The sequence below is a fragment of the Echeneis naucrates genome, chromosome 1 (genome assembly GCF_900963305.1).
Source record: "Echeneis naucrates chromosome 1, fEcheNa1.1, whole genome shotgun sequence".
Classification (NCBI taxonomy): domain Eukaryota; kingdom Metazoa; phylum Chordata; class Actinopteri; order Carangiformes; family Echeneidae; genus Echeneis; species Echeneis naucrates.
This window is the reverse complement of record NC_042511.1, coordinates 21,144,821-21,216,582: the sequence shown is the minus strand read 5'-3', so window position 1 is coordinate 21,216,582 and position 71,762 is coordinate 21,144,821. Positions and strand designations below refer to the sequence as shown.

The window sequence follows — 71,762 nt, the reverse complement described above, 5'->3', positions numbered from 1 at the left end:
CACTCCCTAATCCATCCATCCTCCTCTGTTTCCCAGGAGGAGGTCCGAGTAAAGAGCGGCCCTCGTCACCCATCCTCCTCCGACTGTCTGCTGGAGAAGGAGGATGATGGAGGAGCGGGAGTCCATGTTGATGAGGGATGGGAAGGAGACCACCACCCAACGGAAGCTCTCTCCTTCCCCGAATGTCGTGGCTGGGTCGAGGGCCGTCATGAAGAGAGGGGTGAGGTAGAGGCAGGTTTTGGGAAGGCAATGGAGGAGTCTTTAGCAGGGCAGGCCTTGTCGTGGAACTTTTACTTTTTTCCTTTTTTGGGATGGTTGAATTCAAAATATCTTCTGACTTGACTTTAGCAGTCTTCAATGGTTTAGCCACAGATGATGAGGAAGATGAGGAGTCTCTCTTTTTAATCACTGCGCCTTCAGTCTTTTTCTTCACCTTTTCGCTCTTAGCTTTCACACCCTCCGTCTTCACTTTGGCTTTCACTTTTTGACCCTTCTCTTTCTTCGTCTTATCAGACTGAGTCTTCGATGTGGTCTTTGTTGACGGTTTAACAGGAGGTGCAACTGTGTTTTTAGAAGGTGGAGCTTTATTAGTTGCTGTACCAGATGGAGGTTTTGAAGCAATGGGAGGCGTTTTAGTGACTGAAGGGATTTCATCCATTGGTTCGTCTCTGACAGGAGTAGCATCACCTCTGTCCACTGACTGGTGTGACAGTTCTGATTCATCTCCACTCTTTTTCTTTTTGATCTTCTTTGTCTTCTGGACTTTAGCACTGGACTTGGTCCCTGAAGAGGAAGAGGATAGTGGATGGTGAGGGGGCGCACCTCTCTCATCCTTCCCTCGCCTTCCTCTCCCCTGGGGGGAATAATCTCGAGATAGTGGGGACATTCTGTCCCTCTCTCTGTCTCTGCTGCCACGACCTCTATGATGCAGTGAGGGATGTTGGCTGTCATAGTCTTTGTAGTATTTGTTGTACCAGTCTGCATACTCCTTTTCCCACTGTCGATATCTTTCTCTCTCCCAGCGCTCATGCCCTCCAGGACTTGGTGCCTTCAGTTCATACGGTGCCATCTCCCGAGAAGGGGGCTTCCGTCCACCAGGACTGCGGCTCCGGTAACCACCTGGGGAGCGAGACCGTGTCCTAGACCTGTAGGGCCCTGCCCCTTCTGCTCCTTCCCAACCTCCGCCACGATATGATGAAGGAGACCGTGGTGAACCAGAGCGTCGATACCCATAGGACCTTGAACGTGAGCGGGACCTTGTACGAGAGCGTCCATAACTGCGTCCATTGCGCCTGGAGTAAGGAGAGCGGGGATAAGACCGTCCGTGGGAGCGTGAACGGGAGCGAGATCGACTGGGGGAAAAAGAGTAAGACCTGGACCTTGATCTTGACCTTGATCTAGAGCGAGTGTAAGGAGAGCGGCTGAAGGGAGATCGACTATATGATCGAGACCTAGAAAAGAAAAAGTTGAAAAGGTCAAGAGGAGAAAAAAAAAAAAAAAGGAGGGGGGGCAGATTATGTTTTACAAATGGATCAAATGGCTTTAATGATTATGCTTATGCAACTACTATAAGAACTGCAACTAATTTTATTGTCCTCTTAATTAAGTTACCTGGAATAAGACGGTCTTCTTCTCTTTGGTGGATTTCTGTACTTCATCAGCTCTTTGTGAAAGTCTTGGGTAAATTCATCCAGTTTGGATGTAACTCTGTGGACACAAAGCAAACAGTCGCTTTAAAGGCTACTCCAGAGCTCATGGTTTTGCTCTCGCCCACTTCATAATCCCAACATTGAGTGGTCTTTATTCATATTCTTTGTGAAAATTCTGCATAAGCAATCAGAAGCTGCTGAAGCTGTATGAACAAGTAGAAACAAAGAATCAACTCACTTGTCAGGTCGGTGTCGCTGTCTATAGAAATCTTCTTTAGACATGGGAGGCTGAGATAGAGATGGTGCAAGATGGGCTAGAGGGGGCTGGGCACCAGGAGGAACCCAGGGAGTGTTAAGTCCTGGTGGCCCAGGGGCATAAATAGGTTGAGGCTGGTATCCTATGGTAGGGGGAGCAATGAGGCCAGGGCCAGAAGTGTATGGAGGTGGGTAGGGTTGTGGTGGGGGTGGGTACAAGGATGGTGATGGGTATACTGGAGGAACAGGTGCAGGTGGTGGAGCTGTCTGGAGGTGAGCCGGCAGGTGGTCTCTACTCCTGTAAGACCTGGTGGGAAAAAATCCCCAAATCGTGGTGAGGCTGATATAACAGAAGCCAAATTTAATAGAGTAAATACTCCCATGGATGGATCTTACCTCTCCCAGTGTCTGCCTGCCCCCCTGTGAGAGTGATGTGGCCGTGGCTGGTGACCTTACAAACCAGAGGCAGCGTTTGTTTACTGCTAAAAGTCTTACTTTCAATCACATTTGATTTCTTTCTTTAATCTAAATTGAAATGAACCTTACCTGATGAGTGAGGCAGCCTTGCAGGTGGTGGATGGCCAAGAACTGTTACATGGTAGCCCTGTGGAAGAAATCAAAATGAAAAACATGATTACCTCAAAGAAAATTAGTTATGGGTTCTAGAGATGAACAAATATTTTCTTGAAAAGTTTGCTGTATAATATTCATAAATATCAAAACAGCACACTTATCAGGTGATCAAGTCAGACTCACCTGTGATCCACTTTCTGAGGTACCAGATGAGCTTGGTGTCACAGTAGGTTCTGGATCAGTTTCACTAAAAAAAAAAAAAAAAGTCAACAACTTTTAGAAACAGCTCTCGACTTCAATGTGTCACTAAGATATATGTACAGTCAGGTCCATAAATATTGGGGCAACAACACAATTTTGGCTCTATACACCACCACAATGGATTTGAAATGAAACGAACAAGATGTGCTTTAACTGCAGACTTTCAGCTTTTATTTGAGGGTATTTCCAACCAAATCAAGTGAATGCTGTAGAAATTCCAACTGTTTCTAGATGTGCCTCCCACTTTTTAAGGGACCAAAAGTAATGGGACAATTGGCTGCTCAGCCGTTCCATGGCCAGGTGTGTGTTATTTTCTCATTAAGTCATTTACAAGGAGCAAATAAAAGGTCTAGAGTTCATTTCAAGTGTGCTATTTGCATTTGGAATCTGTTGCTGTCAACTCTCATTATGAGAAACAAAGAGCTGTCACTATCAGTGAAGCAAGTCATCATTAGGCTGAAAAATCAAAACAAACCCATAGCAAAAACATTGGGTGTGGCCAAATCAACAGTTTGGAACATTCTTAAAAAGAAAGAACGCACCGGTGAGCTCAGCAACACCAAAAGATCCGGAAGACCACGGAAAACAACTGTGGTGGATGACAGAAGAATTCTTTCCCTGGTGAAGAAAAACCCCTTCACAACAGTTGGCCAGATCAAGAACACTCTCCAGGAGGTAGGGGTATGTGTGTCAAAGCCAACAATCAAGAGAAGACTTCAGAGTAAACACAGAGGGTTCACCACAAGATGTAAACCATTGGTGAGCCTCAAAAACAGGAAGACTAGATTAGAGTTTGCCAAAAAACATCTAAACAAGCCTTTACAGTTCTGGAACAATATCCTATGGACAGATGAGACAAAGATCAACTTGTACCAGAATGATGGGAAGAGAAGAGTATGGAGAAGGGAGAAGCATGGTGGTGGTAGTGTCATGGCGTGGGAATGTATGGCTGCCAATGGAACTGGTTCCCTTGTATTTATTGATTATGTGACTGCTGACAAAAGCAGCAGGATGAATTCTGAAGTGTTTCGGGCAATATTATCTGCTCATATTCAGCCAAATGTTTCAGAACTCATTGGACGGTGCCTCACAGTGCAGATGGACAATGACCTGAATCCGATTGAGCATGCATTTCACTTGCTGAAGACAAAACTGAAGGGAAAATGCCCCGACAACAAGCAGGAACTGAAGACAGTCGCAGTAGAGGCATGGCAGAGCATCACCAGGGATGAAACCCACCGTCTGGTGATGTCTATGCGTTCCAGACTTCAGGCTGTAATTGACAGCAAAGGATTTGCCACCAAGTATTAAAAAGTTAAAGTTTGAGTTATGATTGTTAGTTTGTCCCATTACTTTTGGTCCCTTAAAAAGTGGGAGGCACATATGGAAACTGTTGTAATTCCTACACCGTTCACCTGATTTGGTTGTAAATACCCTCAAATAAAAGCTGAAAGTCTGCAGTTAAAGCACATCTTGTTCATTTCAAATTCATTGTGGGGGTGTATAGAGCCAAAAAGATGAGAATTGTGTCGATGTCCCAATATTTATGGACCTGACTGTATATATAGACTCAGCTCACCCTGGTGGGGGTGGTTCACCCTGGCTGGAGGAGTGCATAGGAGAGAGGTGGTCAACAACAGGTGCCGGAGCTGGTGAAGCATCTTGACCATCGACAGCAGCAGTGTGAGGAGGAGTGGGTGCAGCAGTAGTATCAGGAACAGGTGGAGGGGGCTGGACCTGTGCTTGAGGGGCAGCAGTGGGTATGCTTGTGGGGGGAGGATGAGTGACACTGGGCATCAGAGGGTCCTGCTGTCGTGAGTGAAGAGGCCTGGTGAGCTGAGGGCGTGGTAGCGGCAAGGATGCATGTTGGAGCTGCTTGCGAGCATGTTTGGTGTATCCTGTTTCATTTTTAAAGTTGTTCACAGCCTACATGGGGAAAAAAACATTTAAAAAGGCCCTTTCATTTAGCTTTTTGGGTTCAAGGTTCATTCATTAAATAAAAGATCAATAAGGATATGGTTACCTGTCGCAGAAATTTGTTGGCAATGAGATTATCAGGTGAAACATCTGACTGTTTGCATGTGTAGCAGATGTGTTCCTCAGAGTCCAACAAAGCAGTTCGGATACCTGACAACAAACAAGACTGAATTAGGTAAAGCAAACATAAATTTAACAAGCAAAAATAAATATTTAATATCTAATACCGATCTATCTTGTCTACACACTACAAAACTGTACACTTTATTATTAAAACATTAAATTTTAAAGTGTCCCAGGGCTTGAAATCATAACAATGCAATGTGAAACAGAAGGACAAGGAATGTTACAGCACATCAAAAATTTATGGAAAAATTAAACATTTGCACAAAGATTTTCAAACTCACAATCATCACAGTAACTGTTTCCACAACAGGGTATAACTACAGCATCCGTCATCAGGTCATTGCAGATTGGACACAGTAGTTCGTCAGGTATAGGGTCTGTGTCGTCCTCTGATGATGACTGGTCATGTGGAACAAAAGGTGGGCGCTCCTTCTTTCCTTGTGCATACGCTTCACTGTAAAAAAAAAAAAAAAAAAAAAGAAAAAAGAAAAGGAAAAAAAACACACGCACACATATATAAATAAAAAAAAACAACATTATTCTGGAAAAGAAATTATGAACTTGTGTGCACTAGTGGTGACTGTTCAAGGAGGACACAGGCACAATGTAGATTATGACAAAGACAAATGCGCCTTAATTAATAACACAGTATATAGTTACAACCATCCTTTATTGACACCTACGCATCTATAGCAGGGATTGCATATTCTCCAGTGCTGGTTAACATGGCTCCTTTGGTGCCTGGTTCTGCTTTCACCATGAAGCTCTGAGGAATTCCCTTACTAATCCTTACTGGCTTGGGGCCCTCTACACTCTTATCCTGGACCTGTAAAGTAAAAAAAAAAGAAAAAAAAGAGAGAGATCATGACTGCGCAAAATTCTAACATCTTCCCTTGGGAGCTAAAATTTGTAAAAAAAAAAAAAAAAAAAAAAAGGATTTTTCCTTTCCCTCCTCAAATTAACTTGACAGATGATTAAAATGAATTGGTACATGATAATTACCATCAGCATTGGGCACTGTCGAATGTAATGACCAGCTTTTCCACACCGAAAGCAGGTGTAATGAGCAGGTGGAGGTCCTACTGCCTTCTTGGAGTAACTATAGAGAACGAACTTATTCTTAAATTCCTTACTCATGACATAAAATCATGAGAAAAAATTTTGAGAAAAGTGAAATGTGTATGTTGTGTACTAACTGTATCGGGTCATATTCATGGTTGGACTGAGACATCATGGCTTTAATCTTGTCCTCCTCTGATGCATTTGCGTCAACCAGGTTGGCAGTCTAGAGCACATGAAAGAGAAACAAAAAGGCAAGTAGGATGTTCACAATACAATAAAAATCAAGGGCAAAATTATTCAACTTCAGAAACGTTTTCTTCAAGTACCATCACCATGTATAGAAACTGTACCTTGGCAAGTTGGGCGAGTGACAATGAAGGAGAAGAATCAGTCTGCAGGAGAATCAGAGTACAGATATAAAAAGCGTTGTTAAAGCAACTAGTTGATATTCACTGAAAAGATAAGAACCCAAACAGTTCCCCATTCAATGTGTCTCCAGTGCCCTAAGGTCTTGAACTAAGTCCTTATAGTGACATCAGGGCCTTTGTCGAGTACTCAAAGCACATGGAATAACGCAAATATGAGACTGAGCATTTAAATCCAGACATGCGTACTGTGCATATGCACAATATTTATCCCTCTACTGACTGCATTTTGTCTTAATCTAGACAAAGTCAATGCTGTCAAGTCCTCATAAGTAAATGTTGACACGTCTTACATGGTAAAAATCTTAAATATTACATGCATAAAGAAATTATCCAAAGACAGGAAAGTACTGTAAAACATTTGTACGGAATATGTTAGGTCCACTAAGTGATGATTTTTTAAAACCTGCAATCAATAGCAAGCAATATGAAACTTTTATGATGATTACTGCTAAGATGTATTGTGGCACACATAAATATTTAAAATTAAAAACTCAACTGTCACTGTAAATGCTAGAGAGCTTTTGCATCAATAAACTACATAAAAATTAAGATGGTTTAACATTTACTACTCTTCCACAGATACAAGTCTAGACTTTCTTACATTCTGAGCTTTTAACGTCCAATTTTGGTAATGTCCAAAAGCATCAAAGCCTTCCTAATATTCGGGCTTAGTCAGCAAATCAAAATGTTCACAACTGGGACATCCTCTCTGTACAGCTCCTAAAGCTTCTCCCGCTTTAAAGGGAGAGGGTGGAATTCTCAAAGGAATATTTGACATTTAATTTTAGCATGCAGTTTATCTTCATATAGCCACAGTAATTTAAGATTTTTACACCGTTCTCTAGAGACGTGGTCATGGCTGTTAGAAACTCATCAGGCCAGTTTAAGACTGCTTTCAGTAAACTAATGAGCTACCAAAGGGGGCTGCCAAGACGGCTAAAAATAAAAATGCATCAAGTGTCAAATATGTACAACTAATAATGCACATATATAGAAATGTTCTTTAAAGAAAAGTTAAAGTGCCAAGATAAATAAAACAAACTAATAAGAGCTGTCAAATATTCCTTCAAATTGTTCCCTGAAACAATTTGCCACTATGGAGCGATGGGTGAAAGAAAGGGATGTCTGCTATGCAGGGCAGCAGGCAATGTACCATGAAAATTAATTCACACACAAGTGCACAAAAAAAGGGTACTTTTTTTTAAAAACGATGCTCTGCCCAATTCATTATGAAAAACATCTAAAAGTAAATAGGCAGACAGGGTGGGTTATCCACGTTATGCAGGGGTCTGAGGAAAAACTGGGTATTGCAATATGCTGTGGAGGGAACACACAGGGATCTGGTGCAAGCAGTTCTGACTCTGAACCACTGAACAACTTTATTGACAGGTTCTGCAGCTTACAGCTTACAGGACACACTACACCAGTGTACTTCTCACTGCAGCAACCATGGAAGGCCTCCAAATATTGACAAATATTGACGTTTACTTTACTGATAATGTGTCATTGTTCTTTGTGATCATGTCAGCATTATGTCAGTGGCCAAGTCACAGTATCTCACTTATTAAAATCTAGCTTCTTACTAATGCCCCAAACCACAGTTGTAACAATACACTTTGAACGAGTACCTGCGTCTTTTCAAAACAGACACGTAAGAATCTGAATCAACTCAGAAGCATTTAACTCAGGAGGATTAAATTTTTGAGCCTTGAATATTTTAGTTATCCGCAGTCCATACGTAAAGCAGAACATCGTCATGGTGAAATTGTACAAGACAAAACAATGACATTGGTAAATGTTATTTGACAACAGGTTTAAGAATATTTAAGTTCAGCAGGGTAACCTTTCAAAATAAAAACCACTGGCGAGTCTCTTCCACCCACACAGACTTAGTTTTGTAATAGGTTAAATACAATCAATCTCAGCCACACTTTACTTCACTGGGTCCTTAAACCACATAAATAAAATATTTTCACAGAAAATAAAATGACAATGAATTATCAATACAAAAATACCATGTTTTCCTTTTACAAACCCCTTTAAAAACACATTTACTTGGCCTGAAGCAGGCTACAAAATCATTTCATTATGAAATACAGTCATTAACAGTTTAAATAATTTCTCAGTGGCAACAATTCAACAGTTGGTCAGTTCAGAGTATTGAAAAACAATGGCGGCTAGTTTGTTGTTTCTCTTACCCTCATCTTAGTCAGCCACAAATGAAACATTAATCTGCTAGTTTCAAAACAGATAACCAGGTTTTTTTGTTTTTTTTTTTTTTGAGAGAGAAACAACAAACTACTTTTACTCTGGTGACTTTAAGAACTCCCCCCTCCCAAAAAGACATTATATAACATGTAGAGGTTGAGATCTGAACACAAATGTAACCAACACACAGTGAACCGAAGATACACAAAGCTTGATCATTGCTGACAGAATGTTTTTGAGAAAGGCGACTAAAGCCAGAAAGAGGAGAGAGAGATAGGTGAGAGAAGAAGGTGAGAGTGTTGTTTTAGGGTTTGTTTTACATACGGGTCTTGAAGATCCCACCACAGCTGTGTCAGAACGATCTCTGCAGAAACAAAGAATGATAAAAAGAAACCACCTATTACTTACACAATTCAACTGATGATTACATGACCAAAGATTTAACTACATTGGACTGTACAGAAACTTCGGATATGGATAAAAACTAATGAAATTAGAAAATAAACATATGACAACTATAAATTACTGGTGACAGCACTGCAAAATAATACATACACAATGAACGTCCTGCCAGCGGGTTTTACTCCACCAATTGGAGTACGGCGGACAATCACGGACGAGTGTTTCGGGATGTGGGCTTCATCATCAGTGTATTCTACAAAACATGACAAAAATCGTGAGAGATAACCAAAACCTTAACATTTCTCCAAACATTTCAGCAAAATGTCATTTATAGACCTCGAGCAAAAATAACTAGACAATGATTTTATTTACACACAAAGCAGAAGTTGCTCACGACTTGTATTAACTCATTTTTAAAAGAACTATGAAAACACAGCAGTAGACACAAGATCATCTAAATCAACACAAAAGTCCAAGTTATTATCTGTGTGTACACAGATATACATGTATTTTCCTCTAACATTTAATTTGAATGACAATTATTAAAATGAGACTTCAAGTTAATAGGACACGATTTTTATGATGTGAAACAAGAGGTGCATAGGTCAATCATTCTATTGATAAAAAATTTTCTAATTACATTTTTAAAGCTGTTGGGTCTTAGTGTTATAGCAGTGTGACTTTAACCATTTCAAACCATAGATCAGCAGCAATTATTTCAATTTCAATGACTGAGCTCATTATTTTGCATCAGCTGTGAATAACAAAAAATTAAGTCAGATTAGAAAATCTAATTATGAATCAAAAGTTAGCTGATTTTCTTTGTTAATCGCCTAACCTCAGCGAATTTTAAAACAAAAGAAAAAAAATCATCGTCAAGATGATTGACGATAAAATTGTCAATGGTGGCACAGTTGTGTTGTATACCATTGACATGGCATAATAAGAGACATTTATTACTGTTTCTCCAGGTATCTAGAAGAAATCTTACGTAAAGAAGCAAAAAAAAAAAAAAGAAAAAAGCTTTGGCCGACTTGTGTGTCATTTCCTAACTTACCTTCTCGAGTCTGCGCGTTAGTGATCTGCAGGTCGCAGTCTGTGGCCTTGAGCCGCTCCCGGGTCATGATCTGCCTTTTAAGCTCACTGAGGGTGATATGTAGCCCATCGAAAGTGACTGTGTTATAGTCCAGTTTGGAAGAAAACTTATAGTGAACACACGACATTTTTACACGTCTAAGCAATTAAGTCAATTAAGCACAAGGGAAAAACAAAAAAGGGAAAAAAGAAAAAAAAAACACAGGCCTGGTATGATAACAAAATAAAAACAGCGTCAACACTGAACACAGGAGGCTAAATGTGGTGTCTTTAATAGGTTTATATTCGCTGAGACAGTGGACAAGGTAATGACTTAAGTGGGGATGGGTTCAGCTCGTAGATGGCGACATAGTCCGTTATTGCCAAAGAAAAATAATCGAGGTGTAAGGCCAGGGCGCCATTGAGCGACGCCGTGTGCCTGATCAGTTCGTCACAGTCCGATAAAACACAGCAGGATACCACCAAATCCCAGAGAGTCCATGAAGCAGTGAGAATATTTTCTTATATGGATGTAAATGAGGCAAAGTCCGTCGTAAATATGTCCTTAGTGGAAAACCCGGGCCGCAGCGCTACAAGCCGCTAGTGTAGCTAGTAGCGGGCCTGGGGCTCCCTTAACACCGGTCCTTGTGATGGGATCTAGCCGTTTGTTAGTAAGTCCTTGTCTTTAAAGTCACAACAAACACTGCCGAGCCACAACAGAAAGTCCACAAACCCGTGCAAATGATTCTGCGTCGAGTTAACACGGTTTGACAGAGCCCAAAAGAGAATGATTGCGAAGTCGTAAATTACCGAGTTAACAGTCAAACTGGCGAGTTAGCTAATGCCAAGGCTAGCATGCTACACCTCGAGATTAGCTAACGCTCTTTCTCCGGTAACGATAGCTAACGGTTCCTGCTCAACATTGCTACGCTAACGACGCTAGCCAAGCTGGCTCGCGAAGAATCGAACAAAATCGCAGTCAAAAAGCATGGGTTCCTCTCCGACACGACAGCACTCCACGGCGAAACGAGTAAAGCTGCGTATCCGAAGTGCTGTTTAGATTTATCCATAAAATCCTTCGCGGTGATCCAAACTGTCCACTCGCTGTTTCATCAAAATGGCGCAGGACGGAAGCGGAAATGTCTGAGGTTCTTCCGAAGAGTGATCATAAAGTCAAGACGACTGTCGTCAACAGAAAATGGAAGCCCAACTTCCGTTATGAAAAAATAAGATATTAAAGCTTGTGTTGTGTAGGGTTGATTACACCATAAATTATCTTACAGACCCTACGACCACTCAACAAACCGAAAAAATCTTCTTTGAACAAACTAACTGGCCAAGTGATACATATCTAGGCATTTATCTGCTTATTTCCCCAAAACTGTTTCAACAGTTAAAATTGAATGCTGGGTTTTATACACGTTGTTATATGTTTATTGCCAATTAACTACTAACGCAGCTAATTGAAAGAATATGTTATAGGGTAATCAGTACTCATAGAGGGGATCGGTGATCTGTTCTATAGTCTTATAAATCATTTAGTGTACGAGGCTGTATAGAACAACGCCCCAAACATTACATCAGCAAAATAAAACTGATTTGAAAAAAGGGGTGGTAGGCTGTAAAAACCACTTCAGTGGTTAGAGGACTACATGTAAATCTGTAGATATTATGCAGGCAGAAACAAGTGATGAGTTTGCCACATTGTTATATATAAATAAGGCATTCACTGTAGATGTAAATTATCGTTTTCTGATGTTCTTTGGCTCTCTCAGGCTCACCATAGGTCCGAAAAGAGTGGATGTGCCGGAAACCAGTTTGGATGTACTAGGAGCCAGTGTGGTTATGCTGGGGGCATGAAGGACCTCCAGCACTGTGAAATCATCTAGATTATCAATGAAACCCTCATCTTCCTCCATGTCATCCTTCACATCATGCTCCTCAATGAGCTGAGCTGTCTCCTCTGAATCAGGGTACATATCCTGCAGTGCCTGACCAGTCGGCCGGAGCAGATACTGCACTCTCCACTCTGGCTTCCAGCACCCTGCCCTACACTTCCTCTTCTGTAGCTGGAGTTGATATTCAAGCTGAAGATAAATGAATGGTAAGTATCAGTGTGTCCATTTGAGAACACAGGAATATAAACATGAGCTTAGCGCTTAATTATTTTTGAGTACATATTTTTACATATTTCATTAAATCCACAACATCAGTCGTTTGACATTTAAGTTCAGTGTTAGTGAAACATTCACATTGACATAACTTATTAATCGTTTGCACTGGCTGTTGATGAAATAACATCCTTGGGTACCAGCATATGGACAGCTTGGCAAAGCACGTTGTGGAACTTTGAGATCAGACCACTTTCTGTCTCAGCAACCAGCAGGTGGACACATTTATACCACTGTGGCAGGCCCTGGATGAAGGTGATAAGCAGTAGAACAGTCTTTTTAGTGGCCGGTTTAGGACGCCAAAGAAGCCCTCAAAGATATCTGGTGTGAAGAGCACCACCCGTTGCTCATTAGGTGCAAGTAGTCCATCTGCCCAGTGGCCTGACTGGTTGGTAGAGAACATGTTTATAAGACTCTGTGATCTCCATCCAAGCCCACTGAGTCAACCGATTTGAGGTGGTCCTTAATTCTTAGGGACTTTCGTAGGATCAGACAGCTTGTGGTTGGGAATGCTATGGTGATGCAGGGGACAGACATTCAGCTGTTTGAAGTAAATCAAAACACCCTCATCCAGTGGTACAACAGCGGGCAAAAGAGGCAGGGGCTCTCGATGCTGCTCCAGGGCACTGCATTACCTCCAGCCCTCCCTGATTCTGCACAGCCTCTTCAGGAGGCAAGAGAACTTCCCGATCAACCCATGCAGCCAAAAGAGGAACATCAGTACAGGCTGACAGATTGCACGGCAGGGCAGGCACAGCAGAGGCAGACAGCCTCTACTCAGCGTCCACGTCCCATCATGCCAAGGTGCCCAGTGACCAGGCAGGTGCTTGCACCGCCCCCAGCATCAGGACCATTTCTTGCACCTCAGGTCATCACACCAGCAGGAGTGTTACAGTTAGTCCTTCCTGCGGCAGCTGTTCAGGGCAGCAGCCCACAAGCAAGTATGCCTTCCACAGTGGAAGCTGGGACTGCCCCAAAGAGGCCATACAGATGAACTGTTGAGGGAAACACTTGCAAGAAGTGTGGGCAGTTCCGCACTGCCAGTACCGTGGCAGGGTGTATTGTCCGGTTACTGAATCCCAGCCAAAAGACCAGTGGCTGGAGGAAATGAGGAGAAAATTCTCTCAATAATAATCAAGGTCATATTGTAAAATGATTTGTAAATAGTTTATAATTGTAGATAGTAGTTCTATTGTAAATAGTTCTAAAATTTGTTTATAAAATAATTTATATTTTTTGTGTATTTCATGTTAAATGTGTAAAAAGATATGTGTTGTGTTTTAATTACATTATTCGAAAGTGTTTGTTTCTGTGAAAAAAATTAACCGAGTGGAGTGCAATTTACAACCAGTGTTTTTATTGACAGTTTGTGAAAAACAGCACAACCACCACCACCACAACAACAAAAGCAATAATACTACTACTACTAATAAAAACAATAACAATAGTGATTAATATAATGATGATGATGGCGACACTCACTCCCAGTAACATGGTATATTGTTCACATGTTAATTAGGATAAACAGACAGTTGCAAAAAAACTAACAGAGGAAAAAGAAACATGCTTAAAGGAGGAATTACCATTTGTGTTAAATATGGGTGGTGGTCTTTGATGTTGATGAAGAGAACTTTCAGAATGAGGGTCAGCAATACAAGAATCTGGTACCCAAGTCATGCGATGAACCCCTTGCAGTGGGCAGTCCTTTTCTTCAGGTAAGTGAGAGAGAGGGAAAAAAAGAATGATTACACTAAAGAAAAAAAAAAAAATATATATATATATATATAGAAATATGTCAATGAAATTATTGACATTATTTCTTTACATGAAAGAATTAACATTTGTAAAAGATGCCAAACAATCCTTGCATGTAATTAGATATTTTAAGGATTTGATGCAGATGCAAAATCACAAATTTCCACAGGTTGTGGGTTCGAATCCCATTCATGGCACATCCAAAGCATCAAAAACTTCCTACTTGTCTTCAGGCAGCTAGAAATACATCCACCAAAAAAGTATGGATATTAAATACTCACTTTTTTCTTTCCTTCTAATTTTTTCCCCTTATTTCCCTCTTTTTCTTGATTTTTCCTTCTCCCCCTCTCAAGGCTCCAGTCTCTTCGGGGGCGTGGGTTTGAATCCCGCCTTTGCCAAAATTTTATAATTATGCTCATTCCAACATAAAGTTACCTCCCACTGTTTACCACTGTCGAACATTCAAGCTAAACATATTACGACAAATACCCCCTCTTCAGCCCAGGAAATCTCTTACAGGTGAGACGCAGAAGTTTGCAAACTTTCTCAGGTGTGACATTTGAGTCTGACATGGCCTTGTGAGATTTGGGTTTTGGTGACTGTGCCTTTGGTGAAATATATGCCTTTTGTTTGAATGAATGAAAAAACAGGTGTGTAGAGCTTTTTTCTCCAAGAGAGAGAAATGGAGCACTTGTAGTTTGCATGATCTAGTGGATATTCAAACACGTTACTAAGTGCTTCAAATCCTGATCGTCATTAAAGTATATGTCCTCCAATAGAAAGGGTAAAACCATCATTATTGACATTTTAGGTGGCTTGATTGATTCACTACATCAAGACATACACATGCACAGCCCCTTAAAAAATATTTGTACCTTTCTGCTCCAACATTCCCTGCTGTGATTGGTCTAAATGTTGGCAATGTTGAAGAATTCAAGCGATTGGTTGATGGATTTTTCAGGAGGGAATGTGATTGGATTTCATGTCAAATATGTCCAACATTTCCAAGGACAATTTTTCTTTGTGGTGCCAAGAGAAGTCTCCATAATAAGAGTTTAAGTAACAGCCTTCTTATCATGTCTCACCATTGCCAAAGCTTTATCAGCATATTAATACTAACAAGAAAGCACAAAAAAATCATTGCCTACTAAGCAGTGTTACAAAAGACAAGTTCAAATAAAAAAATATCTGAAAACTTAGACAGTTTGATTTGGTTAGTCAACAAAGAGGAGCAATTGACTGACACATGTTCAGTTTAAAAAAAATATGTGTACTGGGTTTGAATCCCACTGCAGCCAGGGTTTTATCATCATGTTTCTACCAACAAGAAGTCACATCTTTAAAAAGATTTCCCACTGCTTACCACTGACAAACATTAAAGGTAAATGTGTTACCAAAAAGCGGCATAGTGTTTAGCACTGTTACCTCAAAGCATGAAGAATGTGCGTTCAATTCCTGGCCGGGGTGGAGTTTGCATTTTCTCCCAGTGCTTGCGTGGGTTTTTGTCCCACAGTCCAAAGACATTCACTTCTATGTTGATGGGTAACTCAATGGCTGATCGTTTCAATCTGTCTCTACGTGATGGACTGGGGAACTCTCATAGCCCCAACATTGGCTGGGATTGGCTCCAGCAACCCCTGCAACCTTGAAACAGAAAGGAAGTAGAAAATGAGTCTCTTTCAGGCCAGACATCAGAGTTCACAAACTTTCTCATGGGTTGATATCCAATTTGGACCTGACACAGCCTTGTGAGAGTCAAGGTTTTGTTGAACACTTGAATAAATATTCAGCGTGGCTTTAATTTTCCTTGTCTTTATTCCATATTGTAAAATAAACAGAGAGCGGCACCACATTAGTCATGTTTCTGTCTCATATTTCTCTTGTCAGTAAACTAAATGTAAGTGACTTTTTTATATAAAAAAGTACACGAAATAATATTTAAATCCATTAAAAAAGAAAAACAGACATTAAATAAAACATTACTGCAGCTCAGTTTTACAAGCTAACACTGGTAAACATGTTTTGCTATGTAGGGGGGAATTTCCACACACAGTAAGTTATCTTTGCTAATATCCTCAAGCAGCTACCAGTTAAATCGGTAACTACAAAATAAATTAATACTGGAACCAAGGGCCAGCTATCCCACCATTTTCAACTATCAGCCCGACTTTAAGTGTCATGGTGGGATAATTTGAACGGTCACACTCGATCTTATAGTTTTGCATGGTTTCATTGTGTTGTGTACATAACTATTTTAGTGACAGGTGAACCGGGAGAACAATCACGGGGAAGAGGAACGGAGACGCAGAGAGGTTTTGCCCCACGGGGCATCTGTGGCGGTTGGCAGGGGACGGGGACTGCTGTGGGGGGAACACCGATGAACTGGAGGAGAGGTATATTCGAGAAGAGGGAGTAGACGGACCAGCTGCAGCGGGACGAGCCAGGCGAGGACGACAGACTTGGTTCTATGCACGCTATTGTGATAAGTAAAGGAACGCGAACCAAGCTTCTCTGAAAGCGTGTGTGATGCCACTGATCGCCTTGTCACTTGGTTGAGGATATCTATACTTTTTTTTATTCTTCCCCTAATTATTTATCCACTCTCATTAAGGACTTTTTGTAGTCTGTTTTTAATTAACTCTCTCTCTCTCTCCGTTAACACCTTACCTTCCGTTCATGCTATCCGGCTAACTTGCATGGAGGGCGATAGCTAAAAATACAGAATTATACCAAAATAATTTACCGTCCATGACAGGAATCCATCACACGCACAAAGCAAAATGTAGTCATTTTAAATCGCATTAAACTCCTCATTACAACAAATTAAAATAAAAAAGAGCTAATAAAGCCTTGTGTTGATGTTTTTCATTGAAAATCCGTCTTTTTTTCTTAAACTATTTGTGAATTAATTTAGTTTTCTGCTCAATTTTTTTTTTAAACAGTCCTTCAAGCATCACCAAGGAAACCGTCCTAACGACTACCTGTGTTATATTGAGACCAACTCTGCACAATTAAACTTTCCGTTCAGCATTTGATCGTGTTACAAGACGGACCAATTTTATCTGGACTTGTTACAGCAGGAGCAGTTTACAAAGAGCCGTATTAAATGTAGCCATGCTTAATTTTATTGTATTTATTAAAATAGCCTTCAACGGCAGCGTGGTAGCGTGGCCGAGCGGTCCAAGGCGCTGGATTAAGGCTCCAGTCTCTTCGGAGGCGTGGGTTCGAATCCCACCGCTGCCAAAGCTTTACCATCATGATCCAACTGACAGAGAGTCATTTTATTAAAACATCTTAACACCGCGGAATAAGGGGGCGGGGGGGGGGGGACTCCAGATTCAAAAAGTAAGGAAGCTATTAGGACTTCATTTTTGCTCTTTATAAAATGTTTTATTTGAAAATTTCTCCAGGTCTTTTTTTTTTTTTCAAACTGTTAACGTGCATATTAATGACTTTGTATGTTTGCGTTAACAAAACCTTTATTAATAACCTAACTCATGCAAGTGTAACCAGGTTTTAAATCAGCCTGTGGCATTTACCTGTAAAACAGATCACAAGGTCTGGAGTCACCACACCTATTAATGATGCCCTGGTTTGAGAGTGAAGATAATGTTATCAAGATGTATTAAGTGACACTGAATAACTAATAAATCTTTAACTGTAAATATCACTGACTTTACAAAAAGAATGATCGACACATACACACTTGTCTTGGGTTTTTTATTTAATTATTATTATTATTCAGCAATAAAAGTCTGGCTGAAACAAAAAGAATAGCTACAGCTTTAATTCCCATTTAGTTGTACACAACTCCTTGTGCCTTTGAGCTCATATTTTCCTCAGTTTTCTTTCACTCATCATGATCCTAGGTGATGGACAGTTCTTACTGGTGGGAGTGGAGATGGAGTCCCGACTCAGGCCTCAAGTCTTGAATCCAACCCCCAGTCCCCCAATCACGCTGGACAACACCGTGGTTGTTGCCTCAAAGCATTTACCAACTGCTGAAAAATGTAGAAAAGATAACAAAACAACTTGACTCAACCTGGGCTATTTGTGTCTGATAGAGTGAAACAGGAAACTCCAACTTTATATTAACCTAACTTATTAATATTAAGGACACCTTAAACATCCTGATGTTCATTCCTGATACAATTATTCAGGATAATTGTATCAAATGCCATGCTAAAATAACATGTTTATTACATTATATGTGCAGAAGAGTTATACATAAAACCACCAATTTTTAAGTGGGTTGTACAAGTCTTTCAAAACTGACTAGTGCCATTATGATAACTTACCATACATTTTAAAACTCAGACATTATCAGATCATGAGTCCAACTCAACATGAATAAACTGTTCACTAAGTATTTGATGGTGTGCTATAGAATGGGCGATCAAATTAAAGATGAAAAGTTGAACATCTTAAATGATCACTAATAGTGTGAATACTGGCCAGAACAACAGTATTGAAATTTAATGTGACATTCCAAAGAGACAGTGATCTCACAGGGAAAGTCAGCTTCTTCAAATGGAACCATCTTAGAAACTGTCCACTAGAAACTTAGGCGTCTTTACCATATTTGTCTCAAACTGTATAAGAAAACTAGGAGGGCCCTGATATATCCCATAATGCACCTGGTGATTTTCCTTACAAGGACACCATCGCCATCCTGTACACATGACATCATCATTTCCCCTACAATGTATGGCATCAGTATTTAATTTGCTTCCTGACATCATTACCTGTGCCTTTGATCTATGATGTCACATTTTCATATCAGTAAGTAGGCCGCCCCATTACAGAATTAATCAGTTTCCAAAGTCATTTCAGAGTCAACCATTGGGAACAGAAATCTTCTGAAAATGAATACAAGTGCAGCAAAGCAAAGTGAAGAACCCGTCCAGAGCCTCCAGACCATGGTCCATGAAGGTGTTAACACGACTGTTTCAACTGAAACACAGTGTGTAGAGACAAACACACAAGCTGCCACAAAAATGCAAGAACAGGCAGGCAACTGCTGTTCCTGCTGTAACACAGCCTAAAAAGGTATCAACAACAATACCACTGTCATTACCCCAAGCTGTCTTTGCGGAGACAAAGTCAGGTCACTTATTCTACCGAAGCCAAATTAACCCACTAACACAAGACCACAGTAAAAGACAAAATCCTAGAAATATGAACAACCAAAGACTGGGAAAAAACAACCACCAAAAACAATGGAGTGGCCACTTTCAAGGACCAAGGAGCATCACCTGCTGAATTAATGTCTGCAACCAGCAACAACTCCAGCCTGGATGCCAGGCTACACCACAGCATGTAGCTCCTTTCCAAGTCCACCCTGGATACCAGGCTACACCACAGCGTGGAGCTCCTTTCCAGGCCCAGCCTAGATATAAATTAAGACCACAGCTTGCCGCTATTTCCCAGGTCCATCCTCCAGTCCAGACTACACCACAGCCTGCAGCTATTTCCCAGGTCCAGTCTCTACTCCAGCCCTCACAACAGCTGACAGTAACCACCTAAGTCCAACCTGCAGTTAATACCAAACCACAGCAGGCTGTGAAATTTCAGCAACAACAGGTTCCTGTCTGCAATCCCAGTGTTGGATCTGAGACCACCACAGATGGGACAAAAACAGGGTCTCCTCCCAACTCCTAAGAAACTGCCAAATGAGACCATAGAAGAGCTGGTAAAGGATAGGTTTTTCTTGGAAGCCCACATAGACACTATGAAAAAAATTATCAAGCATCACACACAATTAGCAAATCAGGAAAAGGAGGCCCTGTGTGGTGCACTGTCCAAAAAGGAAAAAGAAGAAAAAGAGGCTGGCTGAAAAAGCTGAAAAAGAAAACACAGCAGAGTTCGAGACACGTCTGGCCATTCAGCTGAAGAAAACAACCACAGTCCACTCTGCAATTGCCACCATCACAGGTGACCTACTAAAATCAAGGTGCCAGTGGGAAGGAGAGAGGTCTCATCTCCTGGCTGAACAAGAGCAGACATCTTCCAGACTTATCTGTAGGAAACCTCTATGCTCAAGGCAGCATTGATGAAGACACAGGAAGACCTGGAGAACCAGCAGAGTGAAGAAAAGTCTCATGTCCAGGAGTCTGATGAGGTCCTCAATCAGGCTGTGAAAGACCAGGATGAAGTCAGAGCTGAATCTGCAGATGACCTGATGAGCAAATTAATAAATCTGGAAGAACAGGTTGAAGAGGCTGAGAAAAAACAAAGAAATGTGGAATCCATGTGGAAATGATTCTGCCAGCTCTTCAAAAGGAGCTAAAAAGATCCAACATCACACTGACCTCTGAACAAGATCACTGACCTCTCCACCAATTCTCTCTTTCTTTCTCTCTCTCTACACTCCACCCAGAGCCTGGTACCCCCTGCCCCCACCCCCTAAAAATAAATAAATAATATACAAAAAAATTACTTAGTACTTATTTTATTGTTGTTCTAACACAGGTGATCAATGAGGTTGGTCTTTGTTAGTGTTTATTGGTTTGGTAAATTATACAGACTAAAAAGTCTCAGTGCCCTTTAGGTCACTAAATACCAATCAGTCACAGTTTTTGGTTTTTGAATGACACAGTGTGTTGCTGCTGACCATATCCCCCCTAGTATGGCCACTTCCAACATGACAATGAGCTGCAACACAAAGCAGAAGTCACACCACTCCAGCTTGATGAGTATGGCATTGAGTTCACTGTACCTGAGTGTGGTCACTTGATCCGAATGCAGTAGAACAACTCAAATGTTTGCTGCTGCCATGGTAACACATCAACTTTTGCAGTCTGCCTGTCATCGTATTTAAAGAATTTTAATCATGCATGTTCACACGCTAAGGTCTTAATGTTTCTTGGTGCATGGGCATCCATTGTTTTTGATAAATTGTTTGCACTTTTATTTCTGCCCACATATTCAAGGACATACCTTTGAATATTCCCTCTCATGCAAACAAAGCCACCTGAGATGTGGCCTGTACGACACAAAAGAAGTAAGCCTACACCTTGAATTACTTTCTTCTCTCCAAAGCACATTTTGAGAGACACTGGTTATTTATAAGCTATATTTGATGTAAACAGAGGATCAGTGGCACAACCATGAGGGCAGAGGACAGATAATTACACAAGACACTGATAGACAAATGGCTCTCTTTAATGCATTCAATGGGGTTTCGATTTTGTCCTGGTTTTCACAAAAACCAGGACAAGCCACAATTATGTGAAACCCACATGTAGATGTGTGTTTGGGTTTTTTGTTTTTTCTGGCTATTCTTTGTTTTAATGAACACTGTTAATTTCTCTGTCTCCCTCGGCATGACTGTACATACATTTACTATTTTTATACACACTCATTTTTACACACTACCAATATACTGCAGATATAGGTCGAGGAGGTGGGGTGGCTGCAATATTTCAGTCAAGCCTATTAATCAACCTTAGACCAAAATCTGGCTGCAGGTCTTTTGAAAGCCTCACTCTTTGTCTTTCCCACTTAGACTGGAAAGGTGAAAAACCAGTTCTGTTAGTTACAGTATACCGTCCACCTCGTCCGTACTCAGAATTCCTATCAGAGTTTTCTGAGTTTATATCAGAGTTAGTACTCAGTACAGATAAAATCATTATCCTGGGAGATTTCAATATACATGTTGATGTAGAAAGCGACAGCCTTAGTTCTAGGTTTCTTTCCCTACTAGACTCAATTAGCTTTTCCCAGTATGTGAATGAACCCACTCACTTCTACAATCATATCCTTGATCTTGTTCTAACATATGGCATTGAAATTGACAAGCTAAGAATTCTTCCCCAAAATTCTCTCCTGTCTGACCATTACCTTATTACATTTGAGTTTACTTTAATGGGCTCCACAGCATTGAGGAATAAATTCAGCTATAGAAGATGTTTATCTGAAGCTGCTGTGGCTAAATTTAAAGAGAACATTTGGTCATCATTCCCAACAATGCCATATCTAAATTCAAATGAGGATTTCTCCCATATGCAGGTTGATGACCTTGTGACTAGCGCTATGGCCACACTGCATTTGAATCTCAACAATGCCGCCCCTCTCAAAAAGAAAGTATTCAATCTGAGGAGGCTGGCTCCCTGGTATAATTACCAAATCCGTGCCTTAAAGCAGACATCAAGGAAATTAGAAAGAAACTGGCGTTCCAGTAAGTCAGAAGAGTCTCACAGGGCCTGGAAAGATAGCCTAAAAACATATAAAAAAGCTCTCCGCAGTGCTAGAAGTTCATATTACTCAGCACTCATAGAAGAAAACAAGAACAACCCCAGGTTTCTCTTCAGCACTGTAGCCAGGCTGACAGAGAGCCATAGCTCAGTTGAAACAGTGATCCCCTTAGCTCTAAGCAGTGATGATTTTATTAACTTTTTTACAGATAAAATTATCACGATAAGAGAAAGAATTTATCAGCTCTTGCCTATGTTAGATAAAAATCCCCTACTGAATACAGCAACTCCTGAATCAGCTGCGACGCCTCTTTTACATCTGGAATCATTCTCACCTCTGAATCTCTCAGAGCTAGCTTCTATGGTTTCATCATCCAGACCGTCAACCTGTCTATTAGACCCAGTACCAACTAGCCTCTTTAAAGAGATCTTTTATTTAATTGAGCCGTTCATTCTAGATTTGATTAATCTGACTTTATTTCTGGGTTATGTACCTCAGGCACTTAAGACTGCGGTCATCAAATAATAAATCTGATATAGCTAGTATAATAGCATGGCAAAACAACAAAAACCACAACAGTTGCCTATCTCAGGATTTTCACTTTTTCTCAGAGATTGTCAAAAGCAAATGAAAGAGCTTCAGTCTAAACCTTAAATGATACTTGATCCACAGAAAATATTCAGTTGATCGATCCATCCATTCATCCATCCATCTTCTACCACTTTTCCATTTCTGGGTCGCGGGGCTGCTGGAGTCAATCTGAGGCAAGGGGCGGGGTACACCCTGGACAGGTCATATTCAGTTGATCATTTAATAATTTTGCTATTTGATTGAATTCTATACAACATTATCAGGGGAAGAAGATTTTGATCTTTTGAGAAAACAAACAATATGGAGAAGTCACAATGGGCTTTAGGAAATTGTGATGGGGATTTTTTAGACATTTCAACAACCAAACACTCACTCACTCATCTTCATCCGCTTTTATCTGTATCTGGGTCGCAGGGCTGCTGGAGCCAATCCCAGCTCACATCCGGCGAGGGGCAGGGTACACCCTGGACAGGTCGCCAGTCCATCGCAGGGCCAACATTCAAGGACAAACAGAGACAAACAACCACTCACGCTCACATTCACACCTACGGTCAATTTATAGTCTCCAGTTAACCTATACTTGCAAGTCTTTGGACAGTGGGAGGAAACTGCACAGAAAAGACCCAAGCCGGGAACCGAACCTGCGACCTTCTTATTGTGGGGTGACAGCACTAATTGCCATGCTGCCCACCAACCAAACAGTTGATCAAAAAATAAAATAAAATAAAAATGAATAGATTAGTTGATGTTCCCCAACATCACTCCAGTCTTTGTTTTTTTTTTTTACATGGAGGTGAGAGGATTGTCTATGATTTAATTCTCTCACACTGACGGCTGTCTTTTTTTCTATTACTGTACATCGGCCTCTCCTAGTATCTGTCTCCTCAAACAGGAGTGGTCCTTCTATTTGTAGCACAGTTTCCAGGCAGCATCTCTGTGTTGTTGTGAGCAGCCGCTGTAGTTAAATCATCCACAGCCATGTTGATCTTACCGTCTTTGATTGGCGGTGTTAGGGCATAAAGCATGAACTCTGACCTCACTGTCACTGGTGCTGGTAAACCTGCCATGCTGGTGACTTTGGAATCATTGGACAGGGACAGCTCTCTGTCTTGCACCAGGGATGCTTGGAAAGAATGTGAGGTTGAGTCTCCTGCACTGTGGTTGCTCCTGTAACTGTTTCGACGGCAGCGGTTCTGGTAGTACCGGTTGCGGTAGTAAGATGAGCTGCGGGAGATGGGCAGCTTTACAACTGAGGGTCGGCCTTTAGTGCGCAGCTGCCTGTGCTTTTCTATGAACACGTGCACAGCAAGGACGCCCACCATCTCAGCCAGCACAAAGGACAAAGCCCCAAAATAAAAAGACCAGCCATAGGAGTAGCTCTTCTTGTTGTCACTCTGGCTGGGGTCACCTGAGTTGGCTGATATGTACACAATGATGCCAATGATGTTACTGAGACCTGAGAGGAATGAACAGGAAGGACATTGCCAGTTAATCAAATTTAATTTGTATTGTAACTTCCGTAAAAGTAGCACAATTAAAGTACTTCACAGATCGTACCCCTCGGTCCTTATTGAAATTGTTCCATTAGCTTGGAGCATAAAAACCAAAATATGCCCAATTAAAGCACAACATATATGTCAGAGGCAGGTGCAAACCAACAAAGTGTTGTATAAAAGTGGAGGAATTTTGAAACCCTCCTGCCATTGCAAACAACCCACAATTGTTTGAACTTCTTCCACACATGAGCTTTGGGCTTGGGAATTCTATAATGAACATGTCTAAAGCACAAAAAGACAGCTGGTGTTGAGATATAAATGTTGTTTCTGACCTGCAGAGACAAAGAGTATACCCGCGCTGAGTATGACGTTGTAGCGTGACTTGTAGAACTCACTGGCAGCAACACACACACCTCCGAGAAATAACAACCCCACGCTGAGAATGGGGAAGAGGCTGGAGGCTCGTACGGCTCCTGAGAGAGGAGGGAGAGGAAAACAAAATGAGTCATTTCCAACATTATCATTGTTTAATATGATGGCAAATATAAATTCTGGAGTCTGATTGGTTGGGATACACTGATTAAGGTTTTGTTTGCCGAAATGAAATATTAAAATGTAGGTCAAGATAGCAGTGTCTGTCAGATTTTTGAGAAGCTGTCCAAATTAAGTTTTGGCAATAGAAAGAATAGAAAGATTTAAAACAACTGTTTTCCAATCATGGAAAATACAATTTATACCCTATGGATCTCACAGTTATATGTCTTATATATGTTACCCACGCAGTAAATACTCTGCAGCATCCTGCTCATAGTCTGCATCTTCAGGAAAATGATCAATGTCTTTACAAACACCCTGAAGCGTTCCTGTAGAAAGACAAAAACATAAAAGTACATCCTTTTAATAACTACACCACTTTAGCTGTTGGACAACGTTTTGAACTCACTTTAACCCAGTGCACTTATTACATTTTGTTTTATTTCACATTCATATTTTCACCTTGAATTATCCTACACTAAGGAAATTTAACTAGGAAGAAACAGCCAACCTGACGAGGATGGGATTTGAACCCATGGGTTAGCAGTCCATCACCTTAGCCACTCAGCCACCTCGTCACTTAAAGTCACGGTTCTGATGCTTAAGCTGACACATCACAGTTTTTCTCAATTTTCTACACCCATTTTCTGGTACTCGGGACACAATGACCACAACATGTAACTTATGCGCCATCCCCCTGAACCAATTCTGCGAAACTACAAGCGCAATTCCTGCTCAAATTGCAGTTCTAAAACACTGTCATTCTAAAGTTACTGCCCTTACTATGTACACTGACTCATATATATCAATACATTACTCAATGACTACAGTAGTACAGTATTGCCTTTGGACTGTACTACTGGACTGGAAAATAAAGTATGTGTCAAGTATTTGGGAAATGTATTCCTACACAGTATTGACAGTATTTTAGTATTTCACCATACATCAGCCAGTGTGCCATCATTGAAGTCTCTGGCCAGGGAGCATCACAATGTGTGCATCAATTAAGCACCACAGCGTCATCCATCACCGTGCTACCCTTGCCCCCTACAACACTGCCCATCTGATCACATTCCTGTACACCCTACACAACACACTCATTCTTCCAGAGTAGCTCAGGTACGTTGTCATCCAGGACAACGTAAGTTTCCACTGGGCTGCTCTGGTTCGTAACTGGTTCACTGCCCACCTACGCATTCCTCAATCCTATCGAGGAATATCTTTCTGCCTGGAGATGGAAAGAGTATGACCGAAATCCACAAACCGTGCACCCCTTCTCCACGCTGTGGAAGACACGTGGCGATGTAGCAGTTGGTGCTTTTCATGGCTGGATTGGCCAAGCAAGGAGATATTTCCCCCGCTGCTTGGCCTTGGCCTTGTCCTTAGATGGTGGGAGGAAACTGGAATACCCAGAGGAACAGGCACAGGGAGTACATACAAACTCTGCACAGAAAGGACGCAGGTCGGGAACCAAACCCGCGAGCTTCTTATTATGGGGGCGACAGCGCTAACCACTATGCCATGTGCTGCCCACCGAGCAGGAGCTTACAGTGAATTAATAATACTGTTCCATTGATAACAAACTAGGAATTAAGTGCTTTCTGAAGCACCATTTTGGATGTCATCAGACAACATGTGAGATCTTCATTGACACAAGCTCGTGGGCTAAAGAAGCTTCAGAGCTGCGTCATCACCCACTCTGCTGCTCTATATTTTCTCATTTTTTAAGTGAATGAAAATATTATCAACCATAAACTGTCCCTTGGATCACTTGGCACACTGACTGTCACTCTAATCAGCTGCAAAGGCTCTGACACACTTCAAAGCTGACCCCCAACCTGCAATGATTCAGAAATTGGCCCAACTGGATGTTTCCCTTTATCCTTTAGTCATGTAGTGCCTTTGTATATTTGCACACAGGGGGATATATTGATGAATGTGTCCCTATGTGCTGCACTGATTGAACAGTATTGATGGTGTGACTCAGTCTCCGTGGCAACCAAACTCATTGGGTAGCTACAATTCGGCCACAATGAACAGGTCAGAGAGAGAGGGAAGGCATTTATTCAAATTATTGTGAGGAGAGATCAGGTCCCATGTGAAACTGGGACCCTTTCCTTTCTGCCATCACTCTGTTACTCCGAAGGATAATGTTATCATTGCTTTACATGAGAATGACTAAGCTCTTCATCTTTGTTATTAATAAAGAGACTGTATTTTTCATAGTGTGTCTTTACAGCGAACCAGACAAACCAATACTGTCACCATCATTATAATGATGGAGCATAACGTTCAGACAACTTTCAGCTTCCCATCGTTCTTTCTGTCTGTCTGTAGGTGGCTTCCTCTGATAAGGAGACATTGACACACCCACACACACACACACACAGATGAATTGTTGAGGTATTGATGTCCTCTGAACACTTTGTTACTTTTCCATTAAACCGTTTTTGAGCTGCAGGAGTTTGGAAGGGCTTCAGAGGATTAACAAACAAATCAAAATGGGGATATGGCAAAGGAAAAAGAGAGGTGCTGTTAAAAAGGAATGAATAAATGAAAATGTAATTTCACTATAACATACAACCAGGTCTTAAACTCCTTTCCCTCCCTCATTGCACCTTCTTGGACCATGCTACCAATCAAAAAGTTAATTGGATGTGCTGCAGAAGATACTTTGTGCTTAACAAATCAGTCTGTCCTTGTAGAGATAATTTTGTTTTTAGCTTAAAGGCTAGCTGGAGGGGCTAGCCTTTATTTCTACGTACATATGTGAAGTGTACGTCTGCTTTTAAAAAGTGTTATTGAAATAAATTTTACTTTTCGTATTTAACATTGAAGCAGGTATAGATTTCTTTTAAACAAGTTATATTTGTAAAACACTTGGGTCAACACTGTTTCTCTTAATTCCATGCTTAAATTTTAGTGTAGAAATTATTATTTGAATACTTCCATGTCTCTAAGTCTGTAAGTGTTACATGAAAACATACATAGATAGACTTATGTCGGCTGCATTTCATCCATTGTTAGTAATTATTTTTCAACAAAACACATTGCCACTAATGAAATGGGCAGGGAATGCAATTGTTTTAAAACAATCCCACACTGTGGGATGCGCAGAAGAAAATTGCACTTACAATACACTGTCAGGGGGCATTTTTCTGCATCAAATACTTTTGATACTGAATGTACATTTTACCACTATTCACTTGTACTTAAGTCAGTTTTAGTTGTTTATGTGTAGTTTTTAATAATGCAGTATACAACTCTGAGCACTTGAGTCATGGACTAAATGGAAATATTAACATCCTAAATTTGGTTGTGACTATAGAAATGCTAGAAAGGCAATGCTCCCCAATACTGAAAACAATAATCTTATAATATGATTGACATGTAGGCTGTCACTGTGTTATTAGCCTGTAGACATGAAGAGGGTTCATTAAAGGCCTGATGTGTGTGTCAGACCTCTGGTCGCCTGTTTTGGGTTCTTCAGCATGGACTGTATGACAGTAACACTTGTGGTGCAGTCTACTCTCCTGCTGCCCTCAGAGTTGTGGAGGTTTTTGTGGTGTGTTGTGTGTTGTACCCTCGGTGCAGCAGGTCCTCCACAGGCCGGAATGGGTCAGGACCTCCTCGTTCTTCCGCACCGTGTCGTTGTCGCTCAGGCTTTTGGAGCGGCACATCCCCCGGGAGTACAGCCAGTAGTCGGTGCCGACGGCGATGGTCATGAGGCTGAAGGCGCAGAAAGCCCCCGCCGTGGTCAGCAGCATCATCACTCCCCGGTTGCACAGCCTCATGTCGGCCTCGTCTTCCTCAGACTCTGTTGGAAACTTCTCCTCTGTGTCTTTTCTCTGAGCACGTCCAGCCAGCTGAAAGTGACGGAGACGAAGATATTGTGCGCATCTTCCGCAACCTGCGCTGAACTCCCGTGGGTGGATAACCGTGCGGGCTTAGGGACGGAACATTTCTGTTTTGTTTTTTTTAAGCTACTTTCATAATTCTACAGAGCTGGAATGTTTCCACTTCAGGGGCCGCAGTTGAGGATCAGAGGATGAGGCTGTTCTGTCAAGAATAAGAAAGGAAGAAAGAAAAAAATGGAGAAAAGCCAACATCCTTTAAAAGGACACAGCAGCAGCAGCTCCTCTGGACAGTGTAGGGAGATCAGCTGTGCAGGATAAACCCGCCCTCATCTGGATCAGCACTGTGTTGACCAACAGTTCAGCAGCTGCACGGACAACATCTACAGACTGAGCAACAACATATTGGAACAACCCAGTTAGGCTTTTCAATGAGTGCAAAAATCCCTGCAGATCGTCATTTAACCTACATTTAAATCAACAATAATAAACGTGGGTTAAATCCTGACCCACTATTAGACACACAACACAATTAAAAGTAACTTTATCCAAAGTAGGTGGTTCAGAGTTCAACGATGTATTGGTGAAATCAGACACGTGGCTTGGAAACTTTAAACGTAGAGTCCACTAACACTGGCAGATTCACGAAAAAGCTTGTGCATAAATAGCAGATTTTCAAGATGTAACTTTAAGGACAAAAGTTATTATAAATTAATAAACATATGAGACACTTTATGATTCTAAGAAGTAAAATATGGGCTTTAATGCTCAAAAGCAATGGCAGGGTTCAACCTAGAAGTTAGGGTTAGGGTTAGAGTTATGAACATGAAATGCCGGACTGTGTCATGTTGTAAGCCATTTTTAATATTAGGTTGCAACATGAAGGGGACTTTGGTAAAATATGAACACATTTAGAACATTTTAAAACTTTTTAATGTACATAAATCTTAAAATAAATCAAAATCTTAATATCTAACAAGCATTGTTTGAGCACATATGTGCACATAAATTGGACATATGTACATAGGCCTATGGGTGCATATATTAACCATCTCATGTGGAGCTTCACCTTACCTTATCTTCACCTGAATAAAACTATAAATGAGAAAATTACTATTTTAATTCTGAATATACTATATGTCCTATATACATACATAGCATTTTTATTATATACAGTGCATTCGGAAAGTATTCATACCACTTCACTTTATCCACATTTTGTTATGTTACAGCCTTATTCCAAAATGGATTAAATTCCTTTTTTCCCTCAAAAATTCTACACAAAATACCCCATAATGACAAAGTGAAAAAACTTTTTTTTAGAACATTTAGCAAATTTATTAAAAATAAGACACTCAAATGTTGCATATACATAATTATTCACACCCTTTACTCAATACTTGGTTGAAGCACCTTTGGCCGCGAATACAGCCTCCAGTCTTCTTGTGTATGATGCAACAAGCTTGACACACCTGGATTTGGGGAGTTTCTCCCATTCTTCCTTGCACATCCTCTCAAGCTCAGTGAGGTTGGATGGGCAGCATCAGTACACAGCTACTTTCAGGTCTTTCCGAAGATGTTCAATCGGGTTCAAGTGTGGGCTCTGGCTGGGCCACTCAAGGACATTCAGAGACTTGTCCTGAAGCCACTCCTGGAAGATGAAGCATCGCCACAGTCTAAGGTCTCGAGCACTCTGGAGCAGGTTTTCATCAAGGACGTCGATGTACTTAGCATTCAGGCCAAAGAGTTTGATCTTCCTTTCATCAAACCAGAGAATTTTGTTTCTCCTGGTCTGTGAGTCCTTCAGGTGCCTTCTAGCAAAGTCCAAGCGGGCTGTTGTGGTCTTTTTACTGAGGAGTGGCTTCTGTCTGGCCACTCTACCATAAATGCCTGACTGGTGGAGGGCTGCAGAAATGGTGGTCCTTCTGTAGGGTTCTCCCATCTCCTCAGAGGAACACTGGAGCTCTGTCAGAGTGACCATCGGGTTCTTGGTCACCTCTCTGACCAAGGCCCTTCTCCCCCGCTTGCTCATTTTGGCTGGGCGGCCAGCTCTAGGAAGAGTCCTGGTGGTTCCAAACGTATGTACGTATATTTTGCACTAAGCAAAACTACAGTGCAGTACCTTAATACTGAATATAATAATTATTTTGCCAATTGAATAACAAGTGGCAACTATTTTATTTAGAGCTGAATTTCCAATTTGTATACAAAAATGTTAAGGATTTGTACCCTTTTCCTGTGATTTAAAACATTTAAACCAAACAAATAAGGTGTCATTTTAGCCTCCAGGTAACTGTGATGAGAATTTCACCACCATGTTCTCACACAAGTCACAAAAACAATTAAAAAAATAACTGAGAAAAACAATTTGCAAATTAATCAGTCATGAAAAAAAAAAAAAACTCTACCAGCCACTTTTGCCACTTTAAATAGATTTTCCTCATATTTATATACTTTGACTTTATTTTCAAGTCTAACTTGTATTTACATATTTGTACACAATGGAAGAAGTTATTTTTCCTCAATAAAGGATCTGCTGCTTGTTATGTACAACTTTTCAAAGTAAAACACAGGAGCCACAGTTACTGAAATGGTATGACAATTTGTTTTAATGTTGTTATCATACTGGAGGTGTTTCTCACGCGCAGATAAGACAGCGCATGCAAAACATGAATATTGTACCGTTACAGCATTTCCTCAGTTTGCTTTATAAAAGTTGCCTCTTTTCCTCATCATCTTCTTCACCTCCTGTCTTTTGCATAGTAAAGACCCCATCCCCCCTTATCTGGCCAATCTTGTTTTATACTTCTTTCTTGTTAACATTTAATGTGATTGTGAGTGAGCTGGAGAAAAGGGAGTGGTCGAGAAGGAAAAGGAGATCAAATTAAGATTAAAGGAAAGGAGAAGAGGAAGAGGAGGAGAAGGGGAAACAAACAAACAGGTGAGAACTGAGAGTGCTGGCAGGGGTAAAGAGCAAAGAGAGAGAGATGGAGCTGTGAGGAAGTGTATCATTGGATGAAAACCTCTTTGAACTCCAGATCCCATTCCTATTTACACACACATTGAAAGACAAGTCATACAGAATAATTACATCTATTTTATATGTTCATTTAACAGACAGCCAGACAGTCTTGGCTCCGTGCGTTGAGATGCAAACTGTAGCCACACAAACTTCAACATCTGAGATAGTGTGTACAGCATTCAGAGTGGAAACTAAAACTTCATTTGAACATGGATATCATAAAACTGACTTGCATTGACAAATTCAAGACACTGAGAGCTTTTTCCTACTCCAATCTCCGATGTCAAAACAAATCTTAAAGAACTACTGTACCAACAAATATGGCATGCATAGAGGAGCTGCACCACAAAGACTGCATAGGCCTACACAGCACTAACCCACTGCAGACACAGTGCAAATAGAGAAGAGAGACAGAGAGCTTAAGCAAGAGAAAAAAGACAGACATTTGAAATATCACTGCCAAACAGGCATTTTTGGGAGATTTCTTTCCTTTTTTTTTTTTTTTTTTTTGCATCAGTTTGGAAGACAAGACATGCTTAAGACTAACTTTGAGACCAACTTAGACATGAAGTCATAAAACAGGGCCCCGTTCTTCATATGTGGAAAACAGGGAGTCTTTTTAAAGCTCTATTTAAACTGTCCTGTATCTGTTCTGGGTGAGGGAAGAATATTGGAACTGCAACATTAATATTAGGACCTTACATCATATTCAGACTGAAAAGTTAGATAATTTTTACAAAATTCAGGTGCCAGCAAGGTTTAAGTGTTAGGCCTATCTTTAATGCTGTTAAACCTGCAGCATACATCTGATGTCCTGGTGCGTTTTAGTCCTTTATGGTTTACTGACATCAATAGATTTAGGCTTCACCTGGGTTTTATTGTCCCATGGGAGGTGAATGGTGTTAAGATGGACGCAGCATCTTTAGGGTCTTTTACTTACCCAAGTTTTTTGGCTTTATTAAAGCTTTTATTTATTTTTTTCCCACACTTCCTGTATTACTATGTTTTTACACACTATACAAGTTTCCCTAACTGAAGCTCTTTTAGACTGGCTCAAAAACCGATGTCTTACTTTATCAGAATTATAAATATTTATATAAATATGATTTGAGACATCATTGGTATCACAATTAACCTCCACAAAATAAAAGTTTGGCAAAAAAAAAAAGAGATCTAGGCAGTCTTGGAGACAAATATCTGACTGTTAAAGGTCAACAATGTTACTTATTAAACTTTGAATTTGTAATTTGGAGGGCAAAACATATTCAGCAAATTGTTTATGAATTTAAATCTGCCTCTTAAAAGAATTTAGCATGGTTTCATTAAACTTGCTCATCATATCTAATCTAACAGCAGTGAAAAGTAAACAATGGCAGCAAATGCAGGGACACACATTAGAAGACCATGATGACCATGAATTATTGTCCCAGTGCATGAAGGTAAGGATCCCAATCCACAAACCTCCTGTATTTGCTGGCACAGAGATTAACAGACAAATCCTGAAACTGCTCTTTAAAGAGCCACATTAGCAGGATGAGAATAAACAGGATTATTTTTAGCCTTATTGCAGCAGGTTAGACTGAATTAAAGACGCCACATTTGAAGAACAGGGTCTTCGATTTTCATAATTCAAAACCTTCCCTCTCTCAAAACCACAGCCTACAAAGACACGTGTGTGTGTGTGTGTGTGTGAGCACATACATGACATATTGATCGTGGAATGTTCATGATGCAACTTTTACAGGCCAAAGGGAAAGAAATCAAGTAAACAAACACACGTTGTCAATCAATATAGCACATACACACAGTTACACATATACTGTGATGCTTGATCATCAGTCACTGTATTGACATGCTCACCATGAGGTCCCATTTTTCAAAGACTGGCCTGCTACCACATGGTCAGAGTCAGTCCCACTGTGACCTACCAACAGCTGAAGCTATGCCAAGTTTGTATCGTATTGTACTGCTTGTGTGTCTGTAGGTGTGGTGTCAAGGATACTTCATCCAGTTTAGATGCTGCCATGGACTGAGGGTGAAGATTTGTGTATGCGATTGGTCGGAGCTTGGGTGGGTGATGTATCAGGGCTGTATGGGTTTGGAGCAAAGTTCTGGTCTAGGAACTCCTCAGACTTGTATAATAAATTCAGGGTTGGTGTAGGAGAAGCCTTGAAATTCATTCTGATCTAGGTTCATGATGAAGAGCTTGTCTGTTGGTGTCAGCTCCACTGCCATCTTTGTGAACTCCTTGTCAAAATTGCCGACATCACAACGAGATTTCTGTCACGGGGGTGGGGGGCAGAGAGAGAGAGATGGAAAGTGTCAGAAACACAAAGTCAGAGTCAATTTGTACAGCATTGAAGACGAAGTGTAGAAAGACTAATGTTGACAAAAGGAACAACTGTCTCATAGAAGCACAAAGATGAAGAAAAGAAAAGGAGGCATGTAGGAGGCATGAGGATGTAGACTGGTCCTGCAAAGACTAAGATTATCTCTTTAATGGGCAGAGGTTGGAAAGTGTCTATGAATTAAAATCAAAGGATGCGTAAGTAAATTTCAGTTAAAGAAGCCAACTATTAGTTCTAACCACGAGTCAGCTGATTAACTGGCTATTAACTATTACCTTAGTTTCATTTCTAAAGCTTTTTAAAAAGTCAAGAGAATTGACAATTGACAATGATGCCAAAACTGAGCGCCAACTCAACTTATAACTGTCTTTTATATACTTTTGTGGTGTTGGTACTTTGCAACACATGCAGTGGTCATGTGTCATTGATATTAAGGTAAGAACTGAGTGAGACTAGTCCACACCTCTGACATCTGGATATGGTGGCACCACAGTTAGTCCAGACTCAGCAAAGAGAAAACAAACAATATGGAGAAGTCACAATGGGCTTTAGGAAATTGTGATGGGGATTTTTTAGACATTTCAACAACCAAACACTCACTCACTCATCTTCATCCGCTTTTATCTGTATCTGGGTCGCAGGGCTGCTGGAGCCAATCCCAGCTCACATCCGGCGAGGGGCAGGGTACACCCTGGACAGGTCGCCAGTCCATCGCAGGGCCAACATTCAAGGACAAACAGAGACAAACAACCACTCACGCTCACATTCACACCTACGGTCAATTTATAGTCTCCAGTTAACCTATACTTGCAAGTCTTTGGACAGTGGGAGGAAACTGCACAGAAAAGACCCAAGCCGGGAACCGAACCTGCGACTAACATCCTAAATTTGGTTGTGACTATAGAAATGCTAGAAAGGCAATGCTCCCCAATACTGAAAACAATAATCTTATAATATGATTGACATGTAGGCTGTCACTGTGTTATTAGCCTGTAGACATGAAGAGGGTTCATTAAAGGCCTGATGTGTGTGTCAGACCTCTGGTCGCCTGTTTTGGGTTCTTCAGCATGGACTGTATGACAGTAACACTTGTGGTGCAGTCTACTCTCCTGCTGCCCTCAGAGTTGTGGAGGTTTTTGTGGTGTGTTGTGTGTTGTACCCTCGGTGCAGCAGGTCCTCCACAGGCCGGAATGGGTCAGGACCTCCTCGTTCTTCCGCACCGTGTCGTTGTCGCTCAGGCTTTTGGAGCGGCACATCCCCCGGGAGTACAGCCAGTAGTCGGTGCCGACGGCGATGGTCATGAGGCTGAAGGCGCAGAAAGCCCCCGCCGTGGTCAGCAGCATCATCACTCCCCGGTTGCACAGCCTCATGTCGGCCTCGTCTTCCTCAGACTCTGTTGGAAACTTCTCCTCTGTGTCTTTTCTCTGAGCACGTCCAGCCAGCTGAAAGTGACGGAGACGAAGATATTGTGCGCATCTTCCGCAACCTGCGCTGAACTCCCGTGGGTGGATAACCGTGCGGGCTTAGGGACGGAACATTTCTGTTTTGTTTTTTTTAAGCTACTTTCATAATTCTACAGAGCTGGAATGTTTCCACTTCAGGGGCCGCAGTTGAGGATCAGAGGATGAGGCTGTTCTGTCAAGAATAAGAAAGGAAGAAAGAAAAAAATGGAGAAAAGCCAACATCCTTTAAAAGGACACAGCAGCAGCAGCTCCTCTGGACAGTGTAGGGAGATCAGCTGTGCAGGATAAACCCGCCCTCATCTGGATCAGCACTGTGTTGACCAACAGTTCAGCAGCTGCACGGACAACATCTACAGACTGAGCAACAACATATTGGAACAACCCAGTTAGGCTTTTCAATGAGTGCAAAAATCCCTGCAGATCGTCATTTAACCTACATTTAAATCAACAATAATAAACGTGGGTTAAATCCTGACCCACTATTAGACACACAACACAATTAAAAGTAACTTTATCCAAAGTAGGTGGTTCAGAGTTCAACGATGTATTGGTGAAATCAGACACGTGGCTTGGAAACTTTAAACGTAGAGTCCACTAACACTGGCAGATTCACGAAAAAGCTTGTGCATAAATAGCAGATTTTCAAGATGTAACTTTAAGGACAAAAGTTATTATAAATTAATAAACATATGAGACACTTTATGATTCTAAGAAGTAAAAATATGGGCTTTAATGCTCAAAAGCAATGGCAGGGTTCAACCTAGAAGTTAGGGTTAGGGTTAGAGTTATGAACATGAAATGCCGGACTGTGTCATGTTGTAAGCCATTTTTAATATTAGGTTGCAACATGAAGGGGACTTTGGTAAAATATGAACACATTTAGAACATTTTAAAACTTTTTAATGTACATAAATCTTAAAATAAATCAAAATCTTAATATCTAACAAGCATTGTTTGAGCACATATGTGCACATAAATTGGACATATGTACATAGGCCTATGGGTGCATATATTAACCATCTCATGTGGAGCTTCACCTTACCTTATCTTCACCTGAATAAAACTATAAATGAGAAAATTACTATTTTAATTCTGAATATACTATATGTCCTATATACATACATAGCATTTTTATTATATACAGTGCATTCGGAAAGTATTCATACCACTTCACTTTATCCACATTTTGTTATGTTACAGCCTTATTCCAAAATGGATTAAATTCCTTTTTTCCCTCAAAAATTCTACACAAAATACCCCATAATGACAAAGTGAAAAAACTTTTTTTTAGAACATTTAGCAAATTTATTAAAAATAAGACACTCAAATGTTGCATATACATAATTATTCACACCCTTTACTCAATACTTGGTTGAAGCACCTTTGGCCGCGAATACAGCCTCCAGTCTTCTTGTGTATGATGCAACAAGCTTGACACACCTGGATTTGGGGAGTTTCTCCCATTCTTCCTTGCACATCCTCTCAAGCTCAGTGAGGTTGGATGGGCAGCATCAGTACACAGCTACTTTCAGGTCTTTCCGAAGATGTTCAATCGGGTTCAAGTGTGGGCTCTGGCTGGGCCACTCAAGGACATTCAGAGACTTGTCCTGAAGCCACTCCTGGAAGATGAAGCATCGCCACAGTCTAAGGTCTCGAGCACTCTGGAGCAGGTTTTCATCAAGGACGTCGATGTACTTAGCATTCAGGCCAAAGAGTTTGATCTTCCTTTCATCAAACCAGAGAATTTTGTTTCTCCTGGTCTGTGAGTCCTTCAGGTGCCTTCTAGCAAAGTCCAAGCGGGCTGTTGTGGTCTTTTTACTGAGGAGTGGCTTCTGTCTGGCCACTCTACCATAAATGCCTGACTGGTGGAGGGCTGCAGAAATGGTGGTCCTTCTGTAGGGTTCTCCCATCTCCTCAGAGGAACACTGGAGCTCTGTCAGAGTGACCATCGGGTTCTTGGTCACCTCTCTGACCAAGGCCCTTCTCCCCCGCTTGCTCATTTTGGCTGGGCGGCCAGCTCTAGGAAGAGTCCTGGTGGTTCCAAACGTATGTACGTATATTTTGCACTAAGCAAAACTACAGTGCAGTACCTTAATACTGAATATAATAATTATTTTGCCAATTGAATAACAAGTGGCAACTATTTTATTTAGAGCTGAATTTCCAATTTGTATACAAAAATGTTAAGGATTTGTACCCTTTTCCTGTGATTTAAAACATTTAAACCAAACAAATAAGGTGTCATTTTAGCCTCCAGGTAACTGTGATGAGAATTTCACCACCATGTTCTCACACAAGTCACAAAAACAATTAAAAAAATAACTGAGAAAAACAATTTGCAAATTAATCAGTCATGAAAAAAAAAAAAAACTCTACCAGCCACTTTTGCCACTTTAAATAGATTTTCCTCATATTTATATACTTTGACTTTATTTTCAAGTCTAACTTGTATTTACATATTTGTACACAATGGAAGAAGTTATTTTTCCTCAATAAAGGATCTGCTGCTTGTTATGTACAACTTTTCAAAGTAAAACACAGGAGCCACAGTTACTGAAATGGTATGACAATTTGTTTTAATGTTGTTATCATACTGGAGGTGTTTCTCACGCGCAGATAAGACAGCGCATGCAAAACATGAATATTGTACCGTTACAGCATTTCCTCAGTTTGCTTTATAAAAGTTGCCTCTTTTCCTCATCATCTTCTTCACCTCCTGTCTTTTGCATAGTAAAGACCCCATCCCCCCTTATCTGGCCAATCTTGTTTTATACTTCTTTCTTGTTAACATTTAATGTGATTGTGAGTGAGCTGGAGAAAAGGGAGTGGTCGAGAAGGAAAAGGAGATCAAATTAAGATTAAAGGAAAGGAGAAGAGGAAGAGGAGGAGAAGGGGAAACAAACAAACAGGTGAGAACTGAGAGTGCTGGCAGGGGTAAAGAGCAAAGAGAGAGAGATGGAGCTGTGAGGAAGTGTATCATTGGATGAAAACCTCTTTGAACTCCAGATCCCATTCCTATTTACACACACATTGAAAGACAAGTCATACAGAATAATTACATCTATTTTATATGTTCATTTAACAGACAGCCAGACAGTCTTGGCTCCGTGCGTTGAGATGCAAACTGTAGCCACACAAACTTCAACATCTGAGATAGTGTGTACAGCATTCAGAGTGGAAACTAAAACTTCATTTGAACATGGATATCATAAAACTGACTTGCATTGACAAATTCAAGACACTGAGAGCTTTTTCCTACTCCAATCTCCGATGTCAAAACAAATCTTAAAGAACTACTGTACCAACAAATATGGCATGCATAGAGGAGCTGCACCACAAAGACTGCATAGGCCTACACAGCACTAACCCACTGCAGACACAGTGCAAATAGAGAAGAGAGACAGAGAGCTTAAGCAAGAGAAAAAAGACAGACATTTGAAATATCACTGCCAAACAGGCATTTTTGGGAGATTTCTTTCCTTTTTTTTTTTTTTTTTTTTGCATCAGTTTGGAAGACAAGACATGCTTAAGACTAACTTTGAGACCAACTTAGACATGAAGTCATAAAACAGGGCCCCGTTCTTCATATGTGGAAAACAGGGAGTCTTTTTAAAGCTCTATTTAAACTGTCCTGTATCTGTTCTGGGTGAGGGAAGAATATTGGAACTGCAACATTAATATTAGGACCTTACATCATATTCAGACTGAAAAGTTAGATAATTTTTACAAAATTCAGGTGCCAGCAAGGTTTAAGTGTTAGGCCTATCTTTAATGCTGTTAAACCTGCAGCATACATCTGATGTCCTGGTGCGTTTTAGTCCTTTATGGTTTACTGACATCAATAGATTTAGGCTTCACCTGGGTTTTATTGTCCCATGGGAGGTGAATGGTGTTAAGATGGACGCAGCATCTTTAGGGTCTTTTACTTACCCAAGTTTTTTGGCTTTATTAAAGCTTTTATTTATTTTTTTCCCACACTTCCTGTATTACTATGTTTTTACACACTATACAAGTTTCCCTAACTGAAGCTCTTTTAGACTGGCTCAAAAACCGATGTCTTACTTTATCAGAATTATAAATATTTATATAAATATGATTTGAGACATCATTGGTATCACAATTAACCTCCACAAAATAAAAGTTTGGCAAAAAAAAAAAGAGATCTAGGCAGTCTTGGAGACAAATATCTGACTGTTAAAGGTCAACAATGTTACTTATTAAACTTTGAATTTGTAATTTGGAGGGCAAAACATATTCAGCAAATTGTTTATGAATTTAAATCTGCCTCTTAAAAGAATTTAGCATGGTTTCATTAAACTTGCTCATCATATCTAATCTAACAGCAGTGAAAAGTAAACAATGGCAGCAAATGCAGGGACACACATTAGAAGACCATGATGACCATGAATTATTGTCCCAGTGCATGAAGGTAAGGATCCCAATCCACAAACCTCCTGTATTTGCTGGCACAGAGATTAACAGACAAATCCTGAAACTGCTCTTTAAAGAGCCACATTAGCAGGATGAGAATAAACAGGATTATTTTTAGCCTTATTGCAGCAGGTTAGACTGAATTAAAGACGCCACATTTGAAGAACAGGGTCTTCGATTTTCATAATTCAAAACCTTCCCTCTCTCAAAACCACAGCCTACAAAGACACGTGTGTGTGTGTGTGTGTGTGAGCACATACATGACATATTGATCGTGGAATGTTCATGATGCAACTTTTACAGGCCAAAGGGAAAGAAATCAAGTAAACAAACACACGTTGTCAATCAATATAGCACATACACACAGTTACACATATACTGTGATGCTTGATCATCAGTCACTGTATTGACATGCTCACCATGAGGTCCCATTTTTCAAAGACTGGCCTGCTACCACATGGTCAGAGTCAGTCCCACTGTGACCTACCAACAGCTGAAGCTATGCCAAGTTTGTATCGTATTGTACTGCTTGTGTGTCTGTAGGTGTGGTGTCAAGGATACTTCATCCAGTTTAGATGCTGCCATGGACTGAGGGTGAAGATTTGTGTATGCGATTGGTCGGAGCTTGGGTGGGTGATGTATCAGGGCTGTATGGGTTTGGAGCAAAGTTCTGGTCTAGGAACTCCTCAGACTTGTATAATAAATTCAGGGTTGGTGTAGGAGAAGCCTTGAAATTCATTCTGATCTAGGTTCATGATGAAGAGCTTGTCTGTTGGTGTCAGCTCCACTGCCATCTTTGTGAACTCCTTGTCAAAATTGCCGACATCACAACGAGATTTCTGTCACGGGGGTGGGGGGCAGAGAGAGAGAGATGGAAAGTGTCAGAAACACAAAGTCAGAGTCAATTTGTACAGCATTGAAGACGAAGTGTAGAAAGACTAATGTTGACAAAAGGAACAACTGTCTCATAGAAGCACAAAGATGAAGAAAAGAAAAGGAGGCATGTAGGAGGCATGAGGATGTAGACTGGTCCTGCAAAGACTAAGATTATCTCTTTAATGGGCAGAGGTTGGAAAGTGTCTATGAATTAAAATCAAAGGATGCGTAAGTAAATTTCAGTTAAAGAAGCCAACTATTAGTTCTAACCACGAGTCAGCTGATTAACTGGCTATTAACTATTACCTTAGTTTCATTTCTAAAGCTTTTTAAAAAGTCAAGAGAATTGACAATTGACAATGATGCCAAAACTGAGCGCCAACTCAACTTATAACTGTCTTTTATATACTTTTGTGGTGTTGGTACTTTGCAACACATGCAGTGGTCATGTGTCATTGATATTAAGGTAAGAACTGAGTGAGACTAGTCCACACCTCTGACATCTGGATATGGTGGCACCACAGTTAGTCCAGACTCAGCAAAACACACCACTGATTCCATACAAGACTGGGAGGGAGAACAAGTCAACAAAAAACAAGCACGCCTTGCCAATGAAGACCCACCCCGAAATATTTCAACAGCACAGATGCAGGAAAATCCAAGACAAACTTCTGAAGCCAGAGAGAGAGAGAGGAAATGTTCTGCTACAGAACAGACAACGATTGATAAAACAGACCAGCTACAGACCAAACCACAACTGGAAATTCATTCACACAGGGAAGTGAAGCAGTCAGCCTCAGGCAGGACACATGTATCACACACAGCACACATATCACAAAGCATTTAGTGTCCTACCTCCACCTTTTGTCTCATCACAGGGCTTCCTGCTGAAATGAGAAGCAGCTGGAAACTTTCCCATCTCTACCACTGGTCCATGAACTCACCACAAATTCAGGCCGTTTTGGTGTATGTGGCATGTTTGACACTGCTGTGTGCAATTTTTGTGATAAATAATTAATTTTAACTGCCTATAAGTAGCATGTATAAGCAGCACACAACAATTGACAAATGGCTGCTAAATTTAACTATAGCAAGAACTTCGAGGAGAAAAAAAATTGAGGATTTATTTTGAACTGTTCTGGACAAAAAGACCACCAACCTGGACAATTACGTATGTCACTTATCTCTAAGATGCCTCAGCAGAGTTTCTGGTCCTTTGGACAATAACAAACACACTTAAAGTTGGGCAGCCATCTCCATTCGTTTAGGTTTAGGCATAAAATTTATTTGGTAACATTTAGGAAAAGATCAGTGGTTGAGATATAATAAGTAGTTTATTAAGGTTAGAGGACCTTTGGCCTCATAGCTACAATAACCCATTTAATCCAACTGGTCACAATAATGACAGTAAAAAAGTTTAGTTTCTAAGGCTATAAAAATTTTACTGAATGATCTATCAATGGAGATATTAAAATAATAAAGGGCCTCAATGAAATATGTGCAGTGTCGCGTGTTTACTGTAAATTGTCACATGACCAGAGCTGTTTACTTCCTGTTTGGGGCAAGAGAAGAGGATGGCACCAAGAAAGCTCCCAAAGAAAAGGTTAATAAAGTATGTTAACATAACGATAGGAATAGACTTTTGGTACATCATGTTTAAGGTGTCTAGTATTGATATATGCATTTGCAATTACTCAACTTTGTTTAATGTGTTCATAGAACTCACAAACATTTCACCGGCAACAATAGTGACCGGTGGGATAACCCATTGTATCTACATGGTAATACACATAGGCTAACTGTTCTACCTCACTTTCTGCTGCTACCTAACTTTCTACCTAATTTTACACACACACGCACACACGGACCCAAGGAAGACTTGGTGTTCAGTCAGTCAGTGTAGGCCTATATTTGAAAGCATGTTCAGCCAGCTACCGCTATCCTAAATTTTTACCTTCATGTTCAGTGTGTTCAATGTATACTGCACTAAGAATGAATGTGTTTAATGAATTTTGCACTAAAAATGCATGTGTTTAATGAATTTTGCACTAAAAATGAACATTTTCAGTTTCAGACTAACATGAACTGATGAAGCCTGACGTCAGTCTGACGTCAGACTAACATGAACTGGTGAAGCCCCTTGGATAAGAGGTGAAACGTCTGACGTCAGACTAACATGAACTGATGAAGCCTGACGTCAGCCTGACGTCAGACTAACATGAACTGGTGAAGCCCCTTGGATAAGAGGTGAAACGTCTGATGTCAGACTAACATGAACTGATGAAGCCCCTTGGATACAAATCCAGTTGCCTATGAATCAATCTTGAGACAGAGAATGTTTTCAAATGAATGTTGCACTGATGTTACAATGTTGAAATACATTGATAATTGTTGTTGTTTTTTGTCTTAACCTCAATATTCATGACGGTGCTCCCAGTATTCATGTATGTACACACACGTGCGCCTGCACACACACATAAACACAGCACAGGTCAAATAGACCTATCTTCAGTCTGTCCAATAGTAGATACAACACAGTATCCCACTTGTCACAATTGTGACAGATCATAAAACACACTTTGCACAGAAAATTTCAAAAAATTATGATTGATTGTTTCAAAGGGATACTAATGGCACGTGATTTGGATATTTTTGTGTCTGGGAAAAATTTGTGATTAAATGGGATAATAAGGTTAAGGTTGGGAAATGGCTGCCAATAAATAATGACTGTTCACCAAGAAAACAAACTGCAGTCTCCTGATGTAAATCATATCAATTGACCACCTGCATACTAATGTGGACTAGTATTGGCAAGAGATACATGAGAAGAGTGACACCACTCTTCTAAGAGTGAACAAAATTTAGTTTTAGCCTGAATATTAACTGAAAGCAGAGGGAAACAGTTAGCCAGGCAAATTATGAAGCTAAATGGAGCTAAGAGATATGAGAGTTGAACTGATTTTTAAAAAGAGCAAAAAAAAAAAAAAAAAAAAAATATATATATATATATACAAAATAAATTAAATTAAAAAAAGAGTTAGGGTTAGGGTAATTTTCCAAAAAATAAAAACTGTTCCTTGGTATTTGTCGGCTTTTCACCTTTATTTATTTCAGGTGTAGCAGTAACAAAGCAGACACAGCAGAAATAGTCTGGTAGGCACCAGTGAGTATATTATCAGCTTCCAATCATACAGGAAAATTACACAATCCACAGAAGCATCTCTCTCTCATCCAGAACAATTTAATAATAATAATATAAAAAAAAAGCTTTCTATTTTGTTCCTCTGTTATATCTCTGATTATGCTATCATTGTTACCAACACCACTAGAAGAACTGTCCGTTTTCACTGTTTTTTTAAATCAGTGAGCTTTTCGATGTTGCCACCTTTTTGCCCCACACATTTTTTGATACAAGCTCAAAGAACAAGATTTGACACGTTTAATACCCTGCATCGTTACACATATAAAAAAGGAAATAACAGCCTGCCACACTATGAAACGCACATTTTCTCAGACAATTCATTTTGACATTTGTAAATGACTTTCCAAGTATTTTGTGTTGGTGGAGAACAGATAAGCTAAAAAGGCATATTCTAATAATTATACATTTGCTGCAAAATGGCACAGGATGGCTGCCCTTCTTCACAGTTGTTGAGGAAATAATTTTTACAAACCCTCATGATTCTGAACTCTACTTTGGCACTTTTGGACATCCTTTCTTTGTAAGCTAACAAACTACCAACTTCACAAGACTCTGCAGGGCTTTGTCATATGTGAAATTCTGCCCAAAATGCTTGTTTCAAAGATAAAAGATATGTTCTGTCAATAAAAACACAGTTTAATGTGGTGAATGTTTTCAGTAATGAATTGGAAGAAAAGTAATGAGCAATCAGTGAAAAACCTCTAACTTGACGCAGACTTAGACTCTTGCATGTGTGAAGACTTCTATCCTCCAACTGGTTAAAAAAGTATGAAAGCAGAAAGCTCACCACAAACTGATTGAACAGGAAATAAAGTCAACATAAGGAAACCAATTAGTACTCAAAACAATAACAGCAAAGCAACTGGTCAATTTAACTTACACTGTGTGGCTATTACCAATATGTGATCATATTACACTCATCAGTATTACTGATAGGTAACAGGAAGGGGAGCAGGAGGTGACAGCTAACAGACAGGACAGGTTCAGGTTTGTCCTGTGGTTGGACTTGGTCGTGAACTTGCTGGTGTGAGCAGCCAGGCAGTGTTCAGGGTTAATGATAGAGATACAACCGACAAAGGTGATATGAGAGCAGCAGTGTAGCATGACGTTTTAATCCACAGTAAAATGAAAACATTGTCACTGCTGGAAACAAGATTAGTCTTCTGCTGGCAACTTGTCACATGAATATCTGATTATGTCTCCTAACTGTTAGCATTGGACCACCTGTCTGCATTTCCATCTGAATGTTATTAAAAAGAATAGCAGAGAAATACACTTACTTGATTTCTTTCCATTGGATAGCAATGAGTGTTGATACCACTGTCACTTCTTAAATTAGATAGAAAAGTGGAGTTTGTAAGCAGTTAACCTCTAGCTTTGTCAAAAAAAAGTTAAAAAAAAAAAAAAAAAAAAAAAAAAACGGGGAAAAAATTTACCCCAGATCTTCAATGGCCACCAGAAGTGAAATATACTAACAAAGCCTTTTTAGTTGTTTACTTCCATGTGCAAGGAAAAATATAAAAAAAGACTGATATGCCAATAACTATTGTACATTTGCATCCTCTTCTGTTACAGGCTGGTTCATCAAGATAAACAGCTGGTGGTGCTAATTTTCAGTTGGTGGTCATGAAAGGCCCCAACAACAAGAGCACCAGCCAAAACTGAAATGGTGATAAGCTATGTAGAAAACATGATGAAAAAATATGGTTTTTTAGATTTTTATTTGTTTGTATGAAGTGTAATGGCATAACAATGATGTGATCATTTTATCTGCCAGTTTTTTAATTTGAGCTTTTGGGAAGTCAAGATTTATTTGTAAATTTGTGAAGTCAGTTGAACTTTTCTAAGAATTTGTGAAATTTTCTTAAGCACATGTTGCAAATACAGAAATGTGTATAGGAAAAAAAAAGTAATGTAATGGTGATGTGATTGATGGATGTAATTAAGATTAGCAAGCTAATGTTGTAGCATGAATACAGCCAGTTGATGATTGTCAGATCATGTGTCTTTTACAAACCAGAATATAGAACAATTTCTGAGTTTAATGCTAAAATAAGCATGCCAAAATCTTGTCTAAATCTAAAATGACAGTGCTTACACACTAATGCTTAGCAGGTATCATGTTAACCATGGAACCGTTTTATTTTACCGCATTAGCATGCTAATACTTCTTAATTACGACCAAACAAGCGGTATAGCAGAGGTTGATGGAAACATTTCTTCCCTGTTTACATTGAAATTAGAGTGATAAAGTAGGCTACTGCTTTGAAGGAGACACAACAGAAAAAAAACAGGTTTTTCCTTGCGCTGAGAACAAATTCACAAGAAACCTGATAATTAGTGAGCTTCACTTCTGGTAAGCACATTTTGGAGCAAGTACAGACACAGTTTGGTCCTTCTGCCAAGCTCTGTGCTAAACTTAACAAACCACTCCCATTCTCCAGCTTTATAATTAACGTTCCAAAGTGGGACTGATATCAACCTACTCATTTCACACTTGGCAAAGTAAATGAATAAGTGTATTTTCCAAAATGCTCTACTATTTCTCTAACGACTCGGCCTGTTGAATGCAGCCTGATATGACATCATGGTGACATTTTTTTCTATTTTTATTTTTGCCTCTGTGCTTGAGGCATTAGGTATAACTGGTGCAGCCCAGTGATATGTGGCACGGTCAGTGGGTTGAGTGAGGGTACTCAGGGTTAATAAATGAGAAGCCTCGGAATTCTCCCTGGTCCAGGTTGGCTATAAGCTCCTTATCTGGGGGGGTCAGCGTTGGGTGGTTGCGTGTGAAAAAGGGATCAAAGTTCTTCGCGTCACGCCCACACTGTCGTTGAGAGGAGAGAGAGATGGATGAACATGATGGAGTGAGTTTGATGAGGGATGTGAAGAAAAAAATGACAATAACAAACAACAAGAGAAAAAAAGAGAAATACAACTAAAACATGCTATCAACCAATCAAATCACTCACAGCCGAAACTGTGGATTTCCATTGGTCCATGTGTGTGCCAGGGGAATTTTAGCTTCCCCACTGGTGACTTCACTGACAAATCTCAGCTCTGCTTTTGTCAGGGAAGTGACCAGTGGCGGGTGATGGTTGGGTTTGGGGGATGAGCTGTCTAATTGTTTCTATAACTCACCTTGGAAGTTAGAGTAAGTGCATCATCTCCATCCTTATAGACACAAATTTCTAAGGAAATCCGTTAACGTCTCAAGAATGTGTGTTTGTGTGTGTGTTCAATATACTCACAGCTTTAGGTTTGAAAGGTGGCTGCACCTCTTTGTTCTCCAGTTTTTCCCAGTCTATATAGCGGAAGAATGCATGCTCCTTGATGTCTCTCTCCCCCTCCGGACCGCAGCCCAGACGCTTACCTGGGTGTTTGGTCATTAGCTACAATCACACATACACAGTAAGTGAGTTTAGACATCTGCTGCCCAGGCTTCAGGTAATGGCTATAATGAGACTTAGTCTCTCAATATTTCCACCAACTGCACCACTGCTCAACACCGGTTAATTATTTAACATATTTAAGCCACAAAACAGCACCGAGAAGCATAGAGATGAAAGAGGAAATACATGCAATGACAAAAATATTTCTCACATTTATCAAGGTAACTTTACTTTTTAATCTTGATCAATTATCAGATCAAATCTTGCAGTTGTGACTGCAAACACTGGGAGGCACCTTAAATTCCTTACTGTTGAGTTACTGTATGTTATGTACTATTTAACTCTAAGTAGTATAGATAATTTAAAGGGTTAGGTGTCCATTATTGGTTGAGAAAACTAATCTCCTTCTTCTTAACATAAATAAACTACTAAACACCCTGTTGTTAAAAATGCAGTGAGAAAAAATGGAAGTAGAACAGAAGAAAACTTGCTATTTTGGTTCTATGTGCGTTGCAAAAATGTCAAAAAGAGGCATTTTCAAAAGGTATGGCTTCTTTTTTCCTCTCACTGTTGAAGTTATGCCTATTCACTTCAAACTCTGAGGCCTTTTTATGGCATCGGCTCCAGTGATCAGATATCGATTAAGTCTTCAGGGTCCACAATCTGACCATATATCAATGAATGTGTACATCGAAGCGTGTGCCCTCACCCCTTTACAGATAGCAACAGCTTCTTTGGACATAGATTTGGGGTAAGAGACGTGATGCTCCATGATTGACTGGAACAACTCATCTTCATCCTCCCCATCAAAAGGCGGCTGCAGAGGCACAGACACAGTTAAGTGTTTTCACTTATGTCAGCATTGCCTTAATAAAAGTGGACAGTTAGTACATACAAACCTGTCCTGCAAGCATTTCATACAGCAGCACTCCAAAAGCCCACCAATCCACAGATTTCCCATAAGGCTGATAGGCTATGATCTACAAAACAAAAAAGTAATATTATTAAGAAGTGAAATAAAGTACTAAAAAAGAGCTCGACCAGTGAACTTACCTCTGGAGCAATGTAGTCAGGTGTTCCACAAAACGTCTTTGTGGTCACCCCATCAAACATGTTCTCTTTACACATCCCAAAATCTGCAATCTTTATATGGCCTTCAGAGTCCAGCATCACATTGTCCAGTTTTAGATCTCTGAAAACAAAAAAAAGCACAGAAATTCAAAAACTGAGGCACTGGACTGAAATGACACTTATTGAATTGAATGAACTGAAACAGATCCACAAATGGACTCACCGATACACAATGCCCTTGGAGTGAAGGAAGAAGAGACCAATGGCAATTTCTGCAGCATAGAACCTGATACAGACAAACACCACATTTTAAATATGCATAGATTTCCACACTGGTGCATGTGGATGATACAGATAAAGGATGACATTTATGATGACATCGATTATCATTTCAAATAATTTTACATTTTACTATAAGTATTTCTATGCTTTCAAAAATATTATGCCATTTCAAAACATTGTGAAAACCCTTAATGTCACAAGCATTTTGTGAATTTATAGTTAGAAGTCTTTTGCTTTTGCATGAAGGTATAGAGCAAACAAACATATTTAAAGGTCACCTTGGGAGCTCTAGACCCATACAAGCTCTATGGAGCTGTTTATTTCTTAGCAGTTCCTGTTAATATTTCACAAAATTGGGGCAGTAATGTGCCAAAAAAACATTGGAAAGAAGGGAATGAGATGACTGCAACCAGTGAACGGGGACATAAAAAAATAAAGGATGTTAAAGATTCCATAATGTGTCTTTGCAAATGTTTTGTAAGGAAGGTAATGAGTTCATCACTTTGTAGACATCAACAATAGACAGAATAGTATTTAATGAGTAAAACTGAATGTGATCATAACTTTTGATTATGAACAATAAAACACTCTCCAGGCAACATTGAACCCAAGGTGTTTAATTTACTTTAATTGCCAGGAGTGGAGTAATGTGGGGTTTCTACCATAAAAATGTGACAAATACCTATGTTGAGTGATGAGCTAAACATATTGCAAAGCGACAGGTTTCAACTCAACTGAAGAAAGACAGAGGGGGAAACTGATGTTAAAATACCAATAAGAGTTAAAAGAGTAGCACAACAAGTACTGCTCAAATACAAGATTGTGTATGAACATGGCATAAATATCCTGTTATTCAACTCCTTTTTGTTTGTACACTCACACAGCATGAGGCTCCTTGAACTTGCCGACCTGTTGGATCTGGTACATGAGGTCTCCTCCATTTATATACTCCATCACAAAATACAATCGGTCCTAGAAAACCAAGAGGTAAGAGAAAAGAGCAAGGTAAGCTGTTGTGTGTTTCCATGTATCTGTATGAGCTCATCTTTGTTAACATAAGACATTGCTGTACTCTACCATGCTTTGGAAGCAGGAGTGCAGCTGAGTGAGGAAAGGTGGTTTTCCAGACAGAGCAAGAACTCTCTTTTCCACCATGGTGCACTCCACATCATCATCCTGGATCACCACGTCCTTCTTCAGGATTTTGATGGCATACAACTCATCAGTCCCCTTTCTCTCAGCCAACATCACCTGAAGGGGGTGAATAAATAGTACAAATAAACTTCCACAGCAATGTACCAGCTGAAGGTTCACCTTTTCTATCATGCAGCACAAGGCCTCTATGTGTATGTGCATCACCTTGCCAAAGCTGCCTTTGCCCAGAACCATGATGAAGTTGAAGTCTGAGAGCTTGACACGGTCCTGATTGCTGTTACTATCATACTTGCACAATGAGGAAGAAGTTGAGTCTGTGGGCTTCCCCGGCCCCACCCTTGCTCTCTAAAGAGAGTGGGAATAAAAAAAAGATAAGAAAAGAATTATTTAAAAAAAGAAAACAAAAAGACAACAAATTATGTCACTTTGGGTCTCATTTTCTGTGTCACTCACCTCAAACCTTTGTCGCAGCTCCTCATTACCCTCCTCTCCCTCTGGCTGGACAGGAACATTAAAGTACTCTCCTTCCTCCTGAGAAAGCAGCTTATACCTAAACCCCATAATGTAAAACAGAACAATGTCACATAAATCCAGGATTATCACCAGACTATGACAACAAAGCTTTTAACTATTCACACCCCTCTACCTTCTGCCTTTGTGATTTCCCTCTACACCTGTGCATTGTTTTCCAACATCCCATTAGTTCATCCTGACATCTTACCATCCGTTTATTCCTAGTTTCTGTAGCTCTGAGATCCCAAAGGACAGGGACCCCATGAAGTCGTTCCTGCTGGTCAAATCCCAGTCCCAGACCTCCACTGAGAGGCGACGGTCCTTGTCAGTTTCTTTAAGGTTGCTGAGAGGTGAGAGAAAATGTGGAGGGACACTCAGGTGAAAGAACAGATAGAGACGATGTTCTTAAAATAGATAAAGATGAAAGCAAAGACCGTAATTTGATTTCAAAACCACATCTCTTTCTTTCTAGTTGAACTGGCTGGCATCTCAGTATGGGCCATTTTTTTATGCCTATGTCTCAGTAACCAAGAATAGCTTGGAAACCAACAAGCAAAAGCAGTGAAAAGAATGAGGACACGGTCACTTGCAATGAGCTCCAGTGAGCTTTGATCTTATGTGACTCAAAATGAGGCCAAGACAGTAGCTTTAAAACAAAAACAAGTGGCACGCACACAACATCAAAAATAAATTGGAAAGAAAACTAAACAAATTAAACAAACAAACAAAAAAACACAATAACAAACAAACAAACAAATAAAAAACACCATCCAAAAATGATGCAGAATTATTAGAAATATCTTACAAAACGAAAGTCTCATTCCAGGTGGGATTGAGGCAACATTTGATGGTCTTAGTCTTTTGTTTGCTCTCACTCTTGGGATCAGGGATCAGTTTGAGCTTGACGTAGGGGTCTGACAGGCCATTAGGGTCCATGGGCACCAGGTTCCTGGCTTCTTTGACTGTGAAGGGTTGGGGACACGGATAAAAATTACTGGCAGGAATGCAAAGGTACAAAAGTTGGAGTTTGTCCTTTTACAGAGGAGAGCAAGAGGTGAGCTCTCTCTCTCTCTGGTGTGCCCTAAATAACATTTGACAACACTTAACAACAGTTTAGTTTCTGTTCCATAATCAATCCACAGCTTTCTAAGAGAGAAAGAGCTGGCACACAGACGTGCATCCCAGCGGTGATGTGGGTCAATCACTGAATCATTGATCAACTAATGGACTTTCCAGTTTTATTCCTGGGTTCATACAGAGCTTTGTGAGTTGCTGAGTGTATTTGTATGTGTGTCAGAGACAACAACAAAAAAGGGAGGGTAAAGAGACTAACTGATGACGGTGAGAATGTCCTCAGTGATCTGGGCGGAAATGTAGATGCGTCCTCTCCTCTCAGTGTGATCTGTTCCACACAAGCTCGGGACGTTGGCCACACACCGCTTGTGTATGTTCATCATACAATCTAAAACAGTCAATAGAGACACGTGGTTGCATTAAATAGCCTTACAAGCAAACAACACATGACATCCTCTGTCTCTGTGCTTTCTGTTGTCTTACCAGATATAAGGTTATCTTGGTGTTGCACTTTCACTAAATTGGGGAGTCATAAGAGATAAATTAAGATCCAATCAAACATGAAGCAGCAGGAGCTGAGCTATCTGGACAACAGTCTCAAAAATAATGGATGCTACCCTTTCCAAAGAGAAACTAGGTAGTGAGGCATCTTTTCATTAAACCCTTAATGCCAGATAGACACTCACATCTTTCAAACTACACAGCCCCAACACCGCCTGTCCTTTAGCTGATGGTAACTCGTGACTCAGGTAATTTGTTTTTCAGACTTTAAGTCCCTCTAGAGACACAGAGGACTGCTTTCAAAGGTTGGTTAGGCCTTCCCAAGATAAGTGTACAGTTTTTTTTATGTGTGCAATATTTTTTGACTCAGATTGTTGTGAGGGGATACCAAATGCATCTCAGCTAAGTTTTATCAACGGTAAGATTACTCTCCAGGAGTGAATGATCACGAGATTCAATGAAAATGAAGATAACGTCCAGTTTGTTTACAACTCCAGCTAAACAAGCTGAGAAACATTTTTCAGGGTTTGCTCATTGGGCATGACTCCCACTCCTCTGTCTGGGAGGCCTATCCAAAGTGCACTGTTCACATGAGCATTCTCTTTTAGACCACATTGAAGTGAAGTATTAATATGTATGTATGTATATTTTTTAAGTACTTGGCAAGTTTGAGCATGTTGGCGAACTGATTAATAGTGATTAGATGAATCAACCAGGACTCAAGTATACCTGAGCAGCTAAAATCTTCACCTGGTGGCATATTATGTCAAAAGTTATTTTGCCATAATATGCTGTAGTCATAACAGAAAAAAAATAAGGTCCAATGTAATTGCTCAATGAGCCCACCAGATGTCAGACGGCTCTGATGAACAAATATTTTACCTGCTCCTCTTAAATCAGTGGGCGTTGGATTAATGTTATATTTGCATCATACTGTTGCATTCAGTCATGACATCCATTCAAATTACTTCACATTTCTACCAGCTACACTTTCTATTAAACTTTTATAGTTTTTGGGAAATTTGTGAGTGTTTTGTGAGTGCAGCAGAAAAACACATCTCATCTCTGTAGCAAATTTAATCTTAATCTATTTCATGAGTATTAACAACATTGTAACGACGTTTGTAAGGCCACAATAAGTTTGCAACCAAACATCCCTAGTGGAAATTGACTTTAGTTTGATCATAACTAAACATTAACTAAACTATCACCATCTCCAATCAGTGACATATTTTACAGTGATCTTGGAATATGGAGATACCAATTAAAAAGATCTTAATAGTCCTCAAACTGTAAATAGCTCATAACTAAGATGCATAAAGTTGATTTCAGGGACAGCTGTGAAGTGCGCATCACAACTATTAACAAAGTTATCTAAAAAAAAAAATTAATAATTTTGAAAAATCAAATTTGCAAATACAAATAAAATTTGCAATACACACAGCAATTATAATCATGTTGCTTGCTCACATAGATTAATATGTAACCTAATAGCAGCTCTGTGACAACACAACACCCTATTTTACTTTCCATCCTGTTTTGTTTACACCAGGGGCCATATTCAGAAAGGAGCCTCTCTCAATATTAGTGCTCATAAAAAGCACTAAGCTTGTGTAACCATTGAGGTGAATTAAATAATGTAGCAATCACGAGCATCGCTGGTCACATCACTGACAGACATCATAGCCACCTCTTGACCAATCACTAGAGTTGTAGTGATTAAGTTCATTCATCAAAGATGAATGCTATTCAGGAGTTCTGTTGCTCTCCTATAAACCAAACATGAGAGGTAAACAACAACAATAATCAAGAGGTGTCTCTGACCTAAGGGCACCAATGGCGGTTGGGGTGGTGAGTCAGTACTGTATCAACAAATTTGAAATTCAATGTTCATTAATACCTGCGATTATCAGGAACTAGTGACAGAGATGTGTTGGCAGGTAGGTGGGTAGGTTCCAAAGAAAGCAAACTGATTTCATTTGGCAGAAAGAACTTGCATCACACTGAGATACATTTAATAAACAACACTTCAGATATTTTCTAAACTGTTTCACACATAAAATAAAGTAAAATATTAATTTGTCATTTATCTTGTATCTGGCACAAATTACTATGTTTCGGGGTTTTTTTTTTTTTTGACAGAACAAATCAAACTTCAGTTTGGCAATTTGTCAACATTTTATTGGCTAATGCAGCACAGCAAGGGATGCCATGGCAGAGATTATATTTTCCATGACATTTTTCATTTTTCATGACAGGTTTAACTGTAACTACTATTGATAACTCTCACAAGCCATATATGCAGTATGGTAATATATAAAACTACTATCAACTGGATGCAGAGTAAATTTACTTTAAGCTGAGGATGAAACTTCTTCACCTGATATTTGGATAATAATTTGCCTACATTTCTGGATCGCCTACTGTAAAAGAAGCAAAAATAAAAATGTGCTGTCAAAACTAGTTTAATTGATGGGTAGATTATCTATAAATGTGTATAAAAATTAAATGTAAATTTATATCGGTAAATTGGGGTCTTTTGTGTGCTGATGAACATGATCATTACAGAAAATGACTTGTCTGGACCAGCTGGTTTAATAATCTATTAGTCTGCTCTCTTTAATGGGTTTAGCTTCACTTTGTCCATGGGGATGAAATAAGATATTTTTGAATTTAGTTTTGGTTTTGCTTTGTGTTCACCCTAACATTTTATAAACAGATCAATAGGTGCCTAAGTTCTTCTAATGTGTCTATTTATGTTATCTGGTGTCACAAAAGACTCATTATAGAACAAAGTTGTACTTTTGGCCAACCGCCAACGTCACATCTTTTTCATTATTATTATGGCCAACTGATTGTCATTCCAAAACAGCTTTCAAAAACATCCTCAAATGTGTGAATTGCCTGCATGTGATTCAGACATATAGATCTTGAATTAGTCTTATCAATAATGATTGGTCAGCGTTTCTTATGGATATATCAAATAAAATTTTAGAATTTCAAAAACAGACAAAATGCACTTGAATTGCCATTTCATGATCCTTCTTGCCAAAATATGAAACCATTACAGACTTGAGATAAGTTTCTAGAAGTAATGATTATCATATTATGTTTTTCCACCAGCTTCCTAATGATACGCATTATTGCATGCACAGGTGGTGCTCAAGAACCTCTATTGACAGCTGAGTGACTGCTTACTTTTTTATTTTTCTTATATTAAGTTGTAATTTTAGGTTGAGGTTCTCATCTAAAACTAACTCATGACCAATAATCAATTTGCATTTCAGTTCTACTTCTTCCTAAAACATGTACTATGCGTCATCTTTTTTTGTTTGTGTAAATTTTGTTCTTTTCAGTATTAAAGATCTGCAAGTAAACAGGGGTTGAAATAAATAAGTAAGCGGACACTGGGGGCTATGCCTCTCACCCAGCAGGGCTGTGAGCTAGGGCTGTGAGCTGGGGGCGTGGTATACTGAGCTAGAGCTGAGGAATAAAGTTCAAACTTGCCTTTGTCTCCTCTGTTTCCTCATCCTGCAACAAAGTAATAAATGTCAAGGGACACCCATTTTTTACTCTCCAGCCCCTAAAATGTCTGTGTACATCCATGCTATTTGAGACTGCAGACAGCCTGCTAAAAGCAAGATGAACACAAGAAATAAGGTAAAGCAAAAGTAAACAGTGGGTCAGGCAGGTTTCACTTTGTCTCACACATTTTAATTGGCTCGACAGACTGCCAAAGTAAGGGGATTGGAGTTGTAACAGCTAATTGCAGCTCTTTCACTTTTTTATAGTGACTTCTACAACTAAAACAACGTGGTGTTTGATCTGTTTTGTGCTTTGGACCAAAACAGATTATTTAAAAGGAACAAGGTTGGATCAAGCAGCAGTATAAACCCTGCAATGATTGTTTGGCCAACACCCACTAACCCGCGGCATCCTAAAGTTGCTCTGCAATTTACTCTGGAAATTGGCAGAAATATTTTCCTGCAAATACTGTTTTTCAGGACTTATCTTAAGCCAAAAAAGAATCCAGAGGAAAGGAGTAAGTGCTATTATTAGGCAAAGAAAAACAACAGAATCAACAGTGACCCTGCATCATTTGCAATTGGTCTATAATGTAAATTTTACACAAAAACTGATGGCAAACTACAAAGAAAGCACTGATCAGCCCTGACTTTTGCATTTTCCTAAAGCCTGTTCATTTTACCTGCAGAGGTAAATATTCAAGATGCTAATGTGTGGCATACAAAGCAGGTTCTGCAAGGGTTCATTTGTGTGTGTGTGTGTGTGTGTGTGTACGTACGGTCACATTTCATGCCCTGGTGTATCAGCCCATAGAGGAGGGAGCCACAGTGGTCACAGAACGTAGGGCTGGAGTAAGTGTGGACCTTAAACTTGTGTTTACTACGAGGATCCTGCAGAGACAGAAACACAGAGATGAGAAAGCAGATATTTAAATTCACTTTTTGAGAAAGCCAAGTGGTTGTATTCAAGTTCTTTCTCTCAGTCGTTTTGTTTGCTCAAAATCTAAAAGCATGTCGGCAAATTTTTCATGTCAAATATTGTATCCCCCAATCTAATTGCAGCAAACAAGAGACTTGCACAGACTTGCATAGGTACCAACTTAGCTGGAAATAATTTCTGCTCTTTGTCTGCTCTTGGCATGAGAAAATAAAAATCCTACATTGTGACATAGGAAATGCAGCACAGTTTGACTTGAGTTTGTAAAAGAATAGAAAACAACTAAAAAGCTTTGGTGATAACAAAAACAAACAAAAAAAGATATTAACAATCTGTTAATGTGACTTTATAATCCATGCTGTCTCACAAATGATCTGTGTGTATTTATGTGTGAATGAGGAGATATCAGTTCATTAACCTGAGGCTGCCAGGCAGCACATTTTCTCTTTACTGACATGTCTCAATATAATTTGGTGCTAACAGGTCAGCTGAATAGAAGACACAAGGTCACGTCTGTATGTGTGGTGTTTATGTGCTGTCTTGTGAAGACACATTTGAGATTTAAATAATTATTTTGAGGGTATTTATGGATTGTAAGTATATTTTTACTGTTGTAAATGAAAGTTAAAGACCAAGTCTTTCAATAAATAATGTTAATGGGCAAGGGGCCTCATTCCTCACATGAAGAGAAATGAATGTGTGATCATGTGTGCACATACAGATAAACACATACACGCACACAACCCAAAGGCAAGTGCTAACTTTGCAAATTTGATTAACAAGCATCATTCAACACAATCACTAACCAAGTGCGTAATAAATATTTAACATGAATAAGTGATCTGCCTCATTGTGCATCCAAACTCTCACAGAGCCAAGAATAAAACGAAGCAAATTGTGTTGCAGTTTTTGTGCTTGACAGTGTTTCTTTTTTTTTTTTTTTTTTTTTTTTTTTTTTAAACTTACATCGGAGGCTGGCCCCTTGTCGGCCCCTGGGCAGGAGAAGGTGACAAACTCATGACAGCGCTTATGGACAACAAAACAGCACACTGAGGAGAGAGAGGAGAGAAAAAAAGAAAGAAAAATATAAACAATTTGTGTGACAATCACAAGAAAGAGATTAATCAATATGTCAGTTAGTGGCATTAGTCACTGGACAGGAGGCCATATTAGTATGATTAGTGTGGGATCGCTTCAGTTTAAATTTAAATTTAGCCAAGGCACAATGAGACATAATCGCACCCCATAACATTAACTTGAAATCTGCATGTGATTTGACTTGCTGCTGCTGCTGCTCACTGTTCCAGTTGTGTTGAAAATCATGCAATGTTGTGAAATAAATACCCTGCCTAATCCCAATCTAATATGGCAGATAGAAACTTTCACAACTTCAGACATGTTCATTGTGACAACTGTGTGACTCACATACAACTGTGGTTCCAGTTGTTCTCACTAATAGTGTAGGAATTGGGGTGGTCTGAAAACTCTGGTGTCAGAGGGTGAGTGTGTTTTGAAAGTGGAACAATTCTGTCACAAAATTAAAGTTTCTGTGGTACATATGGTTACATTTGGGCTACACAGGGAGGAAATCTCATATGCAAAAACGTATTAAACATATAAGAAAGAACCAGAGCAAATCCAAAATGCCATTTGGTGCCAAAATGTACACATTTGAGTTTTGTTGGAGAGATGACCATGTTTGTAAAATACTTACAGTATTGATTAATCTGATTATTATTTAAATTAAAACAGAAGGTCACAATTATCCAGCAAAAGCTCCAAGCTCAGAGAGACTATTTTATAAAAATTTAAAATTAAGAAACATAGGATAAACGTATATTCTCATTATGAAAAGCTAAACACAGTGAATGTTTGATTCTAAATGTTGAATGCTCGATGAATACTCTAACTTGTTCTGGTATTGACCATCACGAGTCAACATTTTGTCTGCCCTTAAATCCATTAACCGCTGTTTAAAATTTCACCGTCACAAGTATCCAACATTTGGAAGTCTCCCAATCAAGTGAGTAATAGCATACTTCTTTAAATTAAATATATTTAGATTTTAGACTAATGGTTGGATAAAATGAACATGGAGACATTGGTCTTTAGGAAGTTCCTATCCAGTCCTGTTGTGAATTATGTCAAAACAGTCTGATGTGATAAATAATTTATTCAACATGGTTTTCTGACATGAAAAAAGTTGAAAAACTTTGTGCTGTGCTGACAAGATTTTAGGTTTATTCAGTCGTGTTGAGTCTGTTTTGCCCTGACCTTGTTCCTGAAAGGACCTTTACAGGAACATATGAAATCCATCATCCATCTATCCATCCATGTTCATACAACAGGGTCATGAAGGGGGGAATAAAGCCAATCCCAGTTCACATTGGGTGAAAGCTGAGTACACCCTGGACAGGCTACCAGTCTATCCCAGGGCCAACATGTAGAAACATTCAGAGACGCAACCATTTACACTCACGCTTTCGGAGAATTTAATCACCAGTTAACCTAAAGATTCACTGGAGGAGGATTCAGTTTTATGACACTAATTAGTTCACTGTAGCTTGAAGGTTGGCTGTTTATTTCACTCATAATTTATCTTGTATTGTAGGAAAAATATTATGATGACATGTTAACAAAGTTAAACACCTGATTTTCATTTGGGGATCTTTTGTATTTTAGTTACCACATGATTCATTAAGAAAAGTATTTGCAGATAAATCATTAATAAAAACTTCTGGTAGACACCAGAAGAATGCATAAAATACATAAAACCCCAGCTGTAGAAAAAACTATTTGCGTCAGCAGAGCTTCCAGTGATCCATAGATTGGACCAGTATCCCTTTAAACTGCACACAGTTGTGAGAAACACCATGCATGGGTTTGTCTCGCTCTGGGTCAGCTAAAAAGTACAATCTTTCCCTTTAAATTTTGATAAACCACTTCCTACAGATGAAGACGAGAACATGGCCAACACCAGAACTCCATTTAGAGAAACGGGGCACATCAGTGAGGAGGAATCTACTCTGCTGCTACCCGACTTTGCAGCAGAATAGGTTTGTGTTATGTATTTTTACATAAAATCTTGCACAGTACTGATTGAAACCACTTCCAGTTTACAGATACTTTTGGTTCCCATTAAATGGAGAATTAAGACAGGAATTCAGTTCAAATGTTCACCAAACCAATTAAGCAAATATTGTTGTAGAAACAATACTGGATGTAGCTTCATAAAAAAAAAAAAAAAAAAACACCACCAACAAAAAAAAAAAAAAAAAAAAAAAAAAAAAAACACCACACACACGGTGACATTATGAGCTGGTTTAATCTTAATTATTCAGATTCTCGTTACATTTTAATGAGGTGCCTTGGCCATTGGCAGCGCTTTCCACAGGTTTCTGGCAGTTAACCAACAGAGACCGTATGTCTGTGCGTATGGGGCAGTGGTTACATGAGCAAAAGAGTGTGAGTCAGATCAGGGGACAACTGGACCCACAGTAAATTTCAGCAAGTGTAGTTTAAATTCAAAATACTGACAGATGCCACAGATAAAGCAGTAACTTGGTGTAAAGATGGTAAACAGGGAAGACAGTATGCTTGAACTCTGAAAGGAGAGAAAAATAAGAGAGCTCAAGATAAAAAAGGAGAAAGTGAAGTCAAACAGAGAGATATTGAAGTGTGTGTGTGTGTGTGTGTGTGTGTGTGTGTGTGTGTGTGTGTGTGTGTGTGCGTGTGTGTGTGTGCGTGTGTGCGTGTGGGCAGGAAGGAAGGGATGGGGGCACAGCTGGGTTTGAGGCAATGTGAGGGGGTGGAGAATGTTAGCAGTGACAGAGGAAAAAAAAAACAAGAAGCAGAGAAGTGGAGCAGCAGAAACCACAAAGAAGACAGTCACACTTTTCATCCTTTTGTTCATAAATCTGCTCTGTCACTGTCACAATCACGCGCACACAAACACACTACTGAGAGTCAGGCCTAGTGACTTGCCGGGGGGGCACGTGTGTTTGTGTGGTGGTGGTAATGGGGAAGGGGGGGCGGTCTTTTCTCTGTTGCCGAGCAACCACGCTGAGCCCTAGAGTGAAGACTACATTGGCCATTCCCGTTTCTTTTGACTGATGGGGCCGATGGCAAATCAGAGCCGATCCAAAAAAGACTGGGATAGGATGAAGTGCCAGGGTGACAGCAGGCCGACAGTTTCACATCAACAGGAGCACCAGGAAGTTCCTCCATGTTGGATGGTTACCAGTCCACACACCACAGATGGAGATACTGGTAGTCATCACCCAGGGCTTAAAATGCCTGAATAAAATGGACCACAGATATAAAGTGGCTGATGCATAAAATGACGGGAATATAATTAGACAACAGCTTGTGTCTGATAAGAGCCTGACATCGAACATCAGCTGAAATCTAACGCTGCTCCCCGGCAGGTGGAAAGCTACTGGACCAATCTGAGATTACAAACACTGGTCGAATAACTCATACGGCCTGTTTTATCATTATAAAGCCTAATGAGCAAACACAAACCTAGACCTCAGATCACACTTGAATTAAACGGCCACATATCTCAGTGGAGGCCACAGTTGTCCTGCTACATGAAGCGGGGCAGAGCACAGCCAAGCTAATCACATCAGTCTACTAGCTGCTAGCTATCAACCACTTCCTGTGGGCAATGTAAAAAATTGAGAGTTGAGAATTAAGTCACAAAGAGGCTTGTATTCCTGTCTTTAGTTATTTTTATCTCTTTCTTTGAATAGCAAATTCAAATTGACTGTGTTAAAGGTAATCAGCTTTCCCCCCATGGATGTTTATCCAATTGCTCATTCAGCAAGACGCTGTATAAAAAAGACGTGGTCATGACGAGTTCAAATTAAAGTTGATTGGTTGCATACAAGGAAGAAAACCATTACAACATACAATTGATAATGGATTAGTCAGTTGGATCACTTCAGGTAGAAAATACCCCAAAACAGATACTTGTCTAATAAGCTGTCTGTGTTGTACGATTTACTTTTGGTAATTAATTAAATTTTATAATTTGATCATATTTACCATGTAATAAATTAAAATCTAGAAATATATATATCCATCCAGTCTATGTCTGCTTATCTGAGGTTGGGTTGTAGGGGTAGCAACTGAAGCAGGGAGCCCTAGATTTCCCTTTCCCCGGCCACATTGACCAGTTCTGACTGGGGGATCCCGAGGTGTTACCAGCCCAGAGTGGAGATATAAGCTCTCCACACCTGGTCCTCAGTCTGCCCTGGGGCCTCCTCCCAGCTGGACATGGCTGGAACACCTCCCAAGAAAGGCGCCCAGCAGGTATTCTAACCAGATGGCTGAACCTTCTCCAGGTCCACAAAGCACATGTAGACCAGATGGGCATATTCCCAGGCCCCCTCCAGGATGCTGGTCCGTTGAAGAGCTGATCTGTTGTTCCACAGCCAGGACAGAACCTGCATAGTTCCTCTTCAGAGGTTCGACAATTAATCCTCCTCCCCAACACCTTGGAGTAAACTTTCCCAGGGAGATTGAGTAGTGTGATGCCTGTATAGTTAGCACACACAAAGGGGGACCACCAACCCGGTCTGCCACTCCTTCGGCACTGCCACCGACCCTCACGCAATGTTGAAGAGGCATGTCATTCCTGAAAGCCCCTCAACACCCAGAGCCTTCAACATTTCAGGACAGATCTTGTCAACCCCTGGGGCGTTGCCACTGTGGAGTTGTTTGACTACCTCAGTGACTTCTCTCAGGGAAATTGCTGATGACCCACCCTTCATCCTCCAGTTCTGTCTCTGCTTCAGAGGGTGGGTAGGTCAGGTTCAGGAGTTCCTCAAAGTGTTTCTTCCACTGGCCGACTAGCTCCTCATTTGAGGTCAGCAACACCCCACCCTTGCCGTACACAGCTCGGATGGTTCCCTGCTTTCCCTGTCTGAGGAGCTGGATAGTCTTCCAGAACAGCTTTGGTGGCAACAGAAAGTCCTTCTTTGTGTCCTCTCCAAACATCTCCCACACCCTCTGCTTTGCCTCAGCAACACCCGAGGCTGCAGCCTAGGAAAGGAATATTCTCCATCTATTTCTGAAGCCTGGGACAAACTTTTTTTTTTCTGTCAGGCCACTTGAAACCTAAAGGGACTTAAAAGCCCCCACATACATACTGTTCCACCACATATAGACTAGGGATCGACCAAGCCAATATTTTCCCTTTTACTGCAAAAGAATATCAGCTCCAAATATTGGTTATCGGCCTCCTTGACTACTAATAATCAGTATCGGCCCTGAGAAAAAAAACATATCAGTCTTACTAATACAGACTGTTTCTACCAACCTGGGTTAACCATTCAAATACAAAAATATTCCAGGCAACTAAACACCAACAACACCACTAAATGATCACAAAACAAACACCAACCAGGGAGTGAAAGGGCACAGACTTTGGGTGAGATTGTGAATGGGCAGTCCATAAACCACAACTAGCTTCAGATCAAGCTGTTTATTTACAGGTATATGTCCTCAGGTGACACATGCAATGTGTCTGCCATAAATATTGAAACTCGCAGTGACTCAATCAGAATTATACGTCACATGCTATGTAATTTTTTTTCTGCTGTGTGTCAACACCAAATCGACTAAACTAGAAGAGACCCAGTTATGATCAGCTGTCACAACAGGTCAGGTCAACATATACATATATATATATGGATACACACATACATAGACATTGTCATCAGTCTATCAGTCAACAGATAACCTATCAATTATAGAGTGCCTTAAAAAAAACATTACACTGAAACAATAAAAAAACAAATAAAATAAATTCCCAAATGTTTTGTCATTTGTCCTGTCATCTTCTGTTCCCTCCCACATCACACAGCTGCCTTTTTCAGAACATGTAGACCTGTTAAGCTTGAGATTTTTTTTTTTTTTTGAACAAGCTGCAGCAACTGAACAGTAGATACCATAATCTAAAATATGCGCTTGTTTTCTTGCTGGGCCACAACCACAGTATGACCCACAGCTCTTGTAATGAACATCCTCATCCAAAGTTACCATTTCAACCACTGATCAATCAATGATTGGGTTCAAAAGTCAGTCAGTCTCATCAATAACATTCATTGTTTGGAGTTAGGTTGCAGGTTTGGTTCCCAGCCTGGGTACTTTCTGTGTAGTTTGCATTTTCTCCCCATGTCTGCATGGGTTTCCTCTCACTGTCCAAAGACATGCTTGGCTAGGTTAACTGGTGACTCTAAATTGACTGTAGAATGGCTGTAAAATAGCCTGTGAATGCAAGTGTGAGTGGTTGCTCATCTCTGTTTGTCTTTGTGTGCTGGCCCTGTGATGGACTGGCAACCTGCCCCTCGCCCGATGTGAGCTGGGATTGGTTCCAGCATCCCTGCGACCCCCGCAACGTAAAAAGCGGTAGAAGATGGATGGATGGTTGGAGTTGTTCTGTTGTGTTGTTCAAACTGAGGCAATACGGTCACATGTGAAATTAAATGTAGATTAATATCTTCACATAGCGCAAAGGCCAGTAGAGGTTTAAACAGAAAGATCAGTGATTATTATAGAGTTCATACACAGGACAAAAAAAAAAAGAAATGTTTCACTCGAGTTGGCTTTTGGTGGAGCTACACCGTGAAAAGACGCGACACACCTCGCCCCCAGCTCAATACAAACATACAATGTCTTTAGGTTTAAGTGTTTAATCCACTTAAACACCCAGATACATGCTCACACCACTGTTCAGATTAACAATAAATTAATTGAAAATCAGGCCAGAAGATCCCAGAAACTTCAGGGGGGATTACAGTGATGTTTAGCCCAGACATTCATTTTCTCTGGAGAAACAAACAAACAAATTTTCTGCTGTACTTTGTGTTCAGTGCTGATTATTTAGTAACAGTCTAACATATTTATGTAAAATGGTGAACATCATCCACTTGCAACTGCTTAGCATCAGAGTGCTTGCATTTGCAGCATTTTCATTTTGATTGCATTAGCATGCTGATCTTAGTATTTAGCTCAAAGCACCATTCTGCCCCAGTCCAGCCTGGTGTGGAGTTTAGTCATTTCAAGTGTCTTGCTTCCAGATCAAATCTACATAAAATGTTCGATTGCATACACACACACGTGTACTTACCACAAATCTGCAAGTTACGCTACATGCAAAGGAGTATCTGTCTTTGACTTTCGTAACATAAATACCTGAATACTTTTACGAAAATGAATAAGACATGCATTTTATCATCTTTACAGGCTGTAACTCTCTGACTGATGCTTTCTCACACAGACTGCTTAGTAGTTCAACTGATCAGGGGTCAAGAATCATTGTATAAGCTCAGTGCACCTGTTTGAAAGAGCTAGAGACAGAGGCTGGCTAATTTCAGAGTAATTTTAGCAGTGGATATTACACAGACAGAAGATACAGACCTAGGCTGTATGAAGAAAAATGAGACATTGAGAATGTAATTTCCACAGACTGTTTACTTACATGATGGCTTGACCAATCACATACACGTATTGAATTTTTTGGATGCCTCTTGGTTTTATTTTCACTGCATGGACTGCATTTTAATAAAAACAAAAAAACAAAACAAAACAAAACAACAATATATTCTCCATCCAGGTGCTTGCTTTATTCATGTATGCTAGGCATGCACAAGCCTGTGCAAAGAGGAAGCAGATAGTTTACTCTGCAGATAGTAAGTTGATGAAAATACTGCCAACAAGGAACAGCACAGGCAGCTCAAGTTTAAAAATGCGCCACAAAACTTCACAACAGCTGCTAGCATAAATAACAATGATACTGATGCTTGTATTTTGTTATTAATATTGGCTTCACTACTGGTAGCCTTGAATGATGACGACCCAGTCAGGGAGTTCATCGCCATTTCCAAAAGTCTCCATTCTAGTTTATTCACACTGTAGTTATCAAACTGAAACATTGCTTTGAAAAGTCTCCAGTTCAGGCATTCAAACACGTCAAAGTTCAGCAACGTGCGAAAGTAGCAAAACATATCTGATTTAACAAAGCCACTTTAGTGTGGGCATAGCCTAAGAGCACTTTTAGAGGTTGTCTGGGCTACATGCAGCTGCATTCTTATAGCAGTGTGAACACAGATGCATGCTGGGATATATTGAAGGACCATGTACTCAAATAAAGTCTTGTTGTTCCAACACAGATTTATTACTAACCCAAATATTTAATGAATAGCATGACTCTCTTATAACCCAAGTGGGTAAAAACAACAATGCACACACATTTATTTGCCGTCAAAACGGGGAAGTGAGATGTGAAGGGTCATTCGACACTGACCCGTGTGGAGATGCTTTCTAATAGCAGCCCTGAACTGACATGTTCAGAGCTGTCCACTGCTGTTCAGAGGACCACACTTTGAGGTTGCAGACAGTTTCACTGGAAAGATGTTATCGTATGAAGCACTGGTGTGAAAAATAAAATGGATGGCAACTAAACTCCATTTAGCTGTTTCAATTTCAGGCTCCCACCATCACTCACAGTGGATTAATGAGCAGTAAGAAGAAACTTAAAAATAAAACTGATGTTTTCAGTAATGCATCTGTACTTTTGCAACTAAGACAAGTTAAAGCATGTTCAGAAAAGCCCGTGAGAGAACTGATCAACCACTTCCCAGGGGTGTTTTTGATTAGATGCTTTTTCCGCAGGAACTCGTCTTCTATATTTAATTTTATGATCCATTAAAAAAGGTGTTAGTTAATATGAGTGGCTTTTGCATTCTAATATCAGAAACCTATTAATCCAACCTTCAACTCTTTTAATATGTCAAGTGGCAAGTATTTTGACCTTACAGTACTCCTGGACTTCTCTCTGGCAGGAAATGGCATGGGACAAGTTCCTCTTTCTGCTTGTTGAGCACACACATAAAAAAAGAAAAGCTGAAAGCAGGAAAAAAAATAGATGAGTCTCTACCTGGTACTCACCCTTTGTTTGGACACACCCACAGAGGACAGATTTGTCTCACACACAAACAGAAGAGTTTCCTCAGAAGGACAAACATGCTAGAACATGTCTACACCAGATGAGTGACATTCCTGCTAACCAGAAGTGATCCTTCATCTGTGTGTCTCTCATTCATACTGAAGTGTATTTACAGCTTTCTTGTTCCTCTTATTATCTTCATAAAATCATCATCAACTATAAACAAATCTCCCACTTTACTCTCATGTACTGTAAAATAAAGCAAAAGGAAATCCACCAACAGATTTCAAACACCCATGTTTTCGAATGGTGCAGAAACATCTAGGTTAGAACCGCAGTGTGTGAAAGGTTATGGGTTTCATATGATCACTCTTTCAATCCATTTAGAATCAGACCTTTACTACAAGAAAGCAAATGTTGCTGAGACAACGCCTTAAAACAATGTCCAACCAAAATGACCCCAGTTTTAATGTCTTGAGACTTTCAGACTTTCAGAACTCTGAAATTTCAGTCGAATCACAACTGCTGTTGTGATTCAACTGAAAGCTGCAGAACAGCAAGTAAAAAGGCCTTGAGATGACATTGTTTTGCCAAAAGCTGCTTCTAGGTTCAATCTTAAAATCACTACATTTAAGGAAACAAAATGAAATCAAATAAAACAAGAATCAGAAGCTTTTCATTAATCTCTAGTTCGCAGACAGTGTCTCTGTGTCATTGTTAAAAGATGCTTTTTAAATTGACATGTCAACACAATTTAATTGTTGATATTTCAATGTGACTCTGCTCATATGTACCCATTTATATGCAATTGAAATAATAAATAAGAGTCACTCAGATCCTTTCATGCCAAGGGTTAGGTTGATGTGCTATTGCAAACAAACCATATGTAATTTTACTCTTAATTCCCATTTAAATGCACATCTTTTATATTGCCTTATATTTTTATGCATAACATTGAATAAAGCTGACTATACAATGCTCCAGTTAGTTACGTTTCTTCTTTAGAACTACCACCTTTGTCTGGATATTCTGTACTTCTTGATATTGTTGTACTTACTGAATTTGTGCTTGAATTTTTTTTTTTTTTTTAATTTAAGAAATTAATCATTGCATATTTCCCATATTTAACAAAATTATTTTCTCAAATTCAGCTCTTTGATAGCTGGGTAAACTCATCCATAAAAAAAAAAAAAAGAAAAAAAGTTCTTGTCAGATATATCCAAATTTTAAACTATGTGCTTTAATTTCAACATGAAAATTATTTGTGAATGAACTGATAGTGAATAGTTTGATTAACTGAATAGTTAAATTGATTGACTTGCATCATAAACAACCCCCAGACCAGTTTGTTGTTTAAGAGGCTGTTTGTACATTTAACAGTTAGCATCCAGGAACTCACCACAAAACCCAACCTGACAGCTGCTCTGGGTGGCTCTAATCCATCTGTGTTTATTAAACGTGTATATGTTACCACAGTTAATATTAGTCCAGGAAGACATTCATATATACTTGAGTATCACAGTGTTCTTTCTTTCCAAAACCCCCAATGCATTTCCTGGATCATCACCGGAGCAACTCGCCAGAATAGCATGCAGAGACGAGGGGACTTCAGCTTTTGACAGCTGCTCATGAAAACAGCACAGCCTCTCAGAGAGCTTTGCACAGTTCTTCCCAATCATTGAAGTCTTACCCAAGAGTGTAATGTAGAAACTTCAGCTGCTTTCTTCCTCAATCTCACATGGCTGATCACATGACTGGAGTTACATACATTGAAGTGGGTGTCTGAGGGTGGATTAGTGAAGAGGAAGAAGTGATACTGCAAGTGCAGCGACAACATTTGCTGCAGTACAGGGGTGTGCATATGATTGAGGGGCATCACTATGTGGCTGTGAGGACCCCTCTATTAAAATCGTTTTGTGCAGAGGTCCGTGTCTAGACAACCACCCACCAACTCGGCCATCACCACGACCAGCCACCCACCTGTGGACACACACATCACCACCCACCCACACACAAACTTGTTATACAAATCCAATCAAATGTCAGGCTCTGAACTAGAAGAGAAAGAAAAAGAAAAAGCTCAAGAAAGCTAACTTCCCTTCCTATCTCTCCGTAGCCAAAACCAGGCATCTCAGCTTTCACTACTCCACTGACTCTTCTTCTTTTACATCATACAGATTCTTGTCAGCCTGAGTCTGCTGAAGTGTTCTCACTGTCTTATTCAGAACGTACCTGCTTCGAGTTTGACACCTGCCTGCCAACACTAACACGTCTTTATGAAAAAGCCAGCAGGTCACTCTTAGATGTGTAGACCTGTGGCCCCTGAGCAAAGCAAATACACACAGCCACCCACAGCCATATGCACTAGCCGGATTTGTGAATAAGCTGCTGCTCTTACCTTGGCACTGGAATCCCTGTTTCCCGAAGCCCCTGTGGACAGAGGACAGGCGTGTGAAATTTGAGGAATTCGAAACAACAACTCATGGGCATGCATAAAAATTGGGGCTGCACCCCATGATGGTTCAATAAATCAATTAGCCCATGACACTTTACACTAGTGACACTAGTGACATCTTCGAATAAGGAATCTACCTCCCAATCCTAAATAATCTAGTAAATCTATATATTTTCTCAATATGCTCAATAATGCAGTTTAAATCTGCAAATATTTGGTTTTCAATCTTCATGTTTGCACTTCACCATTATATGAGAGGATTAATTAATATAATAACAGTGCTGCCCGTTGCTTCTCGGTCAAAGGCCTAACTCAATTATCGTTTTACCTCAGGAGGTGAAATTCAAACACGCATGAACACACAGATCGACCCGCAAAGCTGCCGCAGCAACAGAGGGGCCCTCTATCCGCGTCTGCGCGTCTCCGGCCGCATTCCTCCACCAGACCTCCGCTCCCCGGACCGGCCGATGCGGTAACGCCGGGTGGCAGTCACACTTATGCGGCTGCCGACAATAGACAACCACCACCCTCCTATCCCCTCTTCTCCTCCACCCCGACAGGCCCGCGGAGCTGAGCTTGTCTTAATAGCGCATCGCGACGATTTTTATATGCTTGCTTTTTCGTGTTTTTTATTTATTTATTTATTTTTTTTTTGGGGGGGCGCGGTGTTATGACAGTGAATTCAAGACGGGAGGCCGACCGGAGTGGCAGCAGCAGCAAGTGAATCACCTGTGTCCTTTACACACACGCGCGCGCGCACACACACACGCACACACACACACACACACACACTCACCAGATGAAGTCCGTGCAGTGGCTGCAGAAGGTCGGCTGCTTGAAGAAGCGCGCGATGAACTTGTGGTTCTTCACCTCGTGCACGTTCTTCTGGCGGAGGGCTCCCTGACGGGCGAAGCCGCGCGCGCTCTCCGGTACCTCTCCGTCGCTGTTGGGGTCAGCCATCTTAACGAGGAAGCAGCGGCGGTCCGAGAGGAACGAGGGGGTGAGGGAGAGGCTGACGAGAGAGGGTGGGAGGGAGAGACGGCGAAGGCAGCGGCGGTGGGGGGAGGAGAGGGGGGGTTTCAGGTGGTGCCTCCTCCTCTCCGCCCCGGAGTCGCTCGTGCAGCCGGTGTGTGGTAGGTCTGCGTCCGGCTCGAGCTCAAGCTGCTGCTGCTTCCGGCGGGTCCTCGCGCAACCTGCAGCGAGCCTGCTTCCCTATTCTCACTAATGTCTAACTGCGAATAAGTCACTCTCTATCTCTCCCTCCGTCTCCCTGTGTCTCTTTCTCTCTCTCTCCCTCCGTCTCTGTTTGACAGTCTTGATTGTCAAAATGTGTGGGCTTGCAGGTGCTGTCTAACTAAGAGAGAGCTGTTTTTACTCAGTCAGAGGTGTGTGTCAAATCACTCACACCCTGAAGTCACTTTCATTCTATTTGTCGCATGTAAAAAAAAAAACTACTATATATATACATATATATATATATATATATATATATATATATAGTAGTTTATAGTTTATATATTATATATATATATATATATAGTAGTTTTTTTTTACATGAGACAAATAGAATGAAAGTGACTTCAGGGTGTGAGTGATTTGAAACACGCACATATATATATATAGCTACCTTGGTCTAACTTTCTACATCAGCTGGTCACCCTAAATCTGAAGTTTTGACACGGCTGTTTGTCCTTCCTCAATGCTGGTTCTGGGTTTGCTGTCTGAAGGGCACTTAGTTGTAACCTAAATGACCAGATGGTGATCACCTCTTGTATCCACAGCAACTGAATTACCTGTGCATGTTAAAGGTAAACTGGGTGTTCATTCAGGAATATCTTATTCTCTTTGTACTAGTGAACAATACATTTCCCATCTATGTTGAGCAGTTGTTGAGTTTTTTTTATATTGCTCACCAAATACAACAACAAAAGGACTACAGTCAGAGGTTTTCAGTGTGTAGTTGTGTATGGCATGTCTGTGTCCATACACCCTCTAACTGTAGGCTGAATGTCCATGTCAGCCATCAAAACACGTCATAGCTGTCATGACTCACAAGGGCAATTGATAGAAGTGAGCCAATGTTAATAAAAGTTGGAGATACAGGGACTTTCTAAAAATAACATTATCTCCCACTTGTTGAAAACTACTTCTTACATGAATAAACTCACTTTCATGAGCAGTTCAGTGTTTTCTACCTAGTTTTACATCCAAAAACCCAGATATGTTGAGTTTAACTTAAAATTTAACTCTCTCTCTCTCTCTCTCTCCCTCTCTTTCTATATATATATATATATAAATGGGAAATGGGAAGCTAAATGGGAGAATTTTCTTTGAGAAGTGAGCCAAAATCATAAAAAAGAAAAATAACCACAATTTCATCATGAGTAGATCTTTCTTGGGCATTTTTCTCAAGTTTCCCCATAAGAGACATAACCACGACCACAACTTGAACTGCATAAACATTTCTGAACAACAGATGGTAAATGGAAAGTGTTCACAGCTGTAGCAACCTGTTGCCACTCACTTTGCTTCCTTTGGTTTGTGATTCCGGTGCTGTGACCTCCAAACAGGATGGTTTTTCAGGTCTCCACCTCACTGACAAGCATCTCCACTTCCGCCTAAGAAAAATATATTTTTTTAATCTCTTCCTGAATCCACAATCATCTCCAACAAGACACATTGTAGCACTTGTATCTGGGTTTTATTTTATATGTGGGCCACATTCATGGGGTGCTTTGCATTGACCATTTATAGTTAAAAATGGGCGTGTACAGAGCGTGACATGAAGCCGATACAGCTGTGCACACTTGTAGTCAGTCTGTGAATTATAAAAGAAAGTTTTCTTTAAGTGTGCGTACGTAGGGTTTTATAAATCTGAATATTTTCTAGCAAACTTTGGCTTTTGGGTGAACATACACTTTTAGTAATGATCCTACACGCAGTTTTATA

At 40.1% G+C, this 71,762-nt stretch overlaps 3 protein-coding genes and 1 non-coding gene across 7 annotated transcripts in view; 1 reads left to right on the top strand and 3 right to left on the bottom strand.

Annotated features, from left to right (window-relative positions):
• The window catches only part of LOC115041666 (E3 ubiquitin-protein ligase RBBP6-like), a 16,131-nt gene extending 4,988 nt beyond the window's left edge, over positions 1–11,143 (bottom strand). For both annotated transcript variants that reach the window (XM_029499321.1, XM_029499330.1), the window contains exons 1-16: positions 9,999–11,143; positions 9,095–9,194; positions 8,864–8,903; positions 6,254–6,295; positions 6,038–6,126; positions 5,844–5,940; positions 5,525–5,667; positions 5,123–5,295; positions 4,762–4,865; positions 4,318–4,664; positions 2,661–2,724; positions 2,451–2,508; positions 2,301–2,355; positions 1,888–2,211; positions 1,612–1,707; positions 1–1,451 (exon numbers count right to left, since the gene is read on the bottom strand). The exon at positions 1–1,451 is cut by the window's left edge and continues 161 nt beyond it. In XM_029499321.1, coding sequence (XP_029355181.1) covers positions 1–1,451; positions 1,612–1,707; positions 1,888–2,211; positions 2,301–2,355; positions 2,451–2,508; positions 2,661–2,724; positions 4,318–4,664; positions 4,762–4,865; positions 5,123–5,295; positions 5,525–5,667; positions 5,844–5,940; positions 6,038–6,126; positions 6,254–6,295; positions 8,864–8,903; positions 9,095–9,194; positions 9,999–10,164 — 3,349 coding nt within the window. In that variant the 5' untranslated portion in view covers positions 10,165–11,143. The remainder of the gene's footprint in view (positions 1,452–1,611; positions 1,708–1,887; positions 2,212–2,300; positions 2,356–2,450; positions 2,509–2,660; positions 2,725–4,317; positions 4,665–4,761; positions 4,866–5,122; positions 5,296–5,524; positions 5,668–5,843; positions 5,941–6,037; positions 6,127–6,253; positions 6,296–8,863; positions 8,904–9,094; positions 9,195–9,998) is intronic.
• A 5,959-nt stretch (positions 11,144–17,102) lies between these two features.
• On the top strand, positions 17,103–17,184 carry trnal-aag (transfer RNA leucine (anticodon AAG)). Its single transcript has one exon. It is a non-coding gene; the product is annotated as a tRNA-Leu (tRNA).
• Positions 17,185–23,612: 6,428 nt separating this feature from the next.
• On the bottom strand, positions 23,613–28,555 carry LOC115042852 (voltage-dependent calcium channel gamma-3 subunit-like). Its single transcript, XM_029501095.1, has 4 exons — positions 28,342–28,555; positions 25,004–25,087; positions 24,557–24,697; positions 23,613–24,184 (listed from the first exon to the last, which is right to left on the bottom strand). The coding sequence occupies exons 1-4, from the start codon at positions 28,550–28,552 to the stop codon at positions 23,613–23,615; spliced, it is 1,008 nt and encodes a 335-aa protein (XP_029356955.1). The 5' UTR covers positions 28,553–28,555.
• Positions 28,556–40,524: 11,969 nt separating this feature from the next.
• Positions 40,525–70,099, bottom strand: LOC115050178 (protein kinase C beta type-like). Of its 3 annotated transcripts, none has more exons than XM_029512975.1 (17): positions 69,610–70,099; positions 68,757–68,788; positions 57,370–57,452; positions 56,246–56,357; positions 51,701–51,829; positions 51,173–51,329; positions 50,576–50,710; positions 50,308–50,404; positions 50,059–50,199; positions 49,777–49,950; positions 49,580–49,671; positions 48,641–48,703; positions 48,400–48,538; positions 48,246–48,326; positions 48,056–48,163; positions 47,206–47,346; positions 40,525–40,715 (listed from the first exon to the last, which is right to left on the bottom strand). In XM_029512975.1, the coding sequence occupies exons 1-17, from the start codon at positions 69,771–69,773 to the stop codon at positions 40,563–40,565; spliced, it is 2,001 nt and encodes a 666-aa protein (XP_029368835.1). In that variant the 5' UTR covers positions 69,774–70,099; the 3' UTR covers positions 40,525–40,562. The 3 variants fall into 3 exon arrangements, with proteins under 3 accessions (XP_029368835.1, XP_029368816.1, XP_029368825.1); XM_029512956.1 differs by lacking the exon at positions 40,525–40,715 and adding an exon at positions 43,902–46,781 and having other exon boundaries at positions 50,059–50,195; positions 50,280–50,404; positions 69,610–70,095; XM_029512965.1 differs by lacking the exon at positions 40,525–40,715 and adding an exon at positions 43,902–46,781 and having other exon boundaries at positions 69,610–70,088.
• Between the last annotated feature and the right edge of the window lie 1,663 nt (positions 70,100–71,762).

Excerpts from the sequence above, each read along its gene's own strand:
- LOC115042852 (XM_029501095.1), bottom strand. The coding sequence starts at position 28,552 with ATGAGGCTGTGCAACCGGGGAGTGATGATGCTGCTGACCACGGCGGGG. Across the intron at positions 25,088-28,341 it reads GAGGACCTGCTGCACCGAGG|GAACGCTTCAGGGTGTTTGT; the intron begins GTACAACACACA and ends GTCTTTCTACAG. Across the intron at positions 24,698-25,003 it reads TGCTGCAGAGTATTTACTGC|GAGCCGTACGAGCCTCCAGC; the intron begins GTGGGTAACATA and ends CTCCTCTCTCAG.
- LOC115050178 (XM_029512956.1), bottom strand. The coding sequence starts at position 69,773 with ATGGCTGACCCCAACAGCGACGGAGAGGTACCGGAGAGCGCGCGCGGC. Across the intron at positions 50,711-51,172 it reads TGGAATGAGACTTTCGTTTT|CAACCTTAAAGAAACTGACA; the intron begins GTAAGATATTTC and ends CTCACCTCTCAG. Across the intron at positions 48,327-48,399 it reads CTGACTACATTGCTCCAGAG|ATCATAGCCTATCAGCCTTA; the intron begins GTAAGTTCACTG and ends TTTGTTTTGTAG.